Consider the following 72,089-nt stretch of genomic DNA (forward strand, 5'->3'; position numbering starts at 1 on the left):
CCCATCATTGGAAGAACTGGATTCAGAAAGAGATCCCTTCTCCTTCCCCTTCTTTGCTTTGGCAGCCAAAGCACAATTTTCTTCATCAAATGCCTTTGATGAAGATCCGTCCCTGGTATTCCGCCTGATCTCCTCTTACACAAGATCCGACCAAAGTCTCTCCCATCCTGGAAATTTCTCCCGACCATTGACAGAGTCTTGATAGGAATGCCAACTCTTCGGAAGACCAAGGAGAGCTAAGCTCACCAAGTCCTCATCATCAATAGTCACCCCCACACTTCCCAGCTCATCCCAGCATTGGGTGAACTTCGTGAGATACTTGGGCATACTGTCTCAATTCTCACACTTAAAGTTTCTGAGTTTATCCTTGAGCGCCAACTTCCTCTGGTTGCTCTTGCTTTGGAATAAATTTGTCAACACTTTCCACATCAAGTATGGAGAAGCCTTTCCATGCAGGTTGGACACAATGTGATCCTTCACGCCCTCCAACAGAATCCTTCGACACTTTGCTGTCATCTTTTGCCAAACCTCAACGTGAGGAGCATCAATAAGATTTGGGACCTCAGCCTCTATGAACTCCTTCAACCCATTGTCATCTAACACCGCCTCCATCCTGTCTTTCCATGCAATATAATTCGATCTACCCTCAAGAGCATACTCCAATCGCAATCCGTTGAAAGAAATTTCAACTTTGACACCAAGAGAACACTGTTGCAAATTCGAATTCCACTAGCTCAAAACTCAACCGCTTCTGATCTAAAATTTGTGAGAACAAAGTATTTCTCATACAGAGATTGACTGTATGGGCCTTTACCGGATATCTCACCTTCTAAAAGAAGGATGAATCGAGAGGCTACTTGGCCCGCTTACAGACTCTGCTCGAAGAAATAAAATGTAACCACTTTCTGAATAATAGATCTGATGATCAACTTTGCTCCGATACCATGTAAAAATTTTGAATAATATAACACTTATTCACAGAGATTATCCTGATTATACACTATTTGCGGAACACATGCATAATACATAACCTCCTCTACTATTGATCATCAATTTGCAGTATTCAGAAACAATCGCATGCGCACATTGAAGCATTAATCACACATATCAACACCGTATATCACGGGGAAAGCATACAGCTAAAAACCCCCAACTATCTATATATTATAATGATTGAGAACATGTAACAATACATAGTACAATACGCCTCGTAAGTACTCATTACTATCTCCACCTGTTACGCACAAACTAGCTCAGATCTGAATCAATCACAGGTTCAAATCTCCTCCGCTGCTTGCCTGCCTCCACTGCGCAATCCTGCATGAGAATAGATGAGAATGGCTGATCCAAACTCGTATTTCCCTTGGCTTAACCATGCAATCCTCATTGGCAATACTCAATCCATTGATTGTGCAAATCTCATGCACAACTATAGTCACGACTGACAGCTGTCTTGCCCTTTCAATCACCTCTAACACTTGTCTCCACTGAACTGTCCATGCACTAAGTTAACTGATGTATTCTGTAGTTGCTTTATGAGTTAGTAATTAGTGAATTAATTAATAATTAATTCACATCACTCATCACTAGTGTATTCTGCAGTTAGACTAAATACAACTAGTTCAACTAAGTCAAACTGAACACAACTCCATTAACTCCTCGATCAACTCCACCAAACTCAATCACTTGAGTTCTAACTGAAGTCCATCATGCAATAGCTCAACTGACCCAAAAGAAAAGCGTATTTCCTTCTGGCAGTTGCATGTGCCACATCCGTAGCTCGAACTGAAGTGCTCCAAGAGGATAAGATAATGTTTATAGTCCAAATATTATTAAGAGCTAATAATATTTGACTGTTCTCTTTTTAGCCTGGCAGTCTAAAAATAGACTCCGCCCATATGTCTAAAAATAGAAGTCCATCTATTTTTACCAACATGACCAATCATCCACAAATAGCATCCTGCAACTCATAGACCATGATCCATATGTCTAAAAATAGACTTTGTGCCAAAAATACCCTGCGGGCCCACTTAGTGAAGGTGACTCCTTTCCACTAAGCTCCATCATCTTGTTGCATTTTCAACACAAGTGTTGGTTAATTGTAGTAGTCATGCTATGTATCCATTTTGGAAAGGTCTTTTCCAAATGCGAGGCTTGGTGAAAAGTGAAGAAATTATCCTTACCCGACTCTTCTACATTAAAATTCACATTAGAGCTATGAGATGACTTTGAGGGGGGATTATTTTTCCTTCGGAAAAAATGTTTTTCCAATTTACTGCTTGAAGACATCTCACTAGTCTTCCTTTTTAATTCAGATACCTCATTCGTCAATTGCTTTAAGGATTTGGAAAAACCCTTGAAATCAAAGGAATCCTTATCCTTATCACCAGATTTTCTAGTTGAGGCTTAGGATTTCTTGTTTGTTAGCTTAGAGTCTTCCCGGGTGTCATGCTCAAGGGCTCCTATAGACAAAAAATCCTTCTCCAACAGCCAGAGCTTTCGCAAAGTTCTCCACTAAGGTGGCTTTGGCTTCACACATATTGCATAGGGGACCTCTAGTATAATAGTCAATAGTGATAGAATCATCAAGAGAAAGATCAGTTGGAAACTTATTCAAGATGGTACTAAATCGTTGGTTAAAATCTTTGACCTTCTTCTTCTTATGGAACTTTAATGTGCTCAATTCAGTGAGGAGCATGGATGGTGTCTTATCTTCAAATAACTTCTCAAGAAACATTTTCCTGAATTCCTCCCATGTTAGTATGGAGGCAACTGGCAGGGAGAAATACCACGTTGCGGCCTTATTCTCCTTGTTATGAGGAAAAATCCTGCAAGCCACGCCATCATATTGCACTCTCATCATTTGCAAGGCTAAGTAAAAATTATTGATATGGTCTTCAGCTGTGGTTCCCTTTTCAGGGTCAAACTTCGGAAGGTGTTTCTTAAGGTGATGAGGCATATCATGAAGGGGACCTTGGATGCCTAAAGGGGATTGAGCCATCTAGGCTAAAGGTTGTCAACGATTGTCTCTTGGTGGAAGAGGTAATATGACGTGGTTGGCATTTTCCTTAGAATCACTTTTAATGCCTGACCTAGACCCTTCACTAGTGTGGGGTGGTTGTTTTCCATTACCTTGAGAGACCATCAAATGTCCTAAATCTTTGAAGTTCTAGACGTTTCTAAAGTTTTCGAGGTTCCTCGGGAACCTAAAAGGCCGCTCGTTATGGGGAGGATCTACGTTGTAAAGATTAATCTGGTTTTTGATATTCTCATCATTTCCCTATCCCTGGGTCACCTCAGGGTTTCCCCTCAGTGGTTGATTGTTAACCCGAGTATCTTCCAATGGCGGTTGATTATTTCCCCGTGTATTCTCCTATTGTGGTTGATTATTACCTCCCATGATTATGCTCCTTGGGTCTTCCCTATCGAATGCTAGGGGTTTTTCCAATCCTTCAATCAAGATTCTTTAAATGACGTCTGCATAATCATCCAAAATCATCCCAATCAAATGTGGTACCAAATTAACCAGGATGTCTTGATGGGTATGGTGAGGTTTGGAAGTGCGTGGGTTAGGGAGTGAGCTAGTGGCAGGGATGCACTTTAGACCTCTAGCGAACTGGTGAGTGATAGGGTGTACAAACCTCAATTGTTCGTACATGACTTCATAGAGAGGATCTTCCTCTTCCACTAGGGAATCCTCGAGTGGAGGAGGTTAGGAGTCCCTGAGATGGAGATATTTGAAAGACGGGCCAAAGGCAGGATGGAGTGGCATTTCAAGAGAAGCAGGACAAAGATTATTACTAGTTTGATGGGAAGTTTCTGGGCGAGGGCATGTGTTAGTGTCATCCATCGACCCTCGTTCAAGCCCCAAATCTATTAATAGGCTGGAATTTACTGCCAATAGCTAGGGTATCTCCACGATGCAGAATCTCAATTAGAATCTACACCGTTTGGTTTAGGGATCCCATCCGGTATGTAGGCCTGACTGTCATCTCATTGATTGTAGTTTTCGGAACGTATAAACTTCAAAAAACATATGAGAGTAACTTAGAATGCCCCATAAAACAAATTCCATAAAAAGAAATATCGGATCTTCAAAGCATGAATCTTAAGAAAAGCATCGTTAGAAAGACTTCAAATAAGACCATGCATAGCTAAAGCATAAACTTAACAACCAAGAATTAGTTCAAGATGGTTAAGAATTTAAAAGACAAGTGAGTGCACAATCCACAATAATAGGTTAAGCTCCCTCTTAAGGGAACATCACATGGCCTTCTCCTCATCAAATCAGACATCCCTACGAATCACTATCATCCTGCTGGTCGGCAGGTACACCTGATAGTTTTGAGGTGTATTAGCATACCCCACAAATATCCCCAACTCTGTTATCGGCTCAATCTTCTTCCATGCATCTTTGGTCACATGGAAATATACTGATGACCCAAAAATCCTGAAGTGACACACATCTAGCCTCTTCCCTAAGAAAGCCTCCTCTGGTGTACTCATCCCTAGAATCCAATGAGGGCTTTTGTTCTATAAATAAATAGTTGTGTGGCTTGCCTCAACCCACAAGTGTAGTGGTAGGCCTTGATCATGCAATATCATTCGTGTTGCCCCTACTATGCTTCTATTCTTCCTTTTAGCCACCCCATTCTGTTGTGGGTTATGGGGTGTTGTCAACTCCCATTTAATCCCTTCTTCCACACATAAGTTTTTAAACTCATTTGACACATACTCTCCACCGTTATCACTCCTAAGAGAATTAACATTCCTTCTAGTATCTTTCTCGACCAATGCTTTAAATTCACAAAACTTTGCATAACTATGATATTTCTTCTACATTAAAAAGATCCATCGTTTATGAGAAAAATTGTCAACAAATATAATATAATACATGTGTTTGGCCGTGGATGTTGTCAAGAATGGTCCATAAACATCTGAATGGACTTGATCTGGAATCGCTTATGCTTGAGTGTTTTTTTCGTGAAAGGAAGCTTTGGTGAATTTTTCCAAAGTACATCCTTTGGAGGTGTCCAACTTCTCTAGTGTACCTTTGGGAAGATTGGTAGAAATTTTCTGCATGATTTTCAAAGTTCCATGATGCAAGTGAACCAATCACCTGTGCCACAACTCACAGATGTCTCGGCTCTGCACCTTCTCTACTTTGGTGCTTAAGGAAGCACAATCTTCTATCTCCATCTTGTAGAGATTATTCACCCGAATCCCTATCCTCTTTACTTGTACTGTGGGTATTTGACAAAGGAATGCCTTTCCCTTACTAAAGATCACATTATAGCCTCTATCCTCCAACATGGAAAGATATAACAAGTTATTCTTCAGACCAGGAACATACATAACATCTCGCAAAGTGAGAGAAGCACCCGACTCCCTCTGAAAGGTAACTGTACCCAACCCGACAACACTATACCTCCCATCATCACCCATCTCGATATGCATCTGGAGATCCTTTGTTAGGATATTCCACACATAGGAAATAGTTAAGTATAACTCGGTCTAGTGTAGAGTTAGGTAAAGTGTGTTTCTTTACTATGTCCATTTGTAACTTACAATCCGACGGTCACAATATGTTATAGACATGAAGTGATATGACGGTTCATTCTCTCTTCGTTATTACCGACACTTGATCCATGTCTTAACACCCGATTGATCCATGATCTCTATTTAAAGAGCATGGAGGGTCATTTGTAGGGTGACCATTCATGATAGAAGCTTATGTGAATTTTCTTTCTTTCATTAGTAAATTGCCTGAAGTGACCATGTTGGCTCATGCCGTGGATTGTTTCCCTCTTTGAGAGTTTAACCACGTTAAGAATACTGGTGTATTAATCTGTAATCTGTTTGTGAGCGGTGTCTTTTGGTGTTCTATCTAAGGAACTTACCCTGTAAATTCCTACATCGTATTGAAGCTATTTGAGGGCCGCATTTGTTGGTTATCCAAATCAGAAGCTGGTACAACTGCATTTGACTATTGTTTCGTAGATCTATTGTTTGTAACTGCTTTTGGGTTGAGAGGACTTATGTATTATGTTAGGAGCATCTATTCCAATGAGGAACCCATTTCGTTTCACTTGAAACGATTTCTGGTAGCCCTAGCTACGTCATTTTTAATATCTAGAGGTATACAGTCTTTATTTGCAGTTTTAGTTATTCATCTCTCAGTTTATTTCAGTTTATTTAGCTCTCTGTTTTTTTATTACTAGATCTATACCTTTCATTTCTGCGTATGCTCTTTGCCCCACGACTCTGTGTGATATGTGACAATCAGAAATAGAAAGGAATGATTTTTCTCATGTGTATGCTCTTTTCTGCCGTGCCTTAGTGTGATCTCGGAAAATCAGAAACATTGAGGAAAATATTTAGTTTTTGATGAAAGCTAACTTCAAGCCATAAGGTTTGGTTTTTCTTGCATGCCTGTGTTGGGTTGTGTGGTTTTTTGTTTTGTAGGAAAAAAGAGATTTTTCAAGTAAGCACGCACCCAAAAGTTTCAATAATTAAAAATAAAAAATAAAAAAAAAACCTTCCTCTTTTCAAAAAATTACCAAACTTTTAAACTAGCTCACTTGTTACAAAGCTACTTTATGAGAATAGAGGTCTTGGGTTCAAGTCTTTCCTTTTGTTGAGTTACTTTTTCAAAAAGTACATGTAACTTATGTTTTAAAGTTAGTTTATGTAAAAGTGTTCTCGGCCATTATAAAAAGTGAGTCACTTATAATTCTAAAGTCTCTTTATCTTTTGTTTAAGTTACAATTTAGTGAGTAGCTCATAAAGTACCATTGTAAAAGTGACTTTCACTTATTTATAAAAGTGGGTCACATAAAATCTTTTTTAAAGTGAGCTAATTAGATTAAGTTTGGAAAGGGGGAGATTTTTTTTTTAAATATAATATTATCATTCATTTCTGCACATTCACGCACTTCGTCGGAATCTTCAAGAACGTTTCTTCAAAAAAACATAACTTCTTCATTCAGAAGCCGTTTTGAGAGCCGTTTTTTTTAATCGGCCTAATTTTTTGAGATATTTGCATTGGAACACTTAGTTTCATTATCTACCACTTCAGTTTATGTTAAAATGGAAAGTCCATGCCAATTTATTCTTGACAGCACCAACTACTTCCAATGGTGGTCCTACATTGTGGATTTACTTAGAAGTAAAAGTCTTTACAGAATAGCCTCAGGCCAAAAACTAAACCTAAAGATGAAGATAAGGCAGCCAAATGGGAAAATAGGAAAGATCAAGCACATAGGTTAATAAGAACATCTATTTCTCTAGACCTTAGATTCCATATCGTAGAACTTGATACCCCTAATGAAGCAATGAAAAAAATCACTAAATTTTTTGGAATTAAAAATGAAATTAGAGCCCATCAACTCGAAAATGAGTTTCTTACATTGGACCCCAATAATTTTTCTTCCATTGAAGATTTTTTGTCCAAGTTCAAGACCCTTAGACTTCTCTTCGAAGGTGTTAAGGTTAAGAAGGAAGATAGTAGCCTTATCTATTCCATTCCTACTAAGTTAGGACCAGCCTACTCTGTGTTTGTTTCCACCTTCCACTCTACTAGAGAAGCCTTCATTTCTCAAGGAAAAGGCTGCAAGTCCCCCTATTTTGATGCCTTTTGTGATTATTTAATAAGAGAACAAGAAAAACTCTTACATCTTGGTCTTCTTAATCTTGGAAAATCTTCTAAGAAAGCCTTAGCCACCCAACAACAAGCAAATTCAAAGAATCCTAAGCAGCAGTATCCTAAAAAGAATCATACTAAAGCAAACAAGGGTCCTAAGCAATTTCAGTCTCAAAATAAAAAATCAATTCAACAAAATGATAAGGCAAATAAAAACAAAGGGAAGAAGACTGATATACATTGCAACTTTTGTAATCGATATGGCCACTTAGAATCCAAATGCTTTAAGAAGATGGAAGCCTTGGAAGCAACAATGAAGAAGCATAACATCCATTTGGAGCACTTTTCAACTTCAACTTCATCTTCAAGAATTGCACTTTCTGCATGTGGTTTTCAAGCACCTTAGTCTAGTTATGCAATAAATGTATCTTCTTCTTCTCAGTCTCATGAGTGTCTCATTGATTCTGTAGCTTCTTATCACATGGAAAAAAAACAAAACCATGTTTTCTTCTTTAAATGATTGTAACACTAAAAATATATATGTTGGTGATGATAGATCTCTTAGTGTTGTAGGTACTAGAACTATTCATCTAGACAATGGTCAATTTAATGATGTATTATGTGTTCCAACCTTATCCTGCAACCTTCTATCTGTATATCATATAACTCATTCAGGTCAAGTAAAATCGTTGAATTCTCACCTCATGATGTTGTAATTAAGGACCTAAGAGATCCTAGACAGATTTTAGCTACTGGAATTGTTGATGATTCTACAAGGTTGTATAACTTTAACAACTTTGGGTCATCAACTATTCCCTCGGTATTTGTTTCTCATAATGATGAAGTGAGAAAACTTTGGCATGAGCGATTTGGTGACTTAAACTATCGCCCCCTTCAAAATCTATGTAAAGAAAATATGGTGACATGTCTTCCTATGGTATCTTGCAGAGATGATGTTTGTTCCAGATGTGTACTCAGAAAACATATTGGGATAGTTTTACAAAACGTGCCTCTTGGCACGCCTCAGCCCCTTTATAGCTTGTGCATACTGATTTATGTGGTCCACTTCCAATTGTTTCATTCTCTGGCTACAAGTATTTCTTAACTTTCATTGATGATTTCTCTAGATGCACTTGGGCATACTTCTTAAAACTCAAGAGTGAAGTATTTAACATGTTCTTGGCCTTTAAGGCCTTTGTTGAGAAATAATATGGGAATCAAATTCTTAAGCTAAGATCTGATAATGGCGGAGAATATGTTAACAACAAATTCATTAGCTTTTGCACTGAGATTGGAATTCAAATGCAACATACTGTTCCATATACTCCACAAAAAAATGGTGTAGCTGAAAGGAAGAATCACACCTTAAAGGAAATGGCTAATTGTATGCTTCAATCTAAAGGACTTAGTCTTAATTTTTGGACAGAAGCAATTAACTGTGAAAATTACATAGTAAATCACACTCCTACTAAGGTTTAAAGAATATCACTCCAGAAGAAGCATGGAGCTCAATTAAACCAGATGTAAGTCAATTTCGTGTTTTTGGAAGTGAAGCATGGGTCCATATTCCATATGAGAAACATAAAGCTTTAGAACCTAAGAGTGAAAAATGTATTTTTGTTGGATATTCTAAAGATGTCAAAGGATATAGACTTATTCCACTTAAGTCCAAAATGTTATCATTAGAAGAGATGTACAGTTTGCTGAAAATATATCAACCTACGAGCCTAGTTCGACGGATGTGCCACCTCTCTCTATCCCTTCTACTTCTGAAAACATTTCTTCTTCAGATGATGACAACGAGCATGACAATCCTCCCCCACCTTCTCAGGATCCTCCTTCAGCTCCTCAGCTTCCAAGATGGGTTCGTGCTACTCGGGATGCAGCAGATTCTCTTGTAGGTGATCTAACAGATCAATGCGTAAACATTCTGAATTCGATAGAGCCTCTTCTTTATTGGCTCAAGCTTCAGTGAATCATGATCCTGGCACCTTTGTAGAAGCTTAATGCCATCCAGATTGGGACGCAACTATTAATGAAGAATATCATTCATTATTGGAAAATGATACATGGGATATTGTTCCTCTTCCAAAGGGACGAAAACTTATTAGATGCAAAAGGGTTTACAGAACCAAGTATGGACCAGATAGAAAAGTTGATAAACATAGCGCTCGTCTTGTTGCTAAGGGTTTTTCATAAGTTGAAGGCGTTGACTATATTGAAACTTTCTCCCCTATTTCCAAAATGAAATCTATCCACCTTGTTCTTTCCCTTGTTGCCTCTTTCAAATGGGAAGTCCATCAGATGGATGTTAAATCTGCCTTTTTGCATGGGGACTTGCATGAAGAAATATATATGGAACAACCTCCTGGCTTTATACAAACAGACTCCAACCTTGTATGTCGGCTTAAGAAATCCTTTTATGGTCTCAAGCAAGCCCCTAGGGCTTGGTATGCCAAAATGGATAGCTTTCTTTTAGACACTGGCTTTTTTAGGTGTCATTCTAACAATACTGTCTACACCAAGAAAGTGGGTAAGTCTCTTATCATTCTTATTCTTTATGTTGATGATATTATCCTTACTGGTAGTGATCCCAACCTTATAAACCATGTGAAGTTTAGCCTTAAAAATAAGTTTGAAATGATAGACTTAGGACACTTGCATTATTTTCTTGGTCTTCAAGTCTTGTAATCCAAGGAAGGTATTTGCCTTTCCCATTCCAAGTATGCCTGTGATCTTCTACGCTACTTTCACATGGAAGACTGTATGCCAGCCCCTTCTCCCTTTCTGTCTGGAGCCAAAATTTTAATCACTTATACTTCCTCTGAAGTTGACGCTACCTTATACCGTCAGCTTGTAGGACATCTTTTTTATCTGACCCATACCCGTCCCGACCATTCCTTCACTGTTGGCCTTATTGCTCAGTTTATGCAAAACCCACATGAAGGTCATTGGAAAGAAGCTAAAAGAATACTTCGTTATGTTCGAGGTACAATTCAGTTTGGGGTTCATTACAGTGCAAAATCATCTCCTCTATTGGTTGGTTTCATTGATTCCGATTAGGCTGGTGACCCTAATGATCGGAAGTCTGCTGTAGGTTATTTCTTCACTCTTGGTTCTGGACCTATTACATGGGCTTGCAAGAAACAAAGTGCCATTTCTCTTTGTTCAGAAGAAGCAGAGTATCGTGGCATCGTAGAAGCTAGTAAGGAAGCCCTGTGGCTACATCAGATTCTATCAGAGTTTGGATTTCAGCAGCAGCATCCGACTACACTTTGGTGTGACAATCAAAGTTCCATTCAACTATGCAAAGATCTAGTCCAACATTAGCGCAAAAAACACATTGAAATACACATTCACTTCATTAGAAATCTCATTCATGACCATGTTCTTGAAGTGCAATATTGTTCAATCGATTATCAAGTTGCAGACATCTTTACAAAGGCTCTCACAGAGGCAAAGTTTACTAAACTTCGATTTATGGTTGGAGTTCAGGAAGTTGTCACTAAGGTGGGATAGGTTCTAATGCCCCATTCCTTCTCCTATTGTGTCATATTTGTACATCCTTCAATCCTATCCCAAGTTGTTCTTAAGGGGGGATGTTAGGATCTTCCGACACATAGGAAATAGTTAAGTATAACTTGGTCTAGTGTAGAGTTAGATAAAGTGTGTTTCTTTGCTATGTACATTTGTAACTTACAATCTGATGGTCACGATATGTTCTAGAAATGAAGTGATCTGATGGTTCATTCTCTCCTCAGTATTACTGACACTTGTTCCATGGCTTAACACCTGATTGGTCCATGATCTCTATTTAAAGAGCATGGAGGGTCATTTGTAGGGTGACTGTTCATGAGAGAAGCTTATGTAAATTTTCTTTCTTTTATTAATAAACTGCCTGAAGAGGCCGTGTTGGCTCAGGTCGTGGACTGTTTCCCTATTTGAGGGTTTTAACCATGTCAAGAATACTAGTGTATTGATCTGTGATCTATTTGTGAGCGATGTCCTTTGGTGTTCTATCTGAGGAACTTAACTTGTAAATTCCTACACCCTTCTCCTCCAAGTCACTAAAAAGATCCTTATTACCAGTCATGTGGAAAGAAGCTCCATTGTCTAGTTACTTGTTACACAACATTTTGTCACTGTCCCTGTACTCCCCGTTCCATGATCCTAGAGGACCTCTACAATGAACCCTACATGCTTCCCCTTCATGAAGAAATTCCCATTGTGCCCCTCTTCATGAGAAGAAAAATTCCCCTTTGCATCATTTCCCAAAACTCTTCTGTTTTTCCCAGTTTACATGACCGACACTAATGACTAATGTCCTCCTTGTGCCGATATGCAGGGATTAACACTGTCCCTAGTGCCAACCGGAGTGACTAAGCCTTCTTCTAGTCACTTTGATCCTCTTTTGGAAAGTTTTTTAAATAAGGAGTTGAAGCTTCCAACTCTAGAAGCTTCGTGACGGAAGTCTAGTAAATGGTTAGGATGGATGGAGTCAAGGACGTCAGTTTGGTCTCCTTTCCCCTATAAGGATGGAACTACCTCAAGAGATAAGACCTTCTCCCATGAGAAGAGGAACCATCTCCCATCCATTCATGCTATATAAACCTCCCTTTTTCCCAAGCACAAGCTAGTGTTAATGTTGGTGTGCTAGTGCTAATTAAGTTTGGAGTGATTAGTAACTTATCCATAGTTGTAGCTCTCTAGTTGTGTGTGAGGGAGAAGTGTGAATTTGGTTTAGTGTGATGAATAAAGGGAAGAGACTTAAAACTATCATTGTTGAGGCCATCATGGAATGATAACGGAAGTGTGTGGGAACCTAGTTTTGTCGGAGGAGAGCAACAACGTCGAGATAACAGTTGTAATCTCTTATTGATTTAATATATTTGCAACTACCGATTGATTTCCTACATAATGTGTCATCTCACATGTTTATGGCTTAATGCTTCTTAACTTGTTAAGTAGGTTGAATTACAATTTGTCTATTATCACAGTTGTTATTTTCAGTTGTTTACTTGTTTCAGGTGTTCAAAGAAGGAAACGAGAGATTTCTGGAGCGAACAAGCAAGGTCATCACCAAACGGGATAAGTGTACTAAGAGGTAGGCCCTCTTAATTGGTTCTAACCTAATGAAATATTCCATAGAATGTCTTGTTTGTGGCTAGACCCTCTATCAGGCTAGAGGAAATATTTGTGTCCGCACCTAGAATTTTACTTCACCACAAATTGGTGACTCTGCTGGGGATCCAATCCTTCTATTTGTTTGCTTGGAATTTCATGGTTTTGTGTGAACTTTTCTAGTTTCACCATTTCCCTTTACTTCTGCCTGCTTTTATTTGCTTACTACTCTGGGTTTGGAATTTAGAGTAGCAAGTCTGGTCCCAACTTTTCAAAATTTTTAATTTTTATTTGCATCCTCGCTCAACGCCCTTATTTCGTTGACAGTCATGCTGATTAGCATGATATGCTGAGAAATAGTCATGCTAAGCCCCTTTTGGAGCTTATTTTTAGTTAGGAAGTCGCGCCGATGCTTGTAACTGAAGATTAGGGTTCACTCCATATCTTGGCCAGTGTGTCTTGCTCTCTTGATTTCTGCCTTGTAAGTTGTTTAGACCATCTTCTCCCTGACTAGAAAGCTGCTTTTCATTTGGTTTATTTGCTTGTTGCCATCTTTTTGCCTGATTTATTGGGTCATTGGATGGTTTGTGGCCCTAGGAAATCTAGGTTGTCATCCATTCAGCTGATTGTGAACTCAGTAAGTCTAGTTGTTGGTGCATTTAGTCCTTACATTTCGTTTATGGTCCTTCTACGACTTTGATCTCCATTACAAAAGTTTGAAGAGTTTTTTTTTCTTGTCTAAACGTCTCTTTTCCGGCATATATCACATTTCTTTTCTTGTTTTTGGTAAAGTTGGTGCTTCATTAGTTTGAAAGAGATTCTCTTTTCGTGTTTTTCTTTTGCTTGAGAATTGGTTGTCTCAAAAAATTTTGATTGAAGTGTTTTATGAGAAATTCATTTTGTCATTTCATGAAAAGTACAAAATTCTAGTTTGTTGCATCGACATGTTACAATAGTTAACATCATTGAAGACTAGGATTGCATTGGCATTTGAAAAGAAAAAAATTCTCTTTACTTTTCAAAGGACCATTCGAGTGTAATTATTAGGAAATTAGGAATTGGAATGTATTTTTTATTAGTTTATTTTCTCGAAAAATGATAGTGAAAAATCATTTTGCTTTCGGTTGCTTGGTTGTTTGCATTTGATTATGTTTCCTACCCTCTTCAGTGTAGACAATTCATCGAATTGAAAGGGTCTTGTCTCATTTAGCTGCATTTAGGGCTTTTAGAGTCACATCACTAAGGCCTAATAACCGAGACATAATTCAAGATAAACTTTAAAATGAACTCAATTAACCTAAGGTGCATTTGAAATCTAATAATCACATCTAGAAGGTCTAGGCTAGAGACGTGTTCCAACATTTCTAAACCTAGCAGTTGTCGTTAGCTTTGGCACTAGACAACGCTAGTATGGACTTGTTCTCCTTGTATTGTCAAGTATATAATGGGAGACCCCTCTAGGCTGCAATCCTTTATCCATAGGATGCTGAGTCTTCCGCCTTGCAAATGTGATACATCGAACACAGTATTTAGGGAGATTGCCTGCCTGTACTTCTCGGTTTGATGAGAGGTATTCTGCAGTTCACGGCTGCGTGGTAATCCTTTTACCTAGGTCATTTGGAGTAGTCATTTGATATTTTTGACTCATTAAACTTAAAATATCATTCGAGTGCTTGTCATTCCAAGCTCCTTTCCAATCGAAAGTGATAGAGTCATCTTTACTTCTTTCTCGACTCTTAAAACATGAAAGAGCACTCATTTATTTATGCGTCTTAAAAAATTGTTGCCCACGATATTATAACATCATGTTAGCCTTTTCTAGACCAAATCGTGAGTTTTCCCTAAAGTACATTTTAAAGCCTTGAAATTTATCTCTTTTTTCCTGTTAAATAAGAGAAGGTCATCATGGCTGAACCATCTGGTTCACCTAGTTCCTCTTCCTCTCCTCCATTTGAAAGATTGTTTGAGGAACCTTTTCTTGAATTACCAGTAACTTGAGGACCAAGGTGTTGAACTCGGAATCGTTTTGAGCATTCAACCTTTGTCATCTCGTCCTCCGCCTACTTTAGATATTAGGTCACCTACTGATATTAGCTCGGAATCTCCGGACAACCCCGTCCAGACTCCTAAGAGTTCGCTGACTACTGACGGTCAGCTTGGACTGGTTATATATCCTCCGAATCCCTTGTTCGACCCTGTTTTGATATCACCACAGTGTCCATACAGTCTGTACGACCAACCGGGTGTTCCTTTGGAATTATCCCCTTGTACATATTTGGTCATTCGTCGTCATTTGTTCCCATCTATGGAATCTAAAGGCAACGATCAAGTTACCACTTTGGATCAATCAGAAGTTTCTACTCCACACACTGTCAAAGAGGAAGAACATCAATTTCCTCCTAAAGGTTTCCCCTATACGGGGAGCATTCCCATCAGTGTGTATCAGTATTTTTCACCTAACTATGTGACTTTAGCACAATTGGTCTCAGGTACACCTAGTGCCTCATCACTTTTCCACAACCCTGTTTGGGCGTCTGGCACCATGCCTACTACAGGTCCGTTCATTGCGAAATCGACCTCCCAACAGGTCGTTACCTTAGTCCCGGTGCAACCCACTGTTTCGAACCCTCTTGTCTCGTCCGTACCAGTCACCCATCTGGTTCAACCGATAGTCTCGAAGAATGTTACTGTCAGTGATTTGATCCTCTATTAAGTGGACAAGCTGTGCCACCGCCTGGGGGGTAGAATCTGGGTGTTTTTATGATGTAAGTCAACACCAATGTGAGTAACTCACAAGCTCATATGGATGATATGAACCAACCTTCTTCTGGTGTTTCCCAAAAACCTGTTGGTCCTGCTGGATCAAGCAATGTCTAGTACCAATAGGTCTAAAATCCCGTTGGTCCGTCTGGGTCAAGAAATTTCCAGTATCAGTAGCCTTATGAGGCTCAGGTTCAGTACCAAACTCCTTATGTTCCATATGGTTCTCAAGGAATGGTCAATTCGCCTTACATCCTTTAGTCTGGGCAGTATGTTCAACTTGGCCCATCCACATTTTAGGGTGGTTATGGCCAGATATAGTTCAGAAATTTCCCAGGAACTATTTAAGTACTCTTGTAGCAACAAGGAAAACCTCTACAGCAACAAGGGAAACCTTTGTTGTAACAAGGGATGTCCGCGTAATAGCAAGGGAAAATGATACCACAACAAGGACAACTGCAACAATTGCAGGGGCAACCCTCGCAATAGTTGCAGCAAACCATGCATCCACAGATGCAATATGCTCCAAAAACCTCCCAGCATATGTGTTCGCAAGGCCAACCTATGCAGCCGCAGGGACAAGTTTTGTAGCCATAGGGACAACCTTTACAGCCGCAAGGTCAATCCATGTAGCAGCACAGCCAACCCGGGCAACAACAACCCTTATATACATATCAACAGGGTCAACCCTTGCAAGTACAATGCCAGATTCAAGTCCTGCAGTAGTAGGCCCAAAATCCTAATATCTTGGGGGAATAGGCACAAAATCCTTTTGTCTAAGAGTAGTAGGTCCACAAGCCCTATGTCCGAGGACAACAAGTGCATAATCCTTATGTCCAAGGACAGCAGGTCAAAAATCCTCTTGTTCAAGGGTAGCATGTCCAAAACCCGTATGTTCAGGGACAAAAGGTGTAGTATCCATATGTCCAAGGTCAACAAGATTAATAGACTCTTAATCCATATGTTACTTAACAGTAACCTATGTCCGGATAGTTCCAAGGTGTTCAAGGTCAAAATCCTCCCTACAGCTAAGGTAACCTATAGCGGAGGCAGAGCCAAATGCCATATGGCCAGAACCCTCCACTATGGGGCCAAAATCCTTACCAGCAGGGATAGGATCCTCTGGTTGGACCCGCTTATCGACCTCCAATGCCTTTCAATACTCAATTGCCATTCTTGGCCACACTAGAGTTGCGAGATGTGTCTCGACTCACGAATGATCCAATTCTTCAATTGACATACTAGCCTCTAGTTCCATCGAAGATCCTGAGCGATTGTCCTAAGTTTGATGGAAAAGAAAAAGAAGATCCTCAAGCCCATGTGATGTCATATCACCTCCAGTGCTCTTCAAATTCCTACGTTGATGATTCTATTCGTCTTCGTCTTTTCTAATGAGCCCTCACAGGTGTTTCAGCCAAATGGTACATTGAGCACCCTCGAAGTACTTACCATGACTTCAAATCTTTAGCCATGGTGATGAGCCCCAATTTTGGTACAATTTGGGCTCATTTTTGGCCTATTTTGCTTGCTCAAACCATTCATTTTTATTGTTTATGCATACACTTCTTAGTTTATTCATGTTGTTTGTAGGAGAAAGGATAGGCACTTTATCTACGTAGCTAATGCATTGTGATTCCAGGTTTTGGCATTAAAAGGGAGCAAAAGACAACGAAAAGGTGGCAAGGAGACAACGAGTTGGCATTGCTGACGTAAGGAGAGGTTGTCCACGGTCTTGGGGGACATTCCTCGTGATCCTCACCAAGAACTCCGAGCCCCACTCCATCCTCCCTCCGAGCTTAATACACGGCCAGCTGTTCTACAGGAACAGCAGTTCAAAACTGCTCTACAGGAAACAACATTTATGCTCATCCTACAGGATCAACAGTTAAACTATAGATTGAACAGCCGAGCTCCTAGAATCATGGATACTTGTTGGAGCATCGTTTTGTATAAGTATAGAGGCCTTAGCCTTGGTTAGGTTGTTGAAACTCTCGTATTACTATTGTAATTTTGGAGCACAGCTCAAGTTTCGTTCTCTTTTGTAAGCCAATTTGGCATGTTATCAGATTATGAATAAAGAAGGCCACTTTTGAGTTAGTTCTGAGTTTTCTCAAGGAGCTATAGCTCTCAGGTTAGGGCCCAACCTGAGAGCCATAGACCTCCTCAGTGTTGTAATGCATTTACCATTAGTTCCAGCACTTGAGTTTGTTTAGTTTCCTATTCAATTCAGATTTCCAGCTTGTTAGTTTAATTGTTTTCATTAGCATAGATAGGACTGGTATGATGCTTTGCTTTCAGTATTCAAGTTTGATAGGTTGGTAGAATAAATCTCTTGGAGCTCCAACAAAAACAGGTTGTAAAGGTTCACTGCCATCTCACTGTTTGGGATTGGGGTGTAGACCATGATTAGCCACCAAAAAGAACAACAGTCGTTTCATCTCCACGCAAGCTGCCACATGAACGTTTGTATTGAAGATCCATTCATACATTCTCGACATTGATCCATACTGCACTCTCACGCATTAGTTTCATTTCTTGTTTTCCATTTCGGATTTATAGGTTTCATGGCATAATAGGTTAATGAATTTCTTGTTTTGATGCACAGGTCATTTGTTTCATTTACACTGCTCTTTCTCAAGCCACTTCCTTCGTCGTTTTCTCCATCCACCTGCAAGTTCTATTCACCTTCTATCTCACTCACTTGCCCTCCAACTCTCTCATTTCACGTACAGCTCCATCTCCCGCACTCTCGTTGATTCCACCTTTCCAAAACATCAACCCATTGCATGCACCCTTCCTTCGTCTGACTTTCCATTTCCTGAGACATCATCAGGTCCATCTCCATCTCCCTTAGCCTCCCACACCATTCCATTTCTCCTCCATCACTCCAACCACTCACAGTAGGACATCCTGTAGCCATTTGTAGACATCCTGTAGAAAACAGAGTATCCTGTAGGATCCCCTGCAGCCTTCCTGTAGGAGGCCACTCACTTCGTTGCCGAGCTTCTGAATGTGAGGGACCTCTGTGGATGGGTGCTAAGGATCCCTAGGGACCTTTCCTAGCCTCCCCAACCTGTCCCACACTTTCCTTCCTTCTACATCCCACCTGCACAATCAAACCCTAATTAGGCCAAGTTCACACTCATTCCACACACCTAAAGGAAAAACACAAAAACACATTTCTCATGATGCAAGTAGCTTAGACCCATGCATTTACACTTGTTAGAGGTAATGACAGCATTCATAAGAGTTGCATCCACATTCTTTGCATTATAGAGGATAGACTAGTTAAATTAGGGTTTCATAGATTTACATGCTTTAAATTGCTTTTGATTCAGTTTGTCAAGTAGAGTAGCCTTCCTTTGAGTTAGCTTTCGTCCATCATTGATAAAGCTTCTTCTGTGAGCCTATAGAAGTTGGCTTAAGCCCTAGCGGACTTGTGCCAGCCGACCAAGTGACAGCTGCGACAAGGGCTAGTACTTGTGCATACAGCACCGTCGCTTCCAAGTTTGTACGAACTACCGGGTTGATAAAATTAAGAGACGAGAAGCCCCAGGAGTTGTAGCATTATTTCTACAATACTGGAGCTCACCACATGGCTTTCCTCACACATTTCTAGTTTCCAGTTTGCTATGAAACTGACACCTATTTGCTCATATCGCTTAATCAATATACTGCGTCACACATCTCTGATCACATCCATGAATGGAGATGTAGACGTTGCCTGATCAAATTCGAGATTTCTTATCAGTTTCTTACCGAATGGTTTACCAAGTCATTCGTTGCTCCAATTTCTCACGATATAGCTATGGTTGGATGCGTTACTGAAGAACAAGCCATTGCTTGTTCCCAATACTTAGATCTCATTTATTCTTAGTCTGACACTTTGTATGAGTTATTACCCGATGCTCTGCAGCCATCATCCGATCCATCGACATCAAAGTCACAAGCTACACCTCTTGTTGATGGAGTAATTGGTTCAGTGTCCCAGACCCCTGCCAAATCTTCTTCCAAACAGAAGTCGCTCTCGAACACTACTTCCAATAGTTCCTCCCAAAATCCACCTAGCCTTGGTAAAACCTCAGAGGTCCACGCTGTCTAGTCTACCACAGCGGACAAATCCTCAAAAGGTAAGAAGAAAGGCAAAGGCAAGGGTAAAGCCGATGCCCCAAAACAGGGTCCTCCTAAGTCGTCTGTTGGTGATTCTTCCCAACAGAAGCCTAAGTATCCGTGCCTCATTTGTGAGGAGGATCACTATACTAAGGATTTTCCCTGACGGTTCGAAGTTAGTCATTTGCTCAAAGGGACCCCAGTTGTCCTGAAAGAGCCATTTTCGTCTCAACAAACTCAAATGGTAGACCAACCTCAATCATTTGCTTCCTCCGGATCTCAAGTGTTCATGATGAGTATGCCTATTAATGTGGCTACTAGATCAAAAGATTATCAAACTCCTGGTCTAACAGCCAGGAAAGAGAAAGAGGCAACCCCTTCTTCTTATGCCTCGAGTTCTGTCCCTCTTCATATCTAGCACCCTAACCCTGATTCCACCATTCGACCACCTTCTCGATGTTTGATAAGGAATTCCTCGCACAATCCCAATGCTCGAGCCGCTTAGAACTATAATATTGTTGAGGATTTAGCTCAGGCACTATTAGTTATGTCTGTTCTCGAGGTATTCCAAAGATGTCCATCTTAGCGGAAATCCTTACTATCGACTATTGAGGGTATTGATCCTACCGATTCCAGTTTGTTATGTTTTGATCTTGAGAACTACCTTCCACGACTGCCTCATCAGATAGCCTTTCTCATTTAGGTAATCATCAATGAGAAAACCATTCATAGGACCGTCATCGGTGAAGGTGCTTCCACTTGCATCATGTCAGTTGCTTGCTGGAAGGCAACTAGTTCTCCTACTTTGAACCAATCCCCTAACACTTTGGAAGATTTCGACGGGCAGGATTCGTGACCCTTTGGTGTCCTACATAACCTTACCATTACATTGGAGGGAAAGACAATACATGTCGAGGTAGATATTGTTGACTCTAATCTCAATTATAATCTTCTACTCGGGCGGAGATGGACCCATGCTATGCATGCAAAGCCTCCTCCCTATTCCGTGTGATTTGTTTTCCCCATCAAGGGAAGATCGTCACAGTCGCCCAACTATCCTTCTTTGCCTCTTCCTCCTCGGATGGCAATGTTCTGTATGTCAAGCACACTGTTTCTCCTTATGAGAGTGTGGGGGTAGGTCTTTTTAAAGATTCTTCCTTGATGGGAATTTTTCCGCTCCCACCTCCTCATGTTGCCTCTGTCAACATGATCTTAGTCAATTATGATCCTTGGGTCATACCTTCACCAGATCCTGTTGATACCTAAAGCAAGGTTATTCCACTTAGTCGGCCTCAAGTTCCATATCCTCTAATTTTCATGTTTCGAGGACTTCTCTCGATACGTATTCTCAATCCCAATGGCTTGGTGCTTCAGAATCTCATGATCCCTTAGCCAATACTTTTCTTGCTGACGAGAGTATCATGGAAATAATTTCTCTCGAGGAACCACCTTTGGAACAATACTCATCATTGTTCCTTGTTCCTGCCTAGCCTGACGGTTATGTCTCTGTGTCTCGAAGAGTTCTCTTCTCTGCTGCCTATTGACATGTCATTTTCTCGTGACATTGTCAAGACCTTTCAACTGAGGGCCCCTTTACCTTTACATGGATTCAGGGTTTTTTTCCTCCCCGAGTTTTTACTGATTGCCCATTTTTTCAATTGGGTTGTCATCTGACTCATAACCCTCCCTTGCCCAGGGGACATGGGGGCAAAGCCATATATGAGTTCTACTCTATTATTTGGCCGAGTTGATGCTTACTTGTCATGTCAATGGTAAAACTCTGGTGGTCATCTGTGTTGATTGATTACGTGAGTCCGAACATGGACTCTCTCAAAAAGTACTATGCTTAGGTCATGTTGCATGGTTACTTGTGTACATTAGTCTGTCATTCATTTTTGTGCAGTGTGGTTTGGTGTGTTAGTTTTCAAACAAATTTCCTATTTACTATGTTTTTCCCTTGCTTTGTAGATGTCTGTGACTCCTCACATTGGTTTCGCTGATGGTTCTTGTCGTAGTACCCGGAATCTATCCTCCGTGGCATGGGCCATTTATGACCCTCATGGTGAGTTGATTGATCTTCAAGGTATTTTTTTAGGTTGCACAACTAATAACATTGCTGAATACAATGCAGTCATCGAATTGTTGTCAGAAGCCATTGCTCTTGACATTCAGGAATTGGTTGTCAACCTGGATTCACAACTTGTTGTCCTTCAACTCAATAGGCAATATTCCGTCAGAAAGCTCAGATATTGAGAATGTATCTACGTATTCATCTACTGGAAATAAATTTGATTACATTACATATCATCATATTCCTAGACGCATGAATACATTGACAGATGCATTAGCTAATTATGTGTTGGATAGACATTTACGAAACATGTGAAAAGCCAAAACAAATCATTTGTACCATAGTAAGCAAGAAAATACAACACACACACACACACACACACACACACACACACACACATATATATATGGTGATAATGTTTGATACATCAAAACCCCAAAAAATAATATTTGTGTTCAAATAGCATCGATGGCTCAAAGGCCTCATATATCCGTGGCACGCAGGCCTAAAAAATGAAAATGCTGGACCTAGGAACAAATCAACATCATGATCGTGGTAACATGAAACTGCTCGTGCAACATGAGTCAACAATCGATAGATCCAAACTGATGCTGCCATCATATGCCTCTGGTACTGGTGCGAGATGTCTCCCACCCAGGCATACTCTGGGATACCACGAATCAACCCCTCAAGGTTCCTCGCAATCTCCTCCTCGTTGTCACTCCCCTCCTAATAAGGAGTGACATCAAATTAGAGAGAAACATGCGTGGCTATCGGGGACATCCCATCAGGATGCTTTGGTCCAACATCTGCATTGATAAAACAAAATTTTATAAACACATATATATCAAAAATAATTAAAAATTGATTTTTTAGCTTCATCGTCAAAATCCTCCCCATCTGGTAGTGGCATGTCCGGATCTCCGCGGAAGTCGGTACCGCTGTATGGCCAATACTCCACTGCGATCAACTATTGTTGTAGCCATGAAAAGAAGGCGACATGTAAGACAGATGCTGGCCCTCAGTGATCCTAGGCATCAAATGACTCCAACGGATCATTCAAGGGTCTTGTGGCATCGGCGGATCTACCTCAGTCAGCTGGTACTGGAACAACGGAACCCTTTCCAAGAAAAAGGTCACTAGTACAGATCTGAAGCAAAATTTCTTCAGATTGCCCACCTTAGCTTTTTTCAGCTAGTGTTTCATGTTGATATTCATGGCTTCTGCCCAATTGAAGATCATCGGTGTTGTACAATCGATAACATATAGAAATTTCAACTTGTTAGTCTCGTGCTTTGCTTGGGACCCAACCACTCTGTTGATAGTCAATAGTAACACTCTTAGTGTCAGATATCACACAGTGGCAATCTCAATCTTGTCGCTCTTGGATTTGTGGGCTTCTGGGCAATGTTCGACAAGTATAATGGAGATGCTTGCTTCAATCGGTCGTGACCCATATAAGTTGACTAGTTCCCCTCTCCAGGGCAGTCCTATGATGAAATAGATGTCTGAAGTTTCTAACTCCAGCTCTTGGTCACCAATGATGAATATTTCCCGATTTATGTCCCAAAGACTAATTAGGTATTGAAGTAGCTCAGGTTGAGCCCGCATCCCTGGTGTGATAAAGAACTTTAGGAGCCCACAGTTCCTCAAAGCGTTCAAGAAATTCAAATCATTCATTGCTTGAGTGTCCACATCTTCATGCTTGCGTTCTCTCTAGTCTACCATTTTCTACGATTCTTTCCTGCAAAAACCATGTATTCAAGTCAATAATAATTTTTGGCAAGTAAAATTTGGATTCAAACGGTGGATTTGAGAGGAAAATGGTTTTTTCCTTGTTCACGGTGCCAGTGCGCCTGTTTTAAAAATAGTTGCACCGATGGCGCGGTTGGGCATTTTAACAACCCTTGGTCGGCATAATTCCGTTCCCGGAAATTGCGTCGACCAAGAGAAAATTGTTCTGCTAAAACCTCCCTCAGAAATCCAAAAAATGGATGAAAATAGGAATAAATAGTATGGATATGGAAATGGAGCTTAGGGACTTGGCTCTTACTTGCAACTGACGGTTCGACGAATGGCCTCTCGAATCTCCCACAATCTGTTCCCGAAAAATTAGGGCAAAAGTGGGTGAAACGTTTTTCATAGCAAGGTAAAATGGTAAATGGTAAAAAATATTTACTTTTCTCTCCTTTTATTCAAATTTTCATGAATATTAGGGTTTTTAGGTATTTTTGACCTGTATTTCCTCAAGAATTGGATAACGCACTTTACCTTTTTGCGCAGCGACAGGTGATGGATGTTTGACCATGGTGTCGAGTCACGTTTCAGCTCTTTTCTTGACTTGTAAAACTCAATTGAAAAGATTGCTAAGTATTTTTCCTTTTTGACTCGTAAAAGAGAATAAAATGGGGGTTCGCTTTCAAGCTCCTTTCTGACCCTTTAAACATGAAAAGATAGTTGAGCCCTTGTTGTTTTGAACTCATTAACAGGATGTGAAACATCATGCACCTAGTATACGTTTACCCCTGTTTCAGGTTGGGATGCACAATTTACGAAAAAGGTACTCCTTGACTGAAATGGTCAAGCAGTTCTCCCAAGTATTGTTTTCTACCTTTTCAGGCTCGAGAGACACAAATGTACGAAAAGGGACCATGTGGAGTTTTCTTTTCCGTGTCTTTTTCAAACTCTCTAAACATGAAAAATATATCGAGTTACACCTTTGTTAGAATCGTTAAAATATTAAATGAACTTGGATTTGTCACCATGATGAACATGAGCTTCTCCTTCCTAGGGCTCGTTAAACTTACTAGGTCGGATTCATCCGGAGGATGAACTTAGAGTACAAGCATATGCTATCCCCTTCAAGCTTGTGATTAAAAAATAATTGGGGTACCTTCCAAGAATGGTGGGGGGAAATTTGGAAATCTAATCAGTTGCATCGATAGCTCACTCTTGAACATAACACTTTTTGCTTCATGCCGGGATGGGATATCCTCCTTTTTATCATTGACCTTCCTGGGTTAGGCCGTTCATTTTTTCCTTCCATTTGATCTCTGCCACATCATTATGACCACCGATCTTATGGATCCAAAAGCTACCAAACTTCTAGTCGTGTTTCCAATATGTTCAAGAGTTTTCCTTCTGCAGTTACACTTACCCCTGATTCTCTGTATCATCCAAAATCAATTTTCATCCCTTTGTCTCATGTCGATGATGTGGGATACATCATGGCCCTCCTTCGACATGGTCACTTCCTGTCGACTTCAGCTCATTATCTAGGAAGTTGATCGAGAGACTCCCTTACAACACCTTAGATCTCGCATGCCCTAATAGCAAGTTCTTCACACTCGATGACAAGTTCACATCATTGGCTTTCGATTGAGTGATTTCACGAGTGTTCGACTACAATTCCTTTGTTCACATTCCATGAATTGTGTTGATAGCACCTTAAGGACCATTTTCATTATTGGTGGTTTCTCTCGTGCTTGTTAACAGTTTACATCATTGGCTGGTAATCAATCGATTTTATAGCATGATCAATGTAAAAACATCTATTCACATGTTATAATTTTTACATTGATCGGGTCGTGTTGGAGCACAAGACCTTGGGCTCAAAATACAAAAGTCCATGTTGCAAGGAGGTGTGACATGATTATGTTGATATACATGTCTCTCTCAGATGGGTGGCTGCGACCATACCATGAGTTTCCATATGTGATCCTTCTCAGTATTGGATGGTTGCGACCATACCTTGGTTTCGATATGATCCTCTTTATCGGATGGTTGCACCCATGCCTGGATCCATTTACATGATCATTCTCTAGGATGGCTATGTCCATACCATGATTCATGTATCATTTGACAGAGTTTTCAGTTATGTATATGTATCTGTACTTGCTTGCAGGTTTTCCGACAACAGACTCCGGTTCCCCACACTGATTCATAAAGCATTTCATCCCTCACTCTAGTTTGGCCTTCACGCTTTATGGGGCATCTATTACACAACATTTTTTCACTGTCCCTATACTCCCCATTCCATGATCCTGGAGGACCTCTACAGCTAACCCTACATGCTTCCCCTTCATGAAGAAACTCCCATTGTGTCCCTCTTCATGAGCAAAACAATTCCCCTTTGCATCATTTCCCAAAACTCTTATGTTTTTCCTAGTTTACAAGACCAACGCTAATGACTAGTGTCCTCCTTGCGTCAATAAGTAGGGATTAACATTGTCCCTAGTGTCGACCAGAGCGACTAAGCCTTCTTCCAGTCATGTACTCCCCATTCCATGATCCTGGATGACCTCTACAGTTAACCCTACATGCTTCCCCTTCATGAAGAAACTCCCATTGTGTCCCTCTTCATGAGCAGAACAATTCCCCTTTGCATCATTTCCCAAAACTCTTATGTTTTTCCTAGTTTACAAGACCAACGCTAATGACCAGTGTCCTCCTTGTGTCAATAAGTAGGGATTAACATTGTCCCTAGTGTCGACCAGAGCGACTAAGCCTTCTTCCAGTCGTGTCGATCCTCTTTTGGAAAGGATTTTAAATAAGGAGCCAAAGCTTCCAGCTCTAGAAGCTTCATAGCAGAAGTCTGGTACATGGTTAGGCCAAATGGAGTTGAGGATGTCAGTTTGGGCTCCTTTCCCCTATAAGGATGGAGCTACCTCAAGAGATAATACCTTCTCCCATGAGAAGAGGAACCATATCCCATCCACAAGCTAGTGTTAATGTTGGTGTGCTAGTGCTAATTAAGTTTGGAGTAATCAACAAGTTATCCATAGTTGTAGCTCTCTAGTTGTGTGTGAGGGAGCAGTGTGAATTTGGTTTAGCGTGAAGACTAAAGGGAAGAGTCTTAAAACTATCATTGTTGAGGCCATCATGGAATGCTAACGGAAGTGTGTGGGAACGTGGTTTTATTGGAGGAGAACAACAACGTCAAGACATTGGCTGTAATCTCTTCTTGATTTAACATATGCAACTATTGATTGATTTCCTACATAATGTGTCATCTCACATGTTTATGGCTTAATGCTTCTTGACTTGTTAAGTAGGTTGAATTACAATTTGTCTATTATCACGGTTGTTGTTTGTTGTTGTTTACTTGTTTTAGGTGTTCAAATAAGGAAATGGGAGATAGTTGGAGCTAGCAAGTAAGGTCATCACGAAATTGGATAAGCGTACTAAGAGGTAGGCCCTCTTAATTGGTTCTAACCTAAGAAAATATTCCATAGAATGTCTTGTTTATGGCTAGACCCGCTATCAGGCTAGAGTAATTGTTTGTGTCCACACTTAGAATTTTACTTCACCACAGTACCATAATCTACTCAGCATCGATGACACCATGCATACAATTAGGGTAAAATCCAATTCGAATTTTGAGGCAAGAGCATCACCTGCCTCTCCTATTGAGGACTTGTTCTTCGACTTCATGAGTGGATAATTTGTAGCAAAATGTCCCAGCTCATGAAAATGAAAGCCCTTGACTTTCGACATCTCCTTCTTCTTGCCTCCATGACAAGAATCTGATTTGGAATGGGACGCCTTCCCCTTCCATTTCTTTACCTTACCTGCTAAGGCACAATTTTCCTCGTCATCAGCCTTTGATGAGGATTTGTCCCTGATGTTCCTCCGAATCTCTTCCTATACGAAATACGATCACAGTCATTCCCAATTTGGCAGCTTCTCTCTCCCATTGGCAGAGTACTAATAACTATGCCAACTCTTGGGGAAAACTAGAAGAGCTAGGTTCATTATATCATCCTCGAAAACAGTAATCCCAACACTTCCAAGCTCATCTGAGTGAACTTGGTCAAGTATTTCGAAATCGAGTCGCCCTTCTCCATATTGATATTTTTGAGTTTTTCCTTCAGTGCCGACTTCCTATTGTCAATGTTAGTCTGAAATAGGTCCATCAATTCCTTCCACATAGCATACAAAGTTTCCTTGCCATGGATACTCGAGAAAATGTGGTCTCGAACTCCCTCAAGAATAATCTACCTTTCCTTTGCCACACACTTTCTCCATTCATCCAGATCATTAGCATCTTATGCTGGAGGCTTAGGAATGTCTTGATCAATGAATTCCTTGAGTCCATTTCCTTCTAGCGCTGCTTCCATCCTTTCCTTCTAAGATATGTAGTATGATTTGCCTTCCAAGACATACTCAAGTATCAAACCGTAGAAATCCATTTTCTGACTTCGAAGTATGAACTGCAAATTCGAATTTCACCTGCACAACCAAACTCCAAATCTCCTCTTCCATACTATCTTTAGCTCCAATACCATGTAGATTTCCTATCGATTGAACAACTCATGTAATTTTATAAAACACAAGACAAGAATATACTCTACTCTTAATAACAAAAACCAATAATAATTTATGAAAATAATAATGAGCAAGAGGAAGAATATCAATTGGACATAACACAATATTTCTCTAGGGAAAGAAACTACTCAAAAACTTGACTATCTATGTTGCATTATTAAGAAATATGAGAAGAAAATATAATGCTTGTTCTCACTAGAACAATCCCTGCACATGTATAATTAACTCTCTGCCTCACAAGCTCGCTCTAGCCAACACTTAGCCAATTATGCAGCCTAGCCAACCCCTATTTCCTTTCAACCCATATTTAATTGGAAAATTCTTCTTTCACTACTACGCAATCCAAACTTAGGTCCATAACTAATTACATGCATGATCTGTACAACTCAGAAAATCATACAACTGATAGTACACGGTCCCTGCACTCTAGTATCAACTGGGTCTTCCTCTCAATTGACATGCATGAATTATTTGTGAGTGAATGTTCAGTTAACTAGTGTGGCACTGAGGATGCATCGGTGCACTGACTCACTACTAAACCTCTACTAATTCCTCCAACATTTAGAACTAGTTTAACTGACTATAACTCAGCTGAACTGGGTTATCTAATTACAACTCCAAAGAACTCAAGTTGGACCCCTAAAATTTAGGGATCACACTTATATGAATCTAGATAGACTTCCAACACGAAACTCCTAATTTAATTTAGTCAATTTAACTGAATTAACTATTTACAAGTTGCTATGAGAATAGAATTTGATTTTAATTCACAATTTAATTCAAGGAAATATTAAATTGGAATTTCTTGTTGCTATTTTTAACATTGTCCTTATGGGAATGCCTGGTATGCAGGTATGACCAGTTGAAATTGTTCTTCTTGTAGTGAGATGATACCACTCTTTCGAGGTCATAGGTATAGTGATTCAAAGTCACAAAATGGAACCCCTTTATCTCCTTAGCTTTTGCCTCAACTTCTTTGAAGTTTTCAACCGTGTATGCCCCAATAGTGAGAGGGAAGGTGAGCCAGGGTTTCTTCTTCCCTTTACTCAACGTCTTTGAAAAACTTTGGGTCATTTGATAACATACCTCCTACAACAGTAATTTATCTGTGGAAAATATAGTAAGCGCATGAGGGGTTTTGTATGTGCTAAATACACCGATGAATGTGTTCTCTTGGATAGGGAACCAATCTTCCACTTTAGTGAGATTTTCCATGGATGTCTTCGACATGCAAGGATATTCTTCTATGAAAATAAATTGGTATAATGGGGTTATGAATGTCTCAGAGGTGGACTCATGTACAATTTTATAGCCTCGATCCCAAAAGATCTTATAATTCTGGTGTATAGGTTCCGCTGTAGTTGTAGTCTAGTTGTAGCTCCAATGGTAAAAATGGCATCATGCACAAGCCACATCCAATAGGTATGAGGCCATGTATAATTTTGACGGTTGGTCTTCCTTAGGCTATTTTGCTGCAATTATATTAGTCCTTAATGCAGAAACTAAGATACTTGCTAGTTGAAAATTGTACCTCTAGTGGTGACGACATACATGATAGGGACCCATGTCCCAAGGAAGGTATCGATGTCATCCCTATCGTACAATCGATTCATCATTGTGGAAATGAGTTGGTAAACTTTCTTTAGACCCTTTGTCTTGTATACTTGGTCATTCTTTACCCAGAACTTAGATGGGTCTTGCCACCAATTCCTTAGAATGTCCTTAGTTGGAATTACAAAACCTGACAGCCATTAGGTATTGAATGATTCCTCCTTTTCCAGTAACTTGTATTAAGCAGCAAAGCCAACCAAATATATAGTTGCGAAAGATTCACCTGTATGATTCCTCACTACCCACTAGTCTGCGTCTATTTTCTGTATAATCTAGTCGATTTTTTTTGCGCATATAAAGATAGGAGGATGCGAGGCCACTTTGTGGAGCTTAGACCTCTTGACATTGATATACACATAGAAATCCTCCTAGTTTTTAGGGATGTCCTATTTAGAAAAATCTGCATAAATATCAAACCAGGAGAGCTTGGTGTTCTTGTTGAGGTTACATGCAGTGTCCCTGTAAATAGGAGGTGGTGGTCCCTAGTACATCTCTTTTATGTAACTTGGAGAGATATTCTGGGAAGGCTTGACTACCGAAGGTGCCATCTCGCCAGAGAAAGAGGAGATTGAGATGCACTCAAGATCGACGTCACTTGACATGTCAAGTAAATAGTCCCATGATGAGAGAGACAACATGAATAATTAAAACTAGGAGGAAAACTCAAATCATAGCTTTAGAGCTCCTAAGGAGGAATTTTTCCTAGGAGATTTCACAGGGTCGTAAAGGTGATGGGGTCATAGAGTCGCAAAGATAAACTATGCGACTTAGCGACTAAGGTAGGTCAGGTCACATATTAAGAGACGTCGCAAAGTCACAGGTCGCAAAGTCGCATGGGTCGCAAGGTTAGAGTGAAGGGAGGTTGCAAGGTCATGTCATTTTTCCTATCGCAACTTTTGGTTGTGCGACCTATTCCTTAGGGCGTCTCAACGAAGGAACATAGGCTCAAAATGAGTCCTTGTGGAACTACTAGACTAGACAACCTAATTACTAAGAGGATAATATTACTTAGGAAAGATATGGGACTAAGTGACAGAGTAGAAAAGTGTTTGGGAGGATGAATGGCTTGGGTAGGGGTTTTAGATTGAAATGGGCCATGAATCTTGGATAAAACCATAGATTGGGAAGATGCAGGGTCAAGGGCAGAAGAAGGGGACAAATGGAAGAAAGTAATGATAACTAGGGAGAGGAAAAGTAACTTACTTGGAAGGGTCACACGCCTCTCCAAATTGCCGATCCTCTTTGTCCCGCAAGAGACTGAAGTGAAATGAAAAAATGACCAGTCGGTCTTCCTATTTATAATAAAACTTACACGTGCAAGGCTTGCAGAGGTCGCTAGGTCGCATAGGAACTGGATTTACCCTTATGCAACTTAGCGACCGATGTGACCTAGTGACCTCTCACATGAGGTCGTGAAGTCCCAAGGTCGCAAAGGTCATTGGGTGGTCGTTACAGGAATTTGCAACCTTGTGACCCAACGACGTCATCAGTCGCGAGGTGACAAATTTGAAAGAAGAGTGAAAGGTCATCATTTTTCATTTGTGACTTAGCGACTGGACTTAGAGAAAATGAAGTAGGTCATAGGGTCACAAGTTTTAAGCTCATGAAAGCTTACTTCACGCGACCTGTGACTTAAGCAGAAGAAATGTTGAGTCTCTAAAAATTAGACTTGTGAAGGGATCCAAAGGGTTTTGGCTAATTGATGAAGCTTTGGAAGTAAGTGATTGATATAAACATAGTATAGGGTTTCCAAGATTTTGGAAAGGCAGGAATTTTGGAGGGTTGTTGCAGTGGATACAACATGTCCCTATGATTTTGTCAAAAAAATTTATGGGGAGGGTTGTGGCCATAACAGGACCTAAGGTGGGAAGCCCTAGAACATATATCTAAAGAAAATAAAAGAACTAAAAATTAATATCATAGATACCAAAGGTAGCATGATGAAAAAAATGTTCATGATGAAAAACTATTCAAACCTAAATCAAAATGAATCAAAGCAAAAGAGACAGGCTTGCCATGAAGAGATTTTTTTTTTTCATATTTTTTATTTGGTTTTGTTCTTTTATGTAGTGATCAAGAATCCTATTAAAAAAAACCTATTATAGCCCTTGCATAATACTAGTAATCATAAATCCCTTACATAATATTAGTAACTACAAAGAAGCAAAGATTGCACTCAAAATAACTGAAAAAGATATTTATTATTATTTTATCATTGAAAATGAGGAGAATCACATATTATATAAAATGGAGTGCTCATTGCTTATAATGAGTTACAATAAGTGGGTTTAAAACCATGAGTATTTAAAACGACTTACACAAAGTATGAAGACTATTACAATAATGATAATATCTGCCTCAAAATGCTCATGAAAGGGTTTTTTTACAATATAATAATAAAAGTTCCCTTAAAAGGGTTTACATTGAAATCCCCACTACACTAGGATCATATTCTTCCTCAAATCACAAATTAAATAGCCATATATGTAACTAGAATTAAGGAAAATGTTCTCAACAATTTCTCTCAATATTTTTTGAATTGAACTAAGGTGTCCAAGGTAAATAGGTTATGTGGCATGATCAACAATCAACCCTTATTGCCTCATAGAAAAGTATTGAATGACTTATATAGAAGATGGAAGCCCTTACAAATTAGCTGTTTATTTATCTGAATATGGGTATAAACTTTTTAAATGTGGCATTTTTTGCACCAAATCATACATAACATGATGGAAAATATCCATTGATAGGTTAACCTTTGGTATAGTCCAAAATTGATAAACATGACAATATATATCTAATTTCAAGGATTAGTATTCTCATGATAAGTATAAGATTCATTGAATAGTGAAGGAATCTCATTAGGAATGGAGGTACTAAAAATAATTTTAGTCTTAGGGGTATGGAGAATGATGGTAGTAACTATTAGAGGATTAGAGGCCCTAGCTGAGGTTGAAAATCACATTAATATTTGATAATGAAAAATATTTTTCTTGTCATCAAAAATCAATGTAGTGTAGCATGTGTTTGAATGTTATTCTTGTGCATTCCAACATGAGAACATTTGTTAAGACGTTTTCCCAATTGCATTTATTTGTAAACTGCCATTATTATTCCACTGGGGCAGTTCATCACAATAGATCATGTGAATGTTTTTATTTTTAATTTTTTTTGCTGTGGTTCACGGACACCCTGGTCAACGGGTGGCACTACCTCCATGGAAAAATCTGGGCTGATCGATCCCGAAGGGAATCTAGCCCCACGGCGCACTAGCAAGGCCTAACCCCAAGGGTTTCGGGGAGAATGGACCCTGTGACCTCCCGATGGCGAGGCACTAATTTTGACCAACTGAGCTAACCCTTGACGCTACAATAGATCGTGTAATATTCCATCATTCCATCACAATATATATTTATTTTTTATCATTCTCCCATAATATAATGCATTTACAAAAAATAAATATATTATTCATTTTATTGAATTTGTTTTTTACAAAGATCAGAAAACCCATTAAACATGGTTAAAAAATGGACATTATGCATAGAAGTTTCTTGTTATCCCAATCCTGGAAAAGTCGTGATTACATATGTGATATACAATATTGCGGTGAACAAAGACTTCCAAAGGAAAATGAATGTACCTGGAAGGACAAGAAACAATGAAGCATATTATATTGCACTGATAGAAGGATCGGGAACAACTAGGGAGTATGGATCCAATGGAATTGTGGTCTTCACTAATTTTGAACTTGTGTGAAACCAAATGAAAGGTGTGTACCAAGTAAAAAAGGAGAAGTTAAAAAAACTGCATGGAGAAGAAAAAAATATTTCTAGTCAATTTCAATCATTTAGCATAAGTCATTTCGTAAATGTTAATAAGATGTCTAGTGATCTATTATACGGGGCAATGGCAATTCAAGATTTGTGTGTCAAATATGAATTGGTGTCAAAAAGATCTCCATCAAAATTTATTTATGGACATTGTAATATATCTTTAATATGTGTATTTTTTTAGTTATAAATGTGGTGTTTTTAATGACCATGTGTTTTTTTCAATACTATATTAAGTGTGCCTCCACTATGTAAGCACAACGTGGTGAACCTGACATTTTTTAGAAAATTTTGCATTTAATTCTAAAAATGTACACTTCAACATTTGTAGTTTTAGTATTGAGTATATTTGAAATGAAGAATTTACACCAAATAATTTTGAAGAAACCCTTGGATAGTTACATTTATTTGTCTCATTTACCCTTGGATAGGTAACTTGGGTTTTTTTAAAGAACATATATATATATATATATATGAATCGAGGACTTGGATCATCACATGGGTCTTGTGAATTTATAAATTTATGTCTCAAACTTCTTCAAAAACTCTATCACAAAAATTTCTTCTTCTTGTAAATGATCCTTCTAGAATTTGTACTACTACTTGAACCAATCGATGTATGGATATATTCATATCTCTTCCATTTCACTTTTATGTTGATCATTCATATCGATAGGATATTTATCATGAAACAAAGTCAAATTTCCACAATGATCACATTTTTTACCACCAACACATTTATATTGGTAAAATAATTCATGATTTTATCTTCCACATAGAATTTCGGATATGAAATCATGGATAGTAGGAGGAGGAGGTGATATTTTCCAAAATGTTTTACCAAAATTAAGGAAGGTGTCATAATATAATTAAAATTCCACATGATAATGGAAACAACAAGTGTCACATACAGTGATAGGTTTAACATACCATGGTTTTTGTTGCCCAAAAGTACTGATTGATAATTCCACAATTATGTTCTATGAAATTATTGAACAACTCTATCTAAGTGGTGTCCAAGATATTTTTTGCATGTTCTTCATACTGATTTCGTGTTATTCTTCACTGTATCACATCCCTTACTTTTGGTGAAACATATGAAATTTTCATCCAATATTCATATATTTTTCTTTTAACATCTTCTCCAAGTCTATATTTTTATGGTTGCCTACAAATACCTATCCAACAAGCAAGCTCATCATTTGCATCTATTTGCAATCAAAATTTCCAATGTTTGTGCAATGTTTTTCACGATGTCCCTAATGCTTTTGCCATAGATTTTACCAATTGTTTTTCTTTAGTACTTGATGAAACCACTATCATTTGTATTTCTCTATGTTCATCTAGGTCACTTTTCTTTCTAGATCTTCCAATTGATTTTAGGGCACTATTTATGTTTTGAATCACATTTTCCTTCACCTTTTTATCTTTCGTTGATATTTGAATGTGCAATACTGATGTAGCTTCTTTTAATTTCTTCGATGTTAAGGGATCTCTCCAAATTTGAGCTTGAACTATCACATTTTCATCTTTGAAGAACTTATTAATAATGAGATTAACACGATATCATATAACATGGTCAGATTTTTTATCTCCATATGTGCCAGTGTTGATATTTTCTAACATCTCATCATTGATATTGATTTCATCTGTACATATGAGAATTTAAGGTAATTGAGTATAAATATACATTAAATAATTAAATTAAAAAATAGAGTTCATGAAATTTCAAACTATTGAATATGTATAATTTCAATAATACATGACATATACATACATACCTAAGGGTGGTTCAACTTCTTCACTTGAATCTCTTTCAACATCTTCAACAACATCATCAATCATTGGTTTATTTTCTTCTTCACTTTGTCTTTCAACATTTTCAATCTCATCATCAATGTTATGAGGAAAATCTCTCTCTGTTTACATTGCAAAATATTTTTCAAATTAGTTCATCAAATAAAAATTAAATTCCATAGTACACTATTAAAATTTAAATATCATTTATAATATCTACATTTACATACTAGTTCAACTTCTTGTTGAGATTGATTCTCCCTTTCAATATTTAAGTGTTTGTCCTTCTTTCTTTTTTAATATTTTATCGAGTATTCTCTACAAGCCTCAATGTCTCTGATTCGATCATATTTTCTCTTGCAATTTATTTGATTCCCCATGATAATTCAATCTATGTAGATTTTTAAAATCAAGCCCAAAAATGTCACTTTCAAAATCTAGCCAAAAAAACTCACTTTCAAAATCCAACCTAAAAAATTCACTTTCAAAATTTAGGTCAAAAAATTCACTTTCAAAATTCAGCCCAAAAACCTAACTTTAAAAATTCAGCCCAAAAAACTCACTTTAAAATCCAGGCCAAAATTGTTTTTTGTCAAACAATTACATTGAAAGAAGATTGGTATTCAAAAGCTGCACATGAAAAATGTGAGTGCAAAAATGACATTTTTGTCGAGTTTATTTATAGCATTTGACTGAAACAATTACATCTGAGGGTCACATCGTTTCAATTTCACGACCGACGGGAAATATGGATAGGATTTTCGGCTGAATTTTTAAAATTTTTCGTTGAAAAATGTTTTTCGTTTATTTTGTGTTTGTTTGAGGCAAAAAGTAATTTAGACGATTTTATTTTTATTTTTTATTTTTGTTCATTTATTTTTTGTTTGTTTTTGTTTTTGTTTTGTTTTGTTTTGTTTTTTTTGTTTTTTTTTTTTTTTTTAATTTTATGATTTTTTTATTATTTACTTTTATTTATTTATTTATTTTTATTTTTTTAACTTTTATTTATTTATTTAATTTATTTATATTTATATTTTTATATTTTATTTTATTTTTATATTTTATTTATTTTATTTATATTTATATTTATATTTATTTATTATTATTATTATTATTTATTTTATTTTATTTTAATTTTTTAATTTGTTATTATTTTAATTTTTTATTTTAATTTTAATTTTTATATTTTTATATTTTTTATATTTATATTTTTTATTTTTAATTTTAATTTTAATTTTTATGTTATATTTATATTTATATTTTTATATTTTATTTTTATTTTATTTTATTTTTTTATTTTAATTTTAATTTTAATTTTTTAATTTTAATTTTTATTATTTTTTAATTTTTATTTATTTATTTTAATTTTAATTTTATTTTATTTATTTATTTTATTTTTATTTATTTATTTATTTATTTTATTTTTATTTATTTATTTATTTTAATTTTTAATTTTTTAATATTTATTTTAATTTTTAATTTTTATTTTATTTTTAATTTTTAATTATTATTATTATTATTTATTATTTATTACTTATTTATTTATTTATTGTTTTTCAGCCGAAAAATATTAACCCTACAATAGTCCAGCTTTGTTCACCTTTCTCCAATTTCAGAAGGGTTAAAATGTATCTATGGTGAATTACTTTTGAAACCAATACCGTCAAATCCATAGTTCAATCGAATTTTAGTAGATATAAATTTTATGGAATTTCATAGATATTTGCTAATTTTAAATAATTTTCTAGTAAATTGTGTGAAAAAAATTCTGAAGGTCATTATGATTTAGTGAAATCAAAATTATGTATCTTCCAAAACACACTATGAAAAAATATGGAGAATTTATGGTGTATTACATTGGTTTGTCTTCTTTAATGGGTAGTTTTTATATTTTTAGTTTTAAACTAATATGTTGAGAAACATGGTGCTATGTTAAACATCTTCAAAATCTACAGTTTTTTCATATTGGCTCAATTCAAAAAATTCTAGTAATCGTGATATGCATCTGTTGGTTTCATAGCCATATCGAAGTAGAGTCTGTCTAGATTGTTGCAACATTTTTTTTTTTAAACGCAAGGTTAAAAAATAATACAATGGGGCCAAAAAATATGTCTTTTTATGAATCCATTGATTTTTAAAGAACACATAGTCAAACAACTGCCAAGTTGACATATCAAATGTAAATCATTTTTTTTTATAAAAAATAAGAAATAGAAAGGTAATAAAAATTTTGACAAGTTTTTTTTACTGTAAAATGAAATTTTAAACAAAAAATTACTTTGGCTTGTCGAAAGTTGAAAATTTTCTAAAAATGATAATTTTTTTCTCAAAAAGGGGCCAAAAGTGTAGCCCAACTTCACATTTTCACCCTAGGGTCATTCCTTTTCCCTTGCATTGGTGACTTGCCCAATCCCTAGAGCCAGACTTCTCAATCAACCGTGTATTGTGTAGTCATAGTTCCTAAGAATGTCACCCTTGGCTCTTGGACTTTCCCACTGCGCAAATCCTTATCTCTCCCTCTTGTTCCATTGTGTAATGCACACTTCCAGTGCCGAAACCTCAATCCTCTGTCTCTTGAAATTACACTCTACACCCAAGAAGGCCCCTCTCTTAGCTTTTACACACTGTCCCATCACAATCAACGCCTCATATGAGAAAACAAAGATAAAATAGGTGATTTTAGGATTGATGTTATCTTGTTATGAGTGAACTTCATTTGCAGGTGCTATCATCTTATCATGGAAAGATGATTCTCAAGGAGGTCAGCAAGAAGAGGTTCCAAAGAGGACACTTGTGGAGATAAGACACACAGATGCTATCATGCAGGAGTAAAGGAATCTTGAACCAGGACAGAGAGATGGAAAATCATGTTGACTTAGAAGGTTCCAATTCTTATCTAGACCCTTTGGAGGTGAAATATGAAGCACATGATAAATCAATCCTGAAGAGTTGAAGACATAGTAACAAAAAAAAATAATTTGGCATCGATACATTACAATGAAGTCTCATGTCATATTCGCCAAATTGTAGCTTATCAAAGTGCGAACACAAGAGTGTTATTTTGATGTATTTTCGTCACATTTTTGGTGCAATATATTCATGTAATTTCGAAAATTGGAAAATGTAAAATGTGTGGAAGCCCAAGGGTCACACATGGAACATGAAAAATCACTAGGAAGTGTAAGTGTCAGGTAGGAGATCAAAAGTCACATGGGAGCTCAAGAGTCATGAGGCAAGTCAAGGGTCACATGGGAGGTGAAAGGTCACCTCATTTGTTATAAATAAACCCTCGTAACTCAAGGAAATTGACTTTGGACTTTTCAGCTTGGTTTCTCTAGCTTGGCATAGGAGAAAAGATCATTCTTTGGAGGAGAAAGTGGTGACTTAATGATCCACTATTGGGGTTAGTGTTGCATCATTGTAATTGTGTGCTTGGAATTTTCACTTAATATCTTGAAGCTCTTAGAGCCGATGCACTTTCATGCATGTATCATGGATGTTGTAAGACTATTATTTTAATGTTTACAATATATGTTTTTGCTCATACATACTAAAGGAAATTAACTATTTCGATGGCTTTCATATATATCTTGTTGAATGCACTATGTTATTTTCTTTCATGATCATTGTTACTTTGTGAGCTATTTTGTAGGTTAATTAATGATTATTAATATGCTCGCATGTCTCTTTATTAGGATTGTATTATTACTTTTCTTCTAAAGGCTCACTCTTTCTTTTCTCTTATGTGAAAGTTATTTGTATGCATTTCAATTGGTGTTTCACAAAGTTAATTCACTTTCTTATCACAAAGTTATGTGCATGTTGTTAACCGATGAAATTGCCCATTTTTCCTACTTTCAGTTATCCCTTTCCATCTAATTTATACCTCTTATGAGGTTGATTTGTATACCAATTAATGAAAAGGTATATCATATTAGCATGTCTTCTTGAATTGTTAATTAATGAAGTGGTAGTCATAGGAGAATGATAATTAGACGATTTGCTAATGATATTCCTGGCAGATTCATATCAAGCATTGTTCGGTGGAACAGAGCCTAGCGTGATGTTGTTGACTACAGACTGGTGGCGCTATTCGAGGACTGAACCATCAACTGATCAACTTCCCAAATAGCTAGCAGAACCAACTCTGTTGCTATATTTTCATTCTCTTTTATATTTGAGTAATTTTGGTGTATTTTGGAATAGACAAATCACCATGATTTTGGGTTTGTTAAGTAATGTTATTCATGTAATCATGATTGTGTATAAGTATGGCATAGATGAGAAGAACGATAAGCTTTCTTTTGTGTGTAACAACATAACTTCAGTTTCTAATTCCTTTTTATGAATTAATGAGAATATCAGCATATTGTAACTCTGTGTAATCTTTAATTCTTAGCCACAACCTTGATCGGAGAGTTGGGCCCACTCTTTTGATTAGGTGTTGTTGGATACAGTCGTGTGGATAGGTATGCTTTTTAGTTATATCGTTAATGCTTTACGATTTTTGTTACTTTCTTTACTTCTTTATTATCTTCTTGTTATTTCAAATTTTTGTTACTTCAAATTGTTGTTACTTAGAGTTGGTGTTATATACTTTGTTGTTACTCAATTCGTAGAATTCGTTGGGCCTTTTATTTTGTAATTCATTAATACTGGGTAGGAAACCTATGGCTTGCATAGACCTTGCACGATAACCTTGAAATAACTAGACGAACCCTAGATTGACAAATAAATGCAAGAGGGAATGAGTTTATAAACTTGTATTAAGAACCAAACATTTTGGCGTCGTTGTCAAGGAGGTTATCAAAGGCGCAAAAGTACAACTAGTATTGACCATATAACCCACTCTCTCATCTTGGTCAGGTGAGGTTTTGCACCAAACCTTTTCTAGGATTCGAGCACTAGATTTATATTAATTGTCTCGATTGTTTGATTTAATTTTATACCCTGTAATTTATTGTAGAACCCACTCTCTCGTCCAGGTCAGGCGAGGTTTGTACCAACCCTTTTCTGGGACCCAAGTGTTAGATTTATTTTATTGTTTTAATTTTATTCCTTTTAATTTATTATTAAACCCACTCTCTCGTCCTGGTCAGGCAAGGTTTTCACCAACCCTTTTCCAAGACCCGAGCATTAGATTGTTTTGATTGTTTTGATTTTCTGTCTTTTAATTGAATTTAAATCCCACTCTCTCATCTTGGTTAGAGGAGGTTTGAACTCCCCATTTCACTAGGACCCGAGCATTAGATTTGTTTTGATTGTTTTAATTTAATTCTCTGTCTTTTAGATTGCATGAACAAGGAAACAAAACCAAGGGGCAGAGGAAGACGCCCAAAAAGAGGTCGAGGAAGGAAAGATCTAGGCATAATCACCTATATTCAGGAAATCATCGTGAGAGTTGAATCAAGAAAATCATCAAGGGGTGTTGTCAGGGTAAGATCTCAGATAGAATCTAGGGCCTAGACAGTCTCGTAACCAGAACCCTCCTCAACAACAGAAAAGTCTAGAGAAGAGGAAGAAGGGAGTAGAGGATCTGAGGAATTAAGTGTTGAAAGTCCCAAAGAATAAGAGATAGGGGAAGTAAACCCTCTGCTCGATCGAGGAAGAGATGTTAAGAAAAATCAACCTCGTATGGTGGAACAATTGAAATTTGCTGAAATTCCAAGCGAATATTGGAGGATATTCATGGCCAACAACACAACTTCTACAATCAAATTCCCAATTGGAGAAATTAGGGGCGATGCACCCATGAAACCTATTCCTCTAACAACATTACCTAATTTCCATGGCCTCTCTTCTGAGGATCTAGATACATTCCTCTTCGAGTTTGATGTTGTCTATCGAGGATATGATTATGTTTCAGATGCTCAAAAAATGAATATATTCCCTGCTACTTTGAAGGGGACAACATTGCGTTGGTTTATGGGTCTAGGAGGAAATTCTATTACGACGTGGGATAATATGAAGCAAATTTTCCTTGAGAAGTATCAAGACTACTGCAAGTCTCGAGACATTAAAGAAGAGATCTTCAAGATAATGCAGAAGGAGGATGAGAATATGGAGGATTTTGTGGAATGCTTTAAATATATCTTGCAAAGATTGGGCCATAGTGATTTGGATAAGGGTATTTTAAAGATAATCTTACTCTGAGCATTGAAAGAAGAGTCTTTGGAACTTCTGAATGTGGTAGGAAATGGGGATATCTCAAAGGAATATTTTGATACCATCTGTGAACTGTGTGTCAAATGTTCATGAGGAGCTACGAGGCATAAGCAAGGGACACAAGAAGCTTATAGCAAAACTCTCAAATCATCTAGCAGTGGGGTCACAAAAGAAGAAATTGGGAACTTACTGGACAATTTGAGGACTAACATCCTAAGCACATTATCTTCACAGCTAGATGTTTTGCAAGAAAAATAGAAATAGATTGAAGCTGAGAAAGAAATGTCCATCTTTTGCCCATAATGTAGGAAGAATCACTTGCTAAAGGAGTGTCCACTTAATGTCATCGAAACCTGTGAAATATGTGAGAAAAATCACTCCACAAGCACGTGTCCATCACTTCCTGGGCTGAAGGCAATTTTTCAGGGGGAAAATGAAGAGACAAACCAACTCTATTTTATGGGACCAAAGAAGTCATGGAAACTATGACCACAAAATATGAATCAAGATGCTTCTCAATATTTTAATAATTCTAATTTTGGGTCTCAGACTACACTATTTCCACTTTCATGTCCGCAAGAATACCAGTATCCTACGCCATGGCAGTCATGGTCACCCGAACCTGGTCTAGTCCCTTCTTGGTCTCAGAACTGGTGTGGACCCCTCTTCCTACAAATCAACTTCCTCAGCCTATGACACAACAATAGTTACAACTCCCACCAAACGCCTCCAATAGTACTCCTCCTCTTTGTCCTCAACTGCATGTTCAAACCAACCTGTATCCGAATAATAGTGGAGTCCAAGAGGTTGAGACACTTAACCTTCCTGAATATGGTATTTCCACTTTGGAATGCAATTAATTGAATATTCGATCTGGATGAGTGGTGAATACAAAGAATTAACCAATATTTTTTTAACAAAATGAGGGCGATGTCTCATTGTTAGATTCAAAACTTCAACACCACTATGGGGAAGTTGGGGGTAATCTAACACAAATTGTTGTGGAACAACAACCCACCACCAAAATAATTGTCACTTGAGGCGATCACACAAGCCTAACATATCCTAAGAGGTTGTCCCTGAGTAAACATATCCCTCAACCTAATTTGATCTCTTCGTAGAATTACAAAATATATTTGTTAAAATCCCATTGCTCCAGGGCATGAAAGACGTGTTGATTTATGCCAAAACAATTAGGGAATTGTGCTCAAAAAAACCTGGGAGGAAGCCTAAAGACCCACTTACTATTCATGTCATGGGGAATTTGTCAGACATGATGTTGGGAAAAACTACACTCGTGAAATATGGTGACCTAGGATACCCAATCCTCCTAGTACAAATCGATGGTGTCGATATTCAAAATGTTTTGGTAGATCTTGGGGTTGCAAATAACATTATAAATTTAGAAACTATACTCACTCTAGGCTTACTCAACATGAAACGAACCCCAATAGTTCTAAACTTACAGATCGATCTACTATGAGACCTGTAGGGAAATTGGAAGATGTAAACATTTCAGTGCATTCTTGGGAATACGCTGTCGATATCTTAGTATTACACACTCAATCAATGGTAGGGGGTCACCCCTGATCTTAGGAAGGCCATGGATCACTACGGCCAATGCCTACATTGGGTGTTGATCTGGGAACATGGTAATATCAAATGGGGAAATTACGAAGAATCTTGTTCTTTACCCTCCTGCAAAACCAAGCTCATCGGTCGAACCTGGGTTTACCCTAGCACAAAAGCCTTCCCTTTGGGATGAATCTAAACTTGAAAATTAAAATATTAGACCAATTCTCACTATTGGAATGATATTTGTTTCAAAGAAGAAATGAAGGATGATGTTATTAGTACATTTATCAGTGATCCTGACTCCATTTCTTGCCTGACCCGATGACTATTAGAGTTTGTTATGAGTTGTACTACCCAGGAAGCTATTCAACTAGAAACTGAAACTGAAAAAGTTCCTATCACAACATCTCATACCAGTATTCTAGTAGAGATTGATCTAGGGAAAACTTTGAACATCAATCTCAACCTGTTGCCCTTCAAAACTAAACAATTATTAAAAATTCTTCGGAATGAGAATGAGGCCTTCACTTGGGAATACACAAATATGAATGGAATCCATCCAAATTTATGTACCCATCACATATATATAAGAGAGGAATGTCGTCCTGTTCACCAACCACAAAGAAGAATGAACCCTGCTTTGAAAAACATTGTTAAGGAAGAACTGCAAAAGCTATTGGATGTTGGGTTTATTTATCCAATCTCTAACAGCCAATGGGTATCCCCATTAGTCATAGTCCCAAATAAAAATGGCAAGTGGAATATCTGTGTCAATTATAGGGAGTTAAATAAAGCTACCCAGAAAGATCACTTTCCTTTACCTTTCATCAACCAGGTTCTCGACACACTAGCCAAAAAGAAGTTCTTTTCTTTCCTGGACAGGTTCAGTGGATACAACCAGATCCAAATAGATCCTGAAGATCAGGACAAGACCACTTTTACTTTCCCTTGGGGAACTTTTGCATACCAAGTCCTCCTGTTTGGACTCTGTAATGCACCTGCTACTTTCCAACAGGCAATATTGGGAATCTTTTTTGATTTGATTAATGATAGTGTTGAAATTTACATGGACGATTTTACCCCGTATGGTGATTCTTTTGAAGATGGTTTGGAAAATTTAGAAAAGGTACTTAAATGATGTAAACAGACTCATGTTTCTCTTAGCACTGTGAAATGTCATATGATGATGGAAGAAGGGATCGTCCTAGGGCATTTACTTTTAGTTGCAAGAATACGGGTTGATCCCGCTAAGGTCGAGGTAATCTTAAATTTTCCCACTCCGAAGACACAAACAATGGTACTAAGCTTTATTGGTTATGTTAGTTATTATCAACGGTTAATAGATTTTTTTTCTAAAGTAGCATTTCCACTTTTCCAACTACTATCTAAAGATGCAGAATTTGTGTGGACTGATGCTTGTGAATCAACTTTTTCAGGGATCAAAAAATTAGTCTGTGAGGCTCCAATATTGCGTGGCCCCAATTGGAAACTTCCATTCCATATCTTTATGAGGATCATCAATAGGTAAGTTATATGGACCTTAATGACACTCTCCAGCTTATTAAAATAAATTTTTCTCATGTTTCTTTACATATTTTATTATATTTTTCTTAGTGAGAAGGGTAAAGATGAGATGTTATGTCATGTGGCCTGATGTGCATTAGCTACAGGATTTAGAGAAATTTTGGCTGATTTAAGTGCAGGAACTCGAATTAGACAAGAAAGAGGGATTTTAGGAGATGGGATCTCCCTCCTTAACTCCTCACTCACTCGAATATTCCTCCACGACATCTCATCATCTTGGAGTTACAAGTAGCCAGGCCCACCGAGGTCATTGATAGCCAAGCTAGTGATAGATCTCAAGTTGGGAGCCAAGGCTCCCTAAATTTAAGGAAGTTATTGGGAGCTTCAATTGTATAAATAAGAAGGCTTAGAGCCTCATTAGGATTCAAATTTTTTTGTTGTAGCCAAGAGGCATTTTCGAGCTAAGACATTATGACTAATAACCCTTATGTATTTTTGATATTTTAATGAAACTAAAAAGAATTCCCTTGATCCAACACTAAGTTGACTAAGAGGGCTGAAGCTCTTGGGGTAGGGCCCAACCCTAGTAGCAGAGGTTCCTCTTTTTGTACATGTATGCTTATATTACATTCATAGTTAGGTGCTGAAGTGATTTTGGTTTTGTTTAATCTGTAAGTATTTGGATGATTACTTAGTTTGCTTCCATTTGTGGATAGATAGATTAGTGGTACAATCATGACAACAAGCACTTCAGAAAATATTGCGATAGTGGCCTTTGCCTCATCTCCCTTATGGCATCATGATTTGAGAGTTCCATTCACACAACCCAAAACATATTTATTGTTTGATTAGTGCATAACCTAAGGTTTCTTGTTGAATAGATCATTGTTTCTAAATTTCTTAGAAGTCTATGCAATTTCCATTTTGATCTCTTGAGTTTTCTATGGTTTAGAAGCACTTCCATTCATAAACTTAGCCATTAGCTATTAATAACTTTCTTTTTCCTATATTCAACACATCTTTTCCATGTATAAATGAAGTTGTGCATCAATGAAGAAAATAATGTATGTTGTTGTAGGATCTTATGATCTGCAAGGAGACCTCATCTTGCTAGCCTCATCCAAGTCTTCTCCACCTACGCAACCAAAGTCCACCAAACCCTAATCCGAATTCCTATTTTGTAAGAAAAGTGGACATTTTCCTTGAGCAAGTCCAACCATCTTGAAGCCTTGGATTGAGCTTTGGGTAGTGTGCACCTCCTTTGTACCTTATTTCCCCCTTAGACACCTTTCCCACACTTCATTCTACCTTTCCTACCTCCCTATAATCTTTCGACCTGTTTCCTGTAGTAAAACAGGGCATCATGTAGTAGAACTAGGGCATCCTGTAGTACTATAGGAAACCTTGTAGCAACCTATTTTAAGCCTGAATTGAGCAGAAATGGTCATTTGAGCTTAGGTTAGGCCTCCACTTATCTTCCACACCCTCGACACCATTCTAGACTTATTTCCCCATACCTGTCTCCCCTACCAAAGAACAAATTGGTTAAATTAGCATTTGCATTCATAAAATTGAAAATCAAAAAGGCTTTTTCTGCAATTTCTAGTTAGCACATGCATGCAACACTTTCATTTCTTAGAGTAGACAACATTCCCTTTCTGCATTAAGATTAATTCTGCCCTTTCCATTTGGTAGTAAGACTCCTTCTAGTCAATAGAAGATTGGTTTGAAAAAACCTAATGGTCTATCACCCTGGTTGAAAAGTTACAAGAGTAGACCATTGCATCTGCTATGTATATAGCACTATCACCTCCAATTTTTTACGAACCCTAGGTTGATGAAGTAGAGTTGGTAGCCCTAGGAGTTGCAGTATTCTTGCTACAATATTGGTGCTCATCACTTTTTGGTGCCGTTGCCGGGGAGGTGTCTAAGTAGTTGCAATCTTTTCTTTCTTTCCAATTCTGCAAGTAGTTCCATTCAACAAATAGTTGTAATCTTTGCTTTCTTTCCAATTCTGCAAGTAGTTCCATTCAACAAATAGTTGCAAATCTTTTCTTTCTTTCCATTCTGCAAGTAATTCTGAAAAATACCTTGAAAAAAAAACAAATTCCTTTCATGCCTCGTAGGAGTAGAGACAACTTAGGAAAATTTTTGCCAAATACCCCCACTGCATCTAACAACCAACCTTCCCTCTTGTTCATTGGTTTTGAGTTAGAGGACCCATTTGGTGAACAACGAGAGATATTTGAAGAGCCTATTGGGGAAGAAGAAGAAGAGGCCATTCCACCAACCCACACCATGGTTGAAAATAGAAATAAGATTGAAAAAAGAGAAGGAGCTGCAAATAGAGTTGAGGGTGCTGTTCACATCACATAAAATAATGGCAATGCTAGGATGAAAAACGTAAGCCCCTCTACCCTTCCTCACTTCCATGGCTTAATCTCAGAGGACTCATATACCTTTTCGTTTGACTTTTTTGTCATATGTAGAACTTATGGTTATACCTCTGATGATCAGAAGTTCAAATTGTTTCCATCCACCCTCAAAGATGCAGGCTTGCACTAGTTCATCGGTTTACCTGGGGAAAACATCACCACCTGGGCTCAAATGCAACAAGCCTTCAACAATAAGTACAGGGATTATTGCAGGTCCAAAGATACCAAAGTGGAAATTTTTAGAATGACCTTGTTACATGATGAGTCTTTAGAAGATTATGAGGAAAGGTTCCAATTCAGCTACAAAAGGGCTAGGTGCACCCTCGATCCTGAATCACTTAAGCTAGTCCTTCTTAGAGGGATCAAGGAAGATCTCCTAGAAAACCTAAACATGCTGTCAAGAGGGGACATCTATCAGTTACCCTATGATGATATCAAGACAATTTTCAAAAACCATTCTAGGGCAGCCAAAAAGAAGGGTAGGGCTAGTCAAGCTTTGGCCAGTTCATCCTCCTCCAACACATCCATAAAAAGTGAAATTGGGAACATGTTGGAAGAATTCAAGAGTGAAATGTTGCATACCCTTGCTCTGAAAATGGACACCATGCAGATCAAGAGGAAGCAGGAGGAAGAAGAAAGAGCCTTAGTTTTCTTCTGCCCTAGATGCACTAGAAGGCACCCTAGAAATGAATGTTCATTGAATCTTATAGAGATATGCTCGGTATATGAGGAGAACCACTCCACAGACAAGTGCCCTTCTCTTCCTGGGGTGATTGAAAAAATTTGCTATATCTACCAAAGGAGGCCTCGAGGACCTTGACCATACTAGTAAGGCATGCAAGGGGCATCTTGTTCATGTTACAACCCTAACCAGAATGCGTACATTTCCCCTTGGTGCCCTCCTGCTCATCCTTCATTGTCCACACCTTCTCCCTGGTATTTTACACCTCAATACCATTCCCAACCTGCCAATCAATCATTTCAACCATATACTCCTCCACAACCTTAGTGGAATGCACCATCCCAGGGGTGGAGGCCCCCATACAACCAATCTCCATCCTTACTACCTCCACCTCCATCTCAGTCACAACTCCTTCACCCTGCTCCACTGAAGCAACCTCAGATGCATGCTCAACAAAATATGAACCCGAACAACAGACATGCACAACAGGTCTACAGTGGGGAAACATATTACCCTACCTATGCCGTGGAAATCTAAGAAATCAACCCCAGGTCTAGAAGAGTGCTTCCATATAATCAACCTCCATCTTCACCTGATGAACTTGAAGAGGAAAAGGAGGAGAGTGTTAGTCAAGCCAATCCACCTCCTTTTCCTGAGAGATTAATCCATCCTATCCAGCGCACCCCAGAAGAGTCTAAACTTCTGGGTGAATTGAAAAACTTGTGTGTTAAAATCCCGCTCTTCCAAGCTATCAAGGATGTCCCCATCTACAACAAGTTAATCAAGGATAAATGCTTCAAACATCCTATGAGGAAAAAGAAAGAAATCCCTACCATTAATGTCATTGGACAACTGTCCGACTTAATGTTGGGGGGAGTGATTTTCTCGAAGTATCTAGATCCTGGAAGTCCTGTGGTAGATGTGCACATCGATGGTATCAATATCCCCCATACCTTGATCGATCTTGGGGTTGGCATCAATGTGATGACTAAGGACACTATGCTTAAACTAAATCTCTAAGGATCATTAAGAAAAACCACAACAATCTTGCAAATTGTAGACAGGTCCACAATAGCTCCTGAGGGAGTTGTCGAGGATGTGATGGTCTCCATTGATTCTTGGGAATACCCTGCTAACTTCTTAGTTCTCCAACCTAAGACCATGTTCAATGGTTATCTTCTCATGCTTGGAAGGTCATGGTTAGCCATTGTTGATAACAATGTAAAATTTGAAACAGGAACTTATACGATTACCCGTTTCGTTGAGGTAGCAAAAAATTCAGCCGATTTTGAAAAGTGGTGATACAGAATACACTTTTTTTCCGTAGCATATTTTTGACACTTTAAATTTTCTTATGTATCAAATATAAATATTTATTTTTAAATGTTAGTGATTTTCAAGCTGGTTTTGAAACGTGTTGATGCAACATCAAGCCTTTTTTTAGAGGGCTTATTTTTGACACTTTAAATTTTCTAATGTATTATGTGTATAATTTTTTTAAATGTTATATTTTTTGACACTTTAAATTTTTTTATGTCCAATTGTTTTTTAAATCAAGATTACTTAACAAATTTTCTAGTTGTTTTATTTCTTTTAAATGTTGATTACTTAAAAAAAATAAAAAAATAAAAAATTAAAAAATTAAGTAAATAAAAATACAAAAAATTTAAAAACCATTAACAAAAAACTAAAAAAAAAATAAAAAATTAAAACAAACTAGATTTAAAAGAATAATAAAACTAAAAAACTAACCCAAAAAAAATTATAAACTTCTAAAATAATTTATAAATAAAATAAAAATTTAAAAAACTACTAAAATAAATTAAAAACATTTTAAAAAACACAAAAAATTATATTACGCCTAAAAAGAAAAAGAAACTAAAACTGAAAAAAAAATAAACAAAAAAAATAAAATTCAAACTTAAAAAAAAAATTGTGCCCCCACGGACTCCAGGTGGCTGAGGGCCAATTCCAGTGGAGTTGTCGTGGTAGCAGCTACACTGCCCAGGGTTACGCCCCCATGGGCCCCGGGCGGCTAAGGGCTGATTATGAGAATCAACCCTCAGCTGTCTGGGGCCCATGGGAGCACATATTTTTTTTTTTGAACTTTGCAGTTTTTTTTTTTTTTTTTTTTTTTTTTTTTAATTAGAGTTTTGTTAGTTTTTAATTTTATTTTAATTAATTAATTTATTTATTTATTTATTGTGTGTGTTTTTTTAAATGTTTTTAATTTATATTAGTAGTTTTTTAATTTTTGTTTTTGTTTTTGTTTTTTAATTTTGTTTATAAATGATTTAAGTTGTTCAATTTTTTATTTTTATTTTTCTACATTTTTTATGTTTTATTTTTTTAAAATATGTTTTTGTTATTATTTATTTCTTTATATTTTTTATTTTTTTTTAGTTTTTTTTTTTAATTCTTATCTTTTATAGGTTAATGTTGTTTTTCTTTTTTAACATTTTTATGATTCATTTTATTTTTTGTCTTTTTTATATATTTGATTCTTTTGTCTTTTTCTAATATTATGTTTTGTTTTTAATATATATTTTTATTTACGTTTTGTTATTTTTTTTATTGTTTTAATTTTTTTTTTAATTTTTAAATTTATGTTTTCATTATTCTTTTGAAATTTTAATGTTTTTCAGAGTCATGATAAAATATTTTACACCATTATTTCAAAATGTTGAAAATTTATCCTCACAAAAAAAAAGACCTTATTTCATCAACACATGTTGAAAACTTACCCTAGAAAAAAAAGTGTTATTCCAGCATCAACACTTTTCATTTTCAGGGTACACATGTTGAAAATTTACCATAGAAAAAAAAAGTGTTATTCCAGCATCAACACTTTTCATTTTCAAGGTGTTTTTTGCACAATTTTTGCACAAAAAATTGGTTTTCACTGCCATTTTTAAAACATGTTGAAAATTTACCCTAGAAAAAAAAGTGTTATTCCAGCATCAACACTTTTCATTTTTAACACTCTTTTTCATGTTTTTTTGGGGTTTTTTGGCTAGAGTTCCCGTTTTGAGTTTATAGTTCCCGTTTCAAATTTTACATTGTTTGATGCTTACATAAGGTGCAAGGCTGGGAATATGACCATTAAAAATGGGCATTTGTCCAAACAATTGACCTTGTACCCTCCTGCTCAGCCATCTCTGGAGCATGACTTACCTTTATGGTTAGAAGAGGAGGAGGAAGATGAAGTCTACTGTTCCCCAATTTGTACCCTAAATACTGCTATAGGAGGGGGACAACCTGACGTAGATGACCTGATTGAGAAAATCCTCCAGAATCAACACCATATCTCTTGAGGAGTTAGTGAAGAAAGCTTAAGATAACCCTTGGAATGATTTGTGCCTAGCTGACTCAAGTCCTACTCATGTCAAGATGATAGAATTTGGTCCAAAAAGAACATTGAAAATCAACCCCTCTCTCTCTACACATCAGGAAGAGGAGTTATGTGACATGCTAAGAAAGCATCTAGATGCCTTTGCCTAGAGTTATAAGGAAATGAAGGGAGTGCACCCTTCGGTGTGTACTCACCACATTTACATCAAGGAAGGCTGCAAGCCAGTGCGCCAACCTCAGAGGAGAATGAACCCAACCCTCAAGGATATAGTCAAAGAAGAACTGCAAAATTTGTTGGATGCAGGGTTCATTTACCCCATCTCAAATAGTGAGTGGGTGTCTCCTCTGGTTCTGGTTCCAAAGAAAAATGGGAAGTGGAGGATCTATGTGGACTACAGAGAGCTAAACAAAGCCACAAAAAAGGACCATTTCCCTCTACCTTTCATTGACCAAGTATTAGATGGTCTGGCAGGAAAGAAGTTCTTCTCTTTCCTGGATGGATTCAGTGGTTACAATCAGATCTAGATTAGCCCAGAGGACCAAGATAAAACCACCTTCACCTATCCTTGGGGTACCTTTTCTTATAGGGTCCTTCCTTTTGGATTATGCAATTTCCTTGCCACTTTTCAGAGGGAAGTCTTGAGCATCTTTGCAGAGTTAGTCCATGACTTCGTGGAAATTTATATGGATGATTTCACCCCCTATGGGTGTGATTTCCTGGAGGCTCTCTCTAACTTGGGAAAAGTATTAAACAAATGCATTGAAATGAACTTATCCCTTAGTCTTGAGAAGTGTGAGTTCTTGATGACTACAGGGACTGTTCTAGGTCACTCAATATCCCAAGAAGGACTGCAAGTGGACCCAAATAAAATTGCTATCATAAAGAGGGTCCCTACTCCTTAGAAGCAGAGGGATGTCAAAAGTTTCTTAGGTTTAGCTGGATACTATAGGAGATTCATAAAAGACTTCAACAAAGTAGCCTCACCTTTGTTTGGACTATTGGCCAAGGACTCTGAATTTTTATGGTCAGAAAGCTACCAAGAAGCCCTAGAAACCCTAAAGGACAAGTTGACCACTTCACCTATACTCCGAGGCCAAAATTGGGCTCTTCATTTTTGCATCCATGTTGATGCATCTGACTACGCTATAGGAGCATCTAGTCCAGATAGATGACAAGTTACCTTATGCCATTTACTTCATCATCAAAAATCTGTTCAAGGTTATTGAACTATACTGTGACTGAAAAAGAGCTCCTAACTGTTGTCCATTCCTTGAATAAATTTAGCCATTACATCACTAGTTACTAGACCTTTGTGCATACTGACCATGCTGCTATTAAATATTTGATGAGCAAGCCTAATGTAAATTCTTGAATTATTAGATGGTTTCTTTTTTTACAACAGTTTGATATACTTATCATTGATAAGCCTGGCAGAGAAAACTGTAGTTGCATATTTTTTGTCCAGACTTGCTTTGCCTGCAGGTGAGGAAGGAATGGTTGATGACTAGTTTCTAGATGAGCATTTATTCGCTATTTCATTTCTCTCTCCGTGGTTTGCTGACATAGCCAACTACTTAGTGGCTACATAGTTCTCTGCAAATATGTCCTCCAAGGAAATGAGCAGAATTATAAGGAAAAGCGCACCATTCACTTAGATTAGGGGTAATCTCTTCAAGCTAGGCCTAGATAAAATTTTGAGAAGATGTGTCAGGGAGGAGGAAGTTTTTGGCATCCTTATGGCCTGTCATGATGGGCCTTGTGGAGGTCACTTTGCATCCAAGAGGACAACCTTCAAGGTACTACAAGATGGCTACTATTGGTCCACTCTCCACCAAGATGAAAGAAGATATATGAGCCAGTGTGACCGGTGCCAAAGAATGGGGAAACCTACTCCCAGGGATGAAATGCCTTTGCAACCTCAAGTGACTTTTGAGCCATTTGACAAGTGGGGAATGGATTTCATTGGGCCCATTAATCCACCATCATGACAAAAAAAGTACATAATTGTGTGCACCAATTACTTGACAAAGGTAGCCACAGAAGAGAAAGTGGTTGAGATTGAGGGAGAATGTGTTTTACAAGTTTGGGTACCCTAGAGAGCTAGTTACTTATCAAAGGGATTAATTTCACCTCACACCTGATTGAGAATATGTTGAGCCAGCATAAGATCAAGCACAAGAAATGAGCTCCTTACAACCCTCAAGCCAATGGACAACTAGAGGTTACCAACAGAGCATTGGAAATCATTCTCATAAAGGTGGTGAGCATCAACAAGAAAGATTAGGCTGACAAACTAGTGGAGGCTACTTGGGCCTATAATACAACTTAGAAGACAACCACTAGCTTCACCCCTTATGATTTGGTCTATGGGAAGAAGGCTCTACTCTCCATTGAGTTTGAGTACAACACTTTGAGAATGGCAGCATAGTTGGATTTGGATGTTACAAGGGAACAACAAGAGAGGTTTCTCCAGCTCAATGGGTTAGATGAATTTAGGATGTAGGCCCTCCTACACACAGAGGTGACTCAAGTACAAAGAAAGGTTTGGCATGACAAAAATATCAAAGACAAGGTTTTTCAAGAGGGTGATTGGGATCAACTATATGACTCCAAGTTCAAGGATTTTAAAGGCAAATTGATGACCAGATGAATGTGGTTGTTCAGATAAGAACCATTGATGAAGAAGGTACCCCCTTGATTGTCAATGGGTACAGATTGAAAGCCTACAAAATACCTCTATCAAAGGAAGAGTTTTAAGCAAAGTTTTTCAGTAGAAATCACATAAGAAAAAATTTTGGCCGACGCGTTTCGAATCAACAAGTGTGGTTCATCATTAAGACCAGATGAAGATGCGGACCATGGAAAAGGCTTAAATAGAGAGCAATGTAGAGACATAATTTCAAGTAACGACTATATTTGAACAATAACATTTAAATTATGACATTAATTTATTAATATATTAAAAACAAATATTATTAACAACCATATTAAATGGCTAGTTTTTGAAAAATAATATTTAAATTAATTTATTAAAACCAAATATTACTAGTTTTTGAAAAATAATATTCAAATAATGATATTAGTTTATTAATTTATTAAAAAATATTAATAAGTAATGGCTATATTAAACATCTATTTTTTTGAAAAAGAATATTTAAATTAATTTATTAAAAAAAAAGTCAAACTCTAAACAAGGAGGGAAGTCAAAAATTATAAAAAGGAGTCAATACCCTAATCGAGACAAGATCATTTAATAAATAAAATAATTAATGGAAAAATAAATAAAATAAAACTATATATATATATATATAAAAAGAAAAGTAATCAATAAACAAAACAGGGTCAACAATAAAATATGGGGTTGAGGCCCATTAAACAAATAACAAAAATACTAAAAGGAATTAAGAATGAATAGGATGATAAAATACTTTAAAAAGCACGAAGGATCAAGAAAATAAATTCTAATGAAGAATAAATCAACAACAAATACTATAAAAAGGACACCAATACCTACATAGATAAACAAACAAACAAAATAAATCTCAAAAAGAAGCCTAAAAAAGTAGGAGGACATGACAAGGGCCCAACTTCTACTAATATTCCAACCATCATCTCTATTCAAATTATTGGGTCTTTTTTCAATTTCTAGGGCCTCCTTCAATTTACGATGATGGAAATGACTAACCCTAGCAACGACTTGGGCTTCCTCAATGCAAATGTGATGCTTAGATTTATCTGCATGCTCTGCCAAATCAGAGGAGCAGCTCCTACAATGCTTGATGTCAACGACATGCTCACAAATCCTTTGATTAATTGAGCGACCAGTCTCACCAATGTAGGGAGTCCCACAAGATCATGAGATAACGTAAACACCCTTCATATTCTTGGGGTCCACTGGGTCTTTTACAGATTTAAGGGAGCTCCAAATGGTATTTAAAGGCCTAAAGGTTAAATCCACCTTATGCTTCCTTAAGATCCTCACAATCTTTTGAGTGGTCCCTTGGATAAAAGGAAGATGAACACTAGAAAATTGATCCTTGGAATCTTTCTTAGCACTAAGACCTTTTTCATCTTTGAGGAAAGCCTTAATACATTGGTGTCTACTATCAGTAAAGCAGTAATGGTGATTGGAAGTCTCTCGGATTCCAACTCACCGAATTCTTAAACACTGTTTTATTTTGGAAAAAAAAATGAAAAAAGGGAAAAAACAATAAGGGACCTAGGTGAAAACCTCCATGAGGCACATAAGGCCAACTTTTGGGTTGAAAATCCCCTTGAGGTAGCCTAAGAGTGAAAAAAGGGGAAAAATAAAAGATCCCTAGGTGAAAATCTCCCTTGAGGCACCTAAGGCATGAAAATAGGTTGAAATCCTCCTTTAAGGTGACATGTGTGTCTTTCAAAAAAAAGAGAAGAAAAAGAAAACAAAAATGTTATGGTAGGGACCTCAAACCTGCCCACTAATAAAAGTTTGTGGTTTTTGCAGGTTTTCAAGGCAATAAAGGACACCAAGTTCAGAGGGCGGCAAGCCAAATGAAACCCCATTCCTCCTTCATTCATTTCATACCTTCCATGCCCACAATTTCTCCATCATCCATTCTCATCTCCAAGCATCAAAAACCAATTTGCAGCCATTTTCTAACGTTTACTAGATTTCCTGTAGTTACTACAGGATGTCCTAAAAATCTACAAGAATGGAATCTCAATTGAGAAATAATGATGCAATCTTGTTCTGGGTTCAAAGAGGATGCCATTGACCTCATCACATCTCACCCACCACCAATTCATGACCATGCACCCTCTGTGTCCATCAAAGAAACAACTAAAAAAAAAACAAAGAAAAACAAAGAAGAGTCCAAGGGCCATACCATCAGTGGCCTACATCACCTACTAATCCATATTCACCATTTCTACCCCCTTCCACTCCTACTTCAACACCTATTCCTCCTCCAAGAAAAAAAATCATTTTTTTTAAGAAAGAGGCAGCTACAGGGTTTCCTCTAGTAGTACAGGAAACCCTGTAGTAGCCTGTATTATGTCAGCAAAAATCTCCATGCTTCTCCTTCAAAATCCATGCAGAGAAAGAGTATTAACACCCTTGCAGGCACTATGGCATCTATCCAGAGCTCAACAACAACAGAAGAGGCCAACACCTGCACATCACAAAAAAGAAGACAACCATACCAGCCAGGTGAAATCAACCAAAACAAGAGAAAAGGATAAAATGTACCTGAACAAGAAGAAGCACAATATAGCCACCCTCCAGCATGCTTCGACCAAGTAAAGGAAGCCACGGGTATGACACCTCATCCACACTCTTTCCTAAATACGAATATTATAAAAGTGTAAGAATATGAAAAAGTTGGTTTTATAAGCTGAGGTGGCTAGTTAACTTGGCCATCCTTAGCCCAAAAAAAAAGAAAGTGAATTTCTAGTCAGCATGCCACCTGGAAATGTCACATCAAATCAAATAAGTCAGAAAGGTGGTTGAGTTAAGTTGTACAGGAGTGGGTGATTATTACGAGAAAGGGTTGCATGATAACTAATAGTGGGCCAATGGTCCAAAAGGAGAAATCACATACCTTGCCAGCCAACACACCGCTCCAAGGAATCGACCATAAATAGAAAAATTCCCTAAATTTCATGCATACATCATTCATTTCGAGATTTAGAGAACTGGGACCACCTGGAGGAGCCATTGAAGAAGAAAGCTAGTCTCGGCCATCATACAGTGAACACCTATAGGAAACGCATAAAAACTACAGGAAATTGTGCAAATTGTCAAAAACTCTACGAGGGGGTGCCTAGGGCCCAACTATTCAACAATTCTCCTCAACCAAGGCATTACGGTGAAAGGTAGGTGGCCCGTATCCTCTGTGTTTTGACTAGATTACTAGAAAATAGAAAAGCAAAAGAAATTTTCATTTTTCTCGAAGTAATTACAGTGTGCATAGGGATAGACAAAATTGCGTGGAGAAATTTGTGTGGGGATAAAGGAATAATTGTAGTCATCAACCTCCTAAAATCTAAACCCTTATTCACCTGGGAAAGTTCTAAAATAAATATAGCTAGATTGACAGAGAGAGAAAGTGATAGGAGGTTTCAACAAAAGGGAGCCCACAAGGACATCTAGAATACATCTCCATCCCCCTGTGGTAGAGATATTTAGAAGGCATCAATGGTTGGGATTCTTTGAGCTACTTAGAGGATATGATGATGATGTAGCTCGAGAATTTGCAATGTCACTCACACCTCAGGCTAGAGTTAGTGCCACTTTTGTGGTGAGAGGATTGTCAGTAACAATTACCCCTGAAAGAATTAACAGAATCACTACACTTCCTATAGGTTTACAATGGAGAAAAGAGGATAAATCTAGTAGCACTTATGCCAAGAAGAACTTTTTCTTGGGAGATGAGGATCCAATTGAGGACAAAAATGGGATTAGAAGGGAGAGCATTCCCTATCCTTAGGATGAAGTAAGCTATCACATTCTCAAGTATATTTCTTGTGAGGGAAGACTCAGTATAGTCTATGGTTACAAGTTTACACTCCTCCATGAGCTGAGATTTGGAGAAGAGTTACCGCTTAATAGAAGAATTAGTGTTCTTTCAATCAATAATATACATGAGCATCAAGGTACAAGAAGGAAAAGCTCAACAACTAGCACATCATGGACTAATCAAGTTCATACTAGAAGATTCCCTAAGACAACTAAGAGTCCCTATTCTATGGTCCACATTTACAGACATGGACAGGGAGGTTGCAATTGAAGCAATTGAGTATGAAAGAGACCCAACCTATAGTGGTGAGGAGGAGGAAGAAGAGCCTAAATAAGAAGAAGAGGAACTTGAAGAGGAGGAAGAAGAACCTGAAGAAGAAGAGGAGGAACCTGAAGAAGAAGAAGAGGAACTTGAAGAAGAAGAGGAAGAACTAGAGGAAGAGGAGGTAGAGACAAATAAAATAGAGGGAGAAAGAATAGCGGGGAAGAAGCATAGAAAGATGAGTCAAGCCCTGAAACACATACCAAGGAAGGGGAGGAATCTCCAAGAGTGTCTCCTGAACCCACAGAGAAGGAGGCAACTACTGCCTTGACTTCCCTAAGCACACCCATAAAGTCAACAGGAAAAAGGCAGAGGTAGACTCCCCTATATTTCAAAACAAGGAGGAGCACTAGAATAAAACAAGGGAGACCACAAACACCTACCAAGACTCCTATCATCATTGAAGACTCACCAAAGGGATAAGAAAAACTAATCTCCCCATAAATGAAAGGTGAAGAGAGCACATCAAAACAGGCTTCCCCAAAGTCGTCAATCACCTATGTTAAAAGGCATGTCACCAGGTCAACCTCAGCAAATCAAATCGAAGAACCTTTGACCCCCTTTTAGAAAGGAAAAAAAATCCTACAGGAAACACAGAGAGTCCTACAGGAAATTTTGTCAGCGCTACAAGAAACATAGAAAAAGAAACAAGAAGGACAACAAGGACAAAGGAAAGGCAAGGAAGCAGCAACACAAGTACAAGGGGAGACATATGCTCCAAATACAGCAAAGGGAGAATCCCAAGGGTTGCAGGAACCTATCCCACCCAATCTTAGCTCCTATTACAGATTCATTGAGGGAGGCAGAGTAATACCACAAAAATTTGCCATCCCTCTCTTATTTGAGCTTGAGAAGGAGAGACAAAGGACACATTGCTAGATGAAAATTTCTAAATCAAAGAATGCAGAGGATGTGGGCCATATGGAAGAGAAGCTACTAGATATGGGAAAAGAGTTGAGTGAGATAAGAGACAGGGAAAGAGTTATTTAATCTCAACTAGAGGCTCAAAACACGTGGCTGAGGAGGAAGGTATAGGAAAAAGAGAGCCAATTAGCCTCTTTATGGAGGAACTCCAGTGAAGGATGCCAACAAAATCATATGCCTTGTACCTGAAAAATCAATGGTTGTAATTTCAGATAAAGACCCTAGCACAACGAGGGACTATGCCTTTCTAAGACTATAGGTAGTTCATTGAGCTCTGTGACCAAAGCACCCTGGAGGAGAGGGCCAAGATATTTGAATTCTACTTACATAACTTGGCCTTAACAGACTTGAATGTGTGGGACCCAAATCCAAAGCTGGGGGACTTACAACTAATGGCCTTGGCATCATGGATGATTCATGAGGAGGCCAAGGCTAAGGAAGTAAAGGGAGTTCTGGAAAGAGGAGAAAAGGAGCCCTTTTACAATAGAGCAGAACAGATCAATTCCATGGCTGTCATTAGCACCCACAACCTCATCGCCAATGATCCCCAGCTTGCACCAAGATACCTAGATACACAAGAGCAAACAATCACTCATTTTGAGTACACTTTGAGATTGCTAGGGGATGAAAGCCAACAAGAATGCCAAAGGAGATGGGGCACCCTACCATACAACCTAAGGATAAGGGATTATTATTCCCCTAAATGAATGAGGGATGCACTAGAGGGGACCCCACTATATAAGAAGGCATTTCAGAGACTTGAAATCAACTGGATTGGATTGAAACTTAGTCCACCATTGCTCTTGGGTATGTTAGAAGGAAGAAAGGAAGAAGAGGAAATAAAGCAGTGGAAGGAAATAGAGAAGCATGCAGTATTTTATCCACAAGAGGAGAATACATCAACACAAGCCCGAAATGTCAGAGAGGCCACAAGAGAAATGAAATACATGGATATAGATTAAGTTGCTTAGAGGATGAGAAACACTTTCAATAGGGGGTGATGATGAGGCTCATCAATAGGTAAATTATATGGAACTTAATTCCACTCTCCAACTTATTAAAATTAACTATTCTCATATTTCTTTACATATTTTATTATATTTTGCTTAGTGAGAAGGGTAAAGATGAGATGTTATGTCATGTGGCCTAATGTGCATTAATTGCAGGATTTGGAGAAATTTTGGCTAATTTAAGTGAAGGAAATTGAATTAGACAGTCAAGAGGGATTTTAGGAGATGTGATCTCCCTCCTTAACTGCTCAACCACTAGAATATTCCTCCACCAAATCTCATCAGATCAGAGTTACAAGCAGTCAATCTCATCGAGGTCATTGGCAGCCAAGCCAGTGGTAGTTGAAGACAAGTTGATCTTGAGTTGGGAGCCAAGCCTCCCTAAATTTAAGGAATTTGTTGGTAGCTTCGGTTGTATAAATAAGAATGCCTAGAGCCTCATTAGGATTCGACTTTTTTGTTGTAGCCAAAAGGCATTTTCAAGCTAATACATTGTGACTAATAACACTCATGTATTTTTAATATTTGAATGAAAATGAAAAGAATTCCCTTGATCCAACACTGGGTTGAATCATAGGGATGAAGCTCTTGGGTTAGGGCCCAACCCTAGTAGTAAAGGTTCCTCTTTTTGTACCTATATGCTTATATTACATTCACAGTTAACTGCTGAAGTGATTTTGGTTTTGTTTAATTTGAAAGTATTTGGATGATTACTTAGTTTGCTTCCATTTGTGGATAGATAGATCAATGGTACAATAGTGATAGAAAACACTTCATAAAATCTTGTGATAGTGGCCTTTTCCTCATCTCCCTTATGGGATCATGATTTGAGGGTTCCATTCACACAACCCAAAAACAAATTTATTGTTTGATTACTGCATAACCTAGGGTTTCTTGTTGAATAGATCACTGTTTCTAAATTTCTTAGAAGTATCCACAATTTTCATTTTCATCTCTTGAGTTTTTTATGGCTTAGAAGCACTTCCATTCATAAAATTAGCCATTAGCTATTAATAACTCTATTTTTCCTATATTCAACTCATATTTTCCATGTATAAATGAGGTTGTGCATAAATGAAGAAAAGAGTGTATGTTGTTGCAGGAGCTTCTGATCTACAGGGATACCTCATCTCATTAGCCTCATCCAAGTCTTCTCCACCTACGTTGGAAAAGTCCACCAAACCCTAATCCAAATTCTTGTTTTGTAAGCAAAGTGGACATTCTCCTTGAGCAAGTCCAACCATCTTGAAGCCTTAGACTAAGCTTTAGGTAGTGTGCACCTCCTCTATACCTTATTTCACCCTCAAACACCTTTCCCGCACTTCATTCTACCTTTCCTACCTCCCTATAAGCTTTCGGCATGTTTCCTATAGTAAAACAGGGCATCCTATAGTAGAACTAGGACATCCTGTAGTACTACAGGAAACCATGTAGCAACCTGCTTTAAGCTTGATTTGATCAGAAATGGTCAGCTGAGCTTAGATTAGGCCTCCACTTGGCTTCCATACCCTCGACACCATTCCATACCTGTTTCCCCATACATGTCTCCCCTGCCAAAGAAAAAATTGGTTAAATTAGCATTTTCATTCGTAAAACTAAAAATCAAAAAGGATTTTTTTGCAATTTCTAGTTGGCATATGCATGCAACAGTCATAAAAATTCTTAGATAAAATTTCATGCTCATTTAGTCCAAATAACTAGATGTTATATGCCAGGTTATGTTAGGTTTCTTTTGCAAGCAATATGTGTAGATGCTTAGCTAGATGATTTCATTTCATTTTATAACACCTTCCAATTCAACACTTTCATTTCCTAGAGTAGGCAGGCAACAATCCCTTTCTGCATTTAGAGTAATTTTCCCATTTCCATTTTGTAGCCAGATTCCTTCTAGTCAATAGAAGACTAGTTTGAAAAACCCTAGTGGTCTATCGCCCTAGTTGAAAAGTGATACTATTAACCCTCTATATGCTAGAAATATGTTTGGGGGTGCGATAACTGTCAATGAATGGTCCAGCCTGTTCAATCAGATAAAATTCCACTTAAGACTCAACTAGTCCTTGAGCCCTTTGAGAAATGGGTCATTGATTTTTTTGGGCCATTTAACCCTCCATCTCACCAGAAATTCCATATCCTTATTTGTACAGACTATGTGACGAAATGGGTGGAAGCCAAGTCCGTTTCAAAAGCCACTGAACAAACTATCTCAGACTTCTTGTTTGAAGAAATATTTGCTCGATATGGGGCTCCTAGGGAAATAGTTTCAGATGGAGGGGCACAATTTACATCACATTCAACAACAATGCTTATGAATAAATTCAGAATCAAACACTGGGTGACATCCCCATATCACCCTGCGAAGAATCTTAAGGTAGAGATCATAAATAAAGTATTGGAAAATATTCTTATAAAGACTGTGGCTAACCATCACTAGAATTGGCTTGAAACGCTACTTGAAGCACTTTGGGCATATAGAACTACATGGAAGAATACAATGAGGTTTTCACCATATGAACTTGTGTATGGGAAATCCCCTCTATTTCCAATTGAATTTGAGGTCAAATCACTCAAGACAACTCTTGAAGTAGGCTTGGATCTTACTATAGCCCAGAAACACCGACTGGATCAACTTAACGAGTTAGATGAAATACATTTGGTAGTTGTACAGAACACTGCCACCATCCAGTAGCAACGAACTAAGTGGCATGATAAATTTATTAAGAAAAAGGTGATTGGGCATTACTCTTTGATTCCCGATTCAAGGATTTTAAATGAAAGCTCTACTCAATATGGATGGGTCCATATGAGGTCGACATAGTGTTTGACAATGGAATTTTTAAGCTTATAACAATAGAAGATGCACATACTCCTTTACTCTCAAATGGGCATCACTTCAGGTTGTATCATCGTCCGACCTCTAAGGACTCCTTTATTAGACAATTTTCTAATGATTCTGGTTTTGAATTCATTTGTACCGAAAATTCTTCCTCTGCACCTCTTATTGAATAAAATAAACAAAAAAAATAAAAAAATATAGTAAACAATAATGATAATAATAATAATATAAAATAAAGTTTTAAGTTATGCTACTACTCCAGTTGCAATGCTCTTTTTCCCTTCCCTTGCTGCTACTCTAGTTACAATGCTCTTTTTCCCTTCCCTTGTTGCTACTCCAGTTGCAGTGCTCTTTTTCCCTTCCCTTACTGCTACTCCGGTTGCAATGCTCTTTTTCCCTCCCCTTGCTTCTACTCAATTTGTAGCGCTCATTTACCCTTCCCTTGTTGCTACTCCTGTTGCAGTGCTTTTTCCCTCTCCCTTACTGTTATTCCTATTGCAACATCTCATTTGTCTCCATTACAACATTGCCGATGTCGATACTCCATTGGTGCTGATATTCTGTCGATGTTGATACTCCACTCATGCTAATACTTTGTCGATGTCGATACTCCAATGGTGCTTATACTTTGCCGATGATGATACTCCACTGATGTTGATACTTTGACGATGCTGATACTCCATTGGTGTTTTGATGATGCTGATAATCCACTGGTGATGATACTCTATTGATGTTGATACTCTGTTGACGCTGATACTCCACTAAGGTAAGTCATCAAGTACATCCCCGAACGACTCCGTGAATTTAATTGACATTTCAATAATGACATGACCAATCAAGGCTGAGGACGACCATACCTTAGTTGGGGGGAGACTATCACATTTAATTAATAATGATACCATTTGTTGTTATTATCATACCTCATTAAATACCATTTAAACTATTCAATCATACCATTAATATTGTATTATTACCCACTCACATCATATCTCCATCCATATCCTTCACATATACCAACACTCATTGGAAAATACACCATGTATGAATACACATGTTTACATTAAAATGTGGTCATTTCCAATGTATCAAAATTATTACCATAATTATTACCACTGGTTTTACCATAACCCTCTCCCAGATTCATTTCCCTTATCACCATTTCTGTTACTGCGTAGTTTCTTGGCTAATTGTTCCCTCAACGACTGGTTGCTTCTCTGAACGCTATTATAGGTTAAATGATAGGTATAATGGGTGGTTAGGGTATCAGACATGGACATAAGAATACATAGCAAGTACGGTGCCGACGAGGAGTATGGCATATTTTCCAAAATGTGGGCTAACATACTTACTTTGAGTGACTACAGGGGTTTGATGAAGGAGTGATAGTTGAATTTGCATTGAATCTAGAAGGAAATTGCTCTAGGGTCGACAGATTGGAAGTTCAAGTAATTGAGGAATGCATTACAGTGGTCAATGGGTTATCATAGGATGGACATAAGTGGCTTATCAGAAGAGAAACCTTGCCAGAGTTTCTAGAGTTGTTCTTACAAGCGGGGGAGAATGTGGTGCAAAAAGGAAAGGGATATGATCGGAAATCGCTACCACAACCCTAGTTAGATGTCACATATTTCTTAATTTGATATATCGTCTGTGAAGGTCATTTTTCTATTTTTTTAAATATCATTTCAAGTTCCTAGTCTGTCTTTGATTTCGTAAGATGCATGTTGTAAATATCCCTCTTCCTTTTGAAAATTTTAAAATTGGTGGCCCGATATGTGCATTGTTCGCGCTAGGAATTGACCGTCCTTACAAATCATGGACTTGTTAGATTGCTGGTAATTCATGCCTTGTTACAGACTCCTGTAACTTGGCAGAAACTAGTTGAATTATTAGAGGAAGAAGTTGCAGCCATGATGCCTATAAGGCCAGAAGAGGAATTGCTTGAAGAAGAAGAAATGGAACAAATACCAGAGGAAGTAGAGGAAAAAGGGGACGAAGAAATGAAGGATCAACAAGATGATTTGGGAGACGAGGAAGGAACTCAGGAGATATAAATGAAGGACATTGGTAGCATGGATACTGAAATTAAACCCCCTCGCTCACCACTTATGGCCTCTTTGTAGAGAGAATATAGGAAATTTCACTCTCCCACTATTGTGCAATAGAGGAAGTCTTTCATCCCAAATTGAAGTTCTTAGGAGTTATGGAAGAAGAGGGTGCAACCAATACTGCTCCAAAAGAACTAGTACTAAATTTAGAACAAATGGAAGAAGAGGGCATGGACGATACTACTCCACAAGAATGAGTATTGGCTTGAGAGAAAATGGAATAAGAGGGCGCGACCGATACTGTTCCAGAAGAACCAATATCGGCTTCAGAGAAAATGGAAGAATAGGGCACGATCGATACTACTCCATAAGAACCAATACCGACTGCAGAACAATTGGAAGAAGAGGTTGCAACTAATACTGCTCCAAAAGAACTAGTACCGGCTTCGGAACCAATGGAAGAAAATTTGGTAGTGCCAGAGTCTATTGAAGAATTTGTCAATATTTCTCCACAAGAACCAGTACGAGCTTCAAAATAAATGGAGGAAATTCCAGTAAAAGAAGAACCCGTTGAAGATTTTTTCGATATTGCTCCATAAGAAACAGTACTGGCATTAGAACATATGGAAAAAATTATGATAAAACAGGAACCCGTTGAAAAATTTTCTGACCACAAGGACTCACACCAGCATATGAACAAATGATGGAGAATATGATAAAACAAGAACCTGTTGAGGAACTTGTAAAAAGGAAAACTCCCATTCAGCGCCAAAAACCGACAATTGTTAAAAGAGAATGTTCAATTAAAGATGGAAATTACAAAGCTAAGGAAATGGGTGACGTAGTTGCGGAAATAGGAAAAAGGAAAGCGAAAAATCAAACATGGCAGAATGTCCGCAACCCTCGGAAGCAGTGGGACAGTTTTGGTGGTTGTATAGACAAAAGATAGGGAGGTAGTCTTGTCATCTACCCAAACAAAAGACAAAGAGGTAATCTCGGCATCCACATAGATCGAGGCACTCATCCACCTTGAAGAAGCACAGGAGTTTATTTTGTCAAAAGAAATTCAGAAGTGGAAGATCACTAATTTTAGTTTCTAGTGTGGGGCAATCCCCATAGAGGCTCATCGGAAAGAAATAAGATAAATTTAGGAGAAAGCAACAAGGACTGTTGCCAATTATATAACTTAGATCGAAAAAGCTCAACAACAACGAGAAAAGTTGCAGAAGAGAATCAAAGAATTGCAGGAACAGGTTTAGTTGTTGAATATTGATAAGGATGAGATGTTTACTCTAGCGCAACAAATGATGGCATGCAATCCCCCTGATAACTGTTACACCCTTTTTCTTCATGAGAAGTATTTGTTTTTCTGTTTTGAAAATATTCACTAGAAGTTGAGTCACAAAATACAAGACCCCATGAAATTGTTAAGGATTTTGAGAGCTAATAATCATATTAACCAACATTTGCTATGTGAGCTATACTTGCATGATTATATCCTAGGAACTGATAAGACGTTTAACTGGTTCCATTTGTAGGAGATATCCAATTAAGGGCTTCTATATCTTTTATGATAAATCAAGTCAATTGGAAGAAGGCCCTTGATACATTTGAGGCAAATCAAGCAAATTGTTCATTGATGGCTAGGATGGAGAATTTCCAATCTGGGGATATTTGTACTAAACATTAGCGGTTTCTCAAATTAGAAGGCCAAAAGGACTGGATGCTTATGACACAACAATGGTGTGTCGACCGTGCACAAGGAATATCTGTACTTTTAAGGAAGAGGCCAAGGATTCTTGTTAAAGGCGTTGGATACTTTCATCCTCAGCAATACATGCACAAGAACCCTTTGGGGCACACAAATTTTCAAGAGCATTGGAGAGAATCCCACGATATATTGCTTGCATGCAACACTGTGTAGTTGGTTGGCTGGGGTTAAGGTTCTAGTTTCCTATTATCTAGTTTCCTTCTGATCAGTATGGGCCAACTTATATTGTGGATGAATATTGGTGGAAGGACATTGTTCACACAAATGGGTATCAGCTACCTGGGACTGATATGGTGAAACAATATGACCTCACTCAGCTCCATGTTAGTCACAGTGGGTCTAACCCTGATCTACGCAGGAAGTAGTTTGCATGAGGACATGCAACCAAGCCAGTTGGGGGGAGATGTTGGCTGATGAAATTACCCATTTTTACCTACTTTCACGTATCCCTTTCCATCTATTTTATAACTCTTATGAGGTCGATTTGTATCCCAATTAATGAAAAGGTATATCATATTGGCATGTCTTCTTGAATTGTTAATTAATGAAGCGGTAGTCATAGGGGAATGATACTTAGATGATTTGCTGATGAGATTCCTTGCAGATTCATATTGGGTATTGTTTGGCAGAACAAAAGATAGAGTTACTTTGTTGACTGCAGACTGGTGCCGTTATTCAAGGACTAAACCATCAACTAATCAACTGCCTGAATAGCTGGCAGAACCAGCTTTGTTGCTATATTTTCATTCTATTTTATATTTGAGGAATTATGGTGTATTTTTGAACACATAGATCACTATGATTTTGGGTTTCTTAAGTAATGTTATTCATGTAATGAAGGTTGTGTATAAGTATGACACAATTGAGAAGAACAATAAGTATTATTTTGCGTGTAAAAATATAACTTCAGCTTGTAATTCCTTTTTATGAATTAATGAGAATATCAACATATTGTAATTATGTGTAATCTTTAATTCTCAGCCACGACCCTGATCGGAGAGTTGGGCCCACTCTTTCGATCAGGTGTTGTTGGATACAATTGTGTGGATAGGTATGCTTTTTAGTTATCATTAATGCTTTATGATTTTTGTTCCTTTCTTTACTACTTTATTATCTTGCTGTTATTTCAGATTGTTGTTACTTAGAGTTGGTGTTATTTACTTTGCTGTTACTCTATTCGTAGAATTCGTTGGGCCTTGTATTTTGTAATTGCTCAATACTAGGTAAGGAACATGTGGCCTGCATAGACCTTGCACGATAACCTTGAAATAACCAAACGAGCCTCGGATTGACAAATAAATGTAAGAGGGATTGAATTTATAAACCTATATTAAGAACCCAACAGATACTCTCGTGTGTTGAAAATTGCAGCCAAGGAAAATCTATAAGATCAATATAATCGTTGTTGGGCCCAACTCCCAGATGGGGCTCCTATTCCAAATGGTTTGAGGTCTAGTTGGGGCTTTCATATCGAAGAAACCCCCTGTATGTTAGCAGTTTCTGTTAGGTCCCTATAATGCTAGTGTATTCCCTCATTGTTATAATGTAGCCCTCTTATTTTTATTTTTTTTGCCCCATAGAAGCCCACTATTCCGTCATTATTATTAGTATAGCCCTATTATTGTTAATTTTGTGCCCCATAGAAGGCCACTATTGTTATTGTGGTGCCCTTACATTATTATTGTTATGTCGGCTCTAATTATATTATGACCCCTTAGACTCCTATATATAGTAAGGAGGTTGTGTCAATTGAATCATGTAAGAATTGTTCATTTGTGTAATGTAAAGGAGGTTTCCCCCTCGAAGAGGCTGATTTGGAATGAGTTGATCTATCTTTTCTTCTATTTTGTGAGCTGGTTGCATAACATTTGGTATTAGAACTTTGGATTCTAGGGTTTCACTGCTCCAAACAGATCATTGTGGCATTTGCGCTATAATTTTTTTTTGCGACGTTTCAGAAGCTAAAAAAACATTTGAGCTGAAATCGGGCTAAACCTCGGGTTCGAAGTTTAGATCTTGTCTCGCTATATTTGTAGAGATATGATGCAAGGAAGTTAGGGTTTTTGCACGATCCTGAATTACATCCCAAATAGGTGACCTTGGGAAAATTGTCATAACTTTCTCTATGAGTATTAGATTGAAATTTCGTAAGAAGTTACAGAAATATGATAGACTGTATTTTTCTGTGTAGCATTTTCAGGTTCGAAGGTGGAAACAATGATATGCAGGACTTCGTACAAGTCTACTCTACTGAAGAAGTCTATAATCAGGTCAATGTGGGAGATTTGACCTAACACTTTCTTGAAGACTCCAATATTGATCAGACTTGTGGGGCTAGAAAAAGGTTTCTACCATATGACGAAATTGCAGACCTTGGAGATCTGAAATTGCAGAGATACAAAATATTCAATATCAAGCTCCTATGAAGCAAAACAAAAGGTGTGTAGTCTTTTATTAAATTTGCATAAGTTTAGTTTGAAAAATTAGTTTAAAGTGATTCAAAAGGGCATAGTGAAGTATACTTATCATTAATTGATGTCCCGAAGAAATAAAATGGAAACACCTAGTAAGAAACTCGTAAACTCCACTATGACACATGAACAAGAGGAAGAAATGCAACATGATATATGAAAATTGCAAGACCAAATGCAACAAATTTCGCTCTCGCAAAAAGTAACAAAAAATGAATTGGAAGCCATCATGAACGTTAAGATAGATGGTATAAAAAGGGACATGGTAGTTTTGAATGATGGTTTAAAATCATACATGGAAGCAATGATCAATGTCAAGATAAAAGGATTGAAAGAAGGTTTGGAAAAGTTATTAGAAGAAAGGAATCCCATTGGTGATAAGGCAATCCATGAAAATCATGATGAAGACAAAAGAAATATCAATCACGATTTTAGAGACTCCCATGTGGGGTTCAAGAACCACCACATTCCAAAGATAGAGATGAGGAAGTTTGATGGCAAGGATCTGGTAACTTGGATACTACAGATGGAGAAATATTTTTATCTACAGGATGTGCAACCCTCAGAAAAGGTACGTATTGCATCTTTATATCTAGAACCCAATTAGTTTGTATGGTATAGATGGATTTGTTCTCATAAACCACTTGTCACCTGGTCAATTTTTACAGAAGAAATGATAGCACATGATGAAGATACAAAGATCAACACCTTCCTTAGCCAATTGATAAATCTCAAACAAAAGGTTTAATGGTGGAGCACATTGAACACTTCCAAAAATTGAATATTAAGGTAACTGATATTCCAGAGTAGCATAGGATTGATCTCTTCAAAGGGACTTTAAAAGATAAAATCCAACATGAGGTTCGCCTTTGGGAACATGATTCCTTGGAGAAGGCATTCAGGGTGGAAAGAAAATTTGACAATAAAATTATGGCAACAAGGAAGTATACCAATCACAACTATAAAGATGGAAGTGTTTCTAGTCCTAGTCTTCCACAACCTACAAGGTTGACACCACAACAATTGGAGGAAAAAAGAGAAAAAGGGCTTTGTTACAATTGTGATAGCAAATACACAAAAGGTCATAAGTGTGCTGAGAAGAAATTATTCTACATAGATTGTGAAGAGGAGGAAGAAAATGAATAAGAAACATCAAAAGAGGAGGATATACACTAGGAATCAGCCCCAGAGAAAGAATAAATGAATCCAATCATATCTTGTAATGCATTGGCAGGAATTACCACTCCTCAAACTCTCAAGATAGAAGGACATGTCAAGAAGAAAAAGGTAATAGTTTTGATTGATTCGGGTAGTACCCATAATTTTATTCATTGTAAGATAGCAAAGGATTTAAATTGCTTCATATATCTAGCACCAGAGTGCAAGTGATGGTTGCAAATGGAGGAACCATAAATTGCTCTGGAAAGTGCCATAATATCAAACTATTTATGTATTGAATAGTCCAATGCTTTCCATTGCAATGGGTGGTGCTGATGTTGTACTAGGAGTCCAATGGTTACAATCTTTGGGTACGATAAATTTTAATTTTCAAGAACTTTTCTTGAATTTTTTTGGGAAGGAAAGGAAATTGAATTAAGGGGTATTGTAGGGAAACAAGGAAAGATAATAATCTCTAATAGCATGAAAAAGATTCTAAAGAAAGAAGAATGGAGTGTAATTACACAATTATGTTCTCTAGAGGTTCAAACATCGAAATCATCTATTTCTCTAGACCCCCAAAAAGTCTTGGACAATCATTCCAAGGTATTTGAGACTCCCAAAGGCCTCCCACCTATTCATGATCATGATAATTTTATTCATTTGATTCCAGAAAGTATTCCTCCAAACATCATTCCTTACAAATATCCCTATGCCCAAAAGAGTGAAATTGAACGTATGGTGGAAAAAATGCTAGAGGCGGGTATAATTCAACCTAAGAAAAGTTCTTTCTTTGCTCCAATAGTATTGGTGCATAAGAAGGACAGATCATGGCGCATGTGTCTAGATTATAGGGAGCTCAACAAGCTCACTATTAAAGATAAATTTCCCATTCATGTCATTGAGGAATTATTGGATGAATTACATGGAGAAATTTACTTCACCAAGTTGGATCTTCGTTGAGGATATCATCAAATAAGAATGAAGACTAAAGACATTCCAAAAACAACATTTAGAACTCATGAAGATCATTATGAATTTTTGGTCATGCCTTTTGGCCTTACGAATGCACTTTCTACATTTCAAGGTTTGATGAACTCCATTTTCAAACGCTTCCTTAGAAAATGTGTGTTAGTATTTTTTGATGATATACTAATCTACAAAAAGTCTTGGAAGGATCATGTTGACCATGTTGACAAGGTGCTCAAGCTATTAGAGGAGAAACAATTATATGCAAAAACCTTTAAAAGTTTCTTTATAGTACAAGAGGTAGAATATCTAGGTCATATTGTATCTCATGAGGGTGTTAAGGTAGAACCTAACAAAAGTAAAGCCATTAAGGAATGGAAAATCCCCAAACCCGTAAAGCATCTGCGAGGATTTCTCAGGTTGATAGGGTATTATCGCAAGTTTGTTAAGAATTATGGAAGAATATTAGCACCTATAACAACATTACTAAAGAAATATGCATTTTCTTGGACTCGAGAAGCAACTAAGGCCTTTGAGCATCTTAAAGAGGTAATGTGCCAAGCATCGGTCTTATTTATGCTAGACTTCACAAAAACCTTTATTGTGGAATGTGATGCCTTAGGAAATGGAACTGGTGCTGTTTTAATGCAAGAAGGAAGACCCATTGCTTTTGAAAGTCATCCAATCAAATGAAAATATTTACACGAAGCTATTTATGAGAAGGAAATGTTGGCAATACTACATGCACTTAAGAAATGATAAACTTACCTAATGGGAAGGAACTTCAAGGTAAAAACAGATCATGATAGTCTTAAATGCTTTTTAGAACAAACATTATCTTCAGAGGAAAAACAAAAATGGGTCACAAAGATGTTGGGTTATGACTTTGAAATCATCTACAAAAAAGGGAAGAAAAATGTTGTTGCAGATGCACTCTCAAGAAAGGATGAGGATGTGGAAGCATTGCTTTGTGCCATTTCTATTATCCAACCAGATTGGATAACCGAAGTGAGGGATGAATGGAAGAATGACGAAGAAGTGTGGGCACTCATTCAAAAGTTGCAGCAAGATCCTAGTACATATGA

Source organism: Pinus tabuliformis, chromosome 4_2 (assembly GCF_031772625.1).
Source record: "Pinus tabuliformis cultivar Carrire ecotype Pingquan chromosome 4_2, CPIR1, whole genome shotgun sequence".
In the NCBI taxonomy this organism is placed as follows: domain Eukaryota; kingdom Viridiplantae; phylum Streptophyta; class Pinopsida; order Pinales; family Pinaceae; genus Pinus; species Pinus tabuliformis.